The 61647-nt window shown below is 44.2% G+C and overlaps 1 protein-coding gene across 1 annotated transcript; it reads left to right on the plus strand.

Annotated features, from left to right (window-relative positions):
• Positions 1–20915: 20915 nt before the first annotated feature.
• On the plus strand, positions 20916–45651 carry cd34 (CD34 molecule). Its single transcript, XM_015967087.3, has 8 exons — positions 20916–21166; positions 38167–38238; positions 38369–38574; positions 38715–38795; positions 40455–40566; positions 40682–40731; positions 41689–41832; positions 45235–45651. The coding sequence occupies exons 1-8, from the start codon at positions 21085–21087 to the stop codon at positions 45424–45426; spliced, it is 939 nt and encodes a 312-aa protein (XP_015822573.3). The 5' UTR covers positions 20916–21084; the 3' UTR covers positions 45427–45651.
• The last annotated feature ends 15996 nt before the right edge of the window (positions 45652–61647 follow it).

A 61647-nucleotide genomic window follows, 5' to 3' on the forward strand; every position in this document is an offset into this window, starting at 1 on the left:
TCCCTGCTGCTTCTAATCCTGTACTGCTGAGACCAATTCAAATCCGTGTGGGACTTAACGCCCTGTAATGCCTTTACAAGTAGCTGCGTAAAGATGACATGGCATTCGTTCTGGGTAGGATTTCAAACCAGGATTACAAGAGAAATTCAGAAATGATTAATGTGACTTGGCAAAAGAGGATGCCGGGGTGATATTGACCCTTTTCCTAAAGATCAGCTGGGTATTCATTTCAAACTATCTCTAATGCTTTGCTAGACATTCATGAATGTCCTCCACATTCTGTGGTTGTTTTTATTTCTGTTTGTTTTACATATACCTTTGAATTATTTAGAATCTGAACATCTGTACAGAAAATGGGTGAAGGCTGAGCAGTTCTATGTAACCCCCAAATTCCACTACCTCCGCTCCGCTCCGCCCCCGCCTTCCGCAGCCGCTCGCTTCCGAACTCAATTTTTACTGGTACCCGCTCTACAACGGCTCCGCTCCGGTGCGGAGACCTGAGGGGGGCAAACAAGCATGCGCGGGATTTTCGAGATCTTGCGATACAGTCCGAGCAATAAACGCGGAAGTTAGATCCAAACACCCGTTGTGTGGGAGAAGCATCGAAATGAACTGTTTAATCTGCCCATCATTTGTGTTGAGAGATCAGCAGTGTTTGGATCAACAAAGTGTGACTACTTTGATAGTAGAAACTGTATTTATGGCTTACTTTTGTGCATTTAAACTTCAGCCGCCATTGATAGTTGTTAAAAGTTGTTAAACCTGTGCATATGAAACAAAAAACGCCTTTTGTTTATCGATTTATTGTGAAATAACAGAAGTTGTGCGTGCTCCCTTTCCTGTTGGGCAGTTTTGATTTCTGTCCATTTACTGCGGAGGTGCTCCGGCGTCCGGCAAAAATAGGATCGATTCTATTTTTTCCGGATGCCGGAACAGAGGGCGGCACACGGCGCCGCACTGCAAGAGCATGGCCGCAGTAGTGGAATTGCTCTGATTGACTACAACGGGACCAATTTTGCTCTGGCGTTCATGTCGGAGCGGAGCGGAGGTAGTGGAATTTGGGGGTAAGTCTTCAACACACCAACAACAAGCTGAAGGACCAATATACTAAGGTCCTGTCCACACGTAGCCGGGGATCTGCCAAAACGTAGATATTTTTCTACGTTTTGGCCTGTCATCCACACGAAAACGGATCTTTTTAAAGACTCCGGCCAAAGTGAAGATCTGCGTTTTCTCCGTTTTGGGTGTCTGCGTGTGGACAGACAAAACCGGAGTTTTAAGGTCCGCAACGTCGCTTTCCGCGACAAAAAATGCTGACATCACGTGTGCGACCTGTGTTTACACTAGCCGACAGCATGGATGCCCTCAGAGCTGCGCTCGCTTTATCAGTTGTCCAAGCGCTTTCTGCTTGTTTGTTTTTGCAAGAGGAATTACTGCTCCTTGTGGAAGACCACAGACGAAGGACGAGGTTAAGAACGGGGGAAGTACTGCCGCCTACAGGTCTGGCATGTCCTTAACGACGTATTTATCCGGGTACGTGTGGACAGAGTGTTTTTTTAAAACGAGGTGGTGTGGATGCAAGTTTTTGGAGGGGTGGATATTTGTTTTTTTAAAACACCGGCTACGTGTGGACTAGGCCTAAAAGACTGGACATTAATTAACACTATGATGCTACTCTGCCTACATTTCTAACTGCATTGGGTTAGAATTGTGTGATTGGCTGATTAGGTATTTGTATTAGCAGGCACAGCAGGTGTACCTAATAAAGTGGCTGGTTAGTGAGTATATATCCACTCCTGGGTTTTGTTGCCAGATCTTTGTCTCTGTTTACATGATGCACACTTCTTTTTCCAAGCCTTGTTTTTCATCATCCACCTGGCTTCCTGTGGAGTTTGACTCTGCGTGTGGGTTCGAATCCCTCCAGCTGGAAACAACAGAATGCACAAAGCATAAAATAAAGTGTGGATGTAAAGCATTTAAGTGAATGAATGAGACGGACGAAAACTACAGCTGTGCGTCGAAGACTAAACTTAAGAAGAAAGTATCATTTCTATAGCACCTCTCAAGATAAAAATCACGAGACGCTTCACAAAACCAAAAATGTAAAAATAGAAACAAGAATTTAGAAAATGGTTAAATGTATATTTAAAATGAGCAAAAAATAGACAATTGTATTAAAAATGTAAAAAAATGAGAGCGAGTGAACAGGAAAGAGGGAAATCAGTGGATCCTGAGGAAGGTGGAATAGGCGGGGAGAGCAGAACAAAGAGAGAGAGGTGAAGAAGGTCATACAAAAGCCAGCTTGAACAAGTGAGTCTTCAGCTGCTTTTTAAAGGAGACCACTGAGTCCACAGATCTCAGGCTCAGGGGGAGAGAGTTCCAGAGTCTGGGGACCACAGCAGCAAATGATCTGTCACCTTTGGTCTTTAGCCTGGTGCTGCACAACCAGTGGGCTTTGATCACTGGACCTCAGGGACCTGCTGGGAGTGTAGGGACTAAGAAGATCACCAGTGTAAGATGGTGCTTGTTCATGTAAGGCCCTATAGACCAGAACCAGGATCTCGAAATGAACCCTGAAGTTGAATGGCAACCCGTGAAGCTGGAGGAGGAGCGGGGTGATGTGGGTGTGTTTGGAGGACTTGGTCAGAAGCCGAGCACAGGCATTCTGAACCACCTGTAGACGGTTCAGGGAGGTTCTGCTCAGACACGTGAAAAGAGAGTTACAGTAGTCTAAGCGTGAGGAGATGAAGGTGTGGAGAACTGTCTCAAGTTCAGAGCGGGACAGAATGGGACTCAGCTTAGCAACGTTCCTGAGATGGAAGAAGGAAGAGCGAACAAGAGAACTGACATGAGAATCCAGGGTGAGAGCTGGGTCAAAGGTCACGCCAAGATTCCTGACAGAGGGTTTGGTGTGGGAAGCAAGCTGACCAAGAGAGTCTCTGGCTTTGGGAACCAGCTTGTCTGGACAAGACTGATATACGTTCCAGCTGTCCTAGAGGGACCGAGACAGTGGACATGTGTTCTGTTGCCAAATGAGTATGTCTTTTAGTTTTGAGGAACATGGACACCATGTTCTACAAATCAGAAGTAAAACATGACGCTCAAACTGCAGCTGAGAAAGCATCACATTAAGAGGAGAGAGGAACTACTGACACCCTGTGTGGGATAAGTAACATTTTTTGAAATGCAACAATTTGCGTCTCCAAAATCCCTTCTCCAGACATTGACTGTTGGATGAAGGTGTCTTTCCCTGGATGAGACTTGTCCCTGCACCCCAACACGCTAATGAGGCTCCCTCAGCAGGGTCGCTGACAGCCTCCTGTCGTGTGGCGTCGTCTTTCAGGACAGCACCGCAATCAGAGGGAGGTGTGAGGCTGGCATCCCCTCCAGCCCGACGCCACAGGTCCAGCCATTCATACAATATGTGCCTCCGAAAAGTGCAGGTCTAGGTAGTTTTCAGCTATGCAAATATGCAGAGACGTTAAAACACTCAAGTGCACCCGCAGGAGCATCGCTGCGTTATGAATTTCAAGTGAAAATATGTATATTTTTGTGCCTATGTGTATACTGTGTGTGTGTGTGTGTGTGTGTGTGTGTGTGTGTGTGTGTGTGTGTGTGTGTGTGTGTGTGTGTGTGGTTGCATCATCACATGTGCACACTCTCTCTCTCTCTCTCTCTCTCTCTCTCTCTCTCTCTCTCTCTCTCTCTCTCTCTCTCTCTCTGTCTCTCTGTGTCTCTCTCTCTCTCTCTCTGTTACACTCAACCTCCCTGCTGGTTTTGGGCACATGATGCAGGTGAGAACTTCATGCCAAATTTCCCCAGCCATAGCACACATTTGCATGAGCAGATGTTAATTACCACTGGGTGCTTGTATGGGCCAATCAGCAGGCTGATGGAACAGCTTGTGTACACCTAACATCCCCCCACCCCACCCCCAACCCATCACACACACACACACACACACACACACACACACACACACACACACACACACACACACACAGAGAGAGACAGACAGGTTGCTGTTTCCACGGTTACTCCCTCAGCTGATAATAAAGATAATCACCGCCGATTTCCTTCACGGCTCATTTTCTCCCGCTCGCCTCTAAAAGGCCACGGCGTCGCTGTCTGATTTTCCACACAGAGCTCTTATCAGAACGCAGAGGCCGAGGACCGGGTCAGGGAGGGGGACAAGTCAATGAACCACCTGCCACACGCTCACCAGAAGGGACAGACTGGCTCAGTCTGGGACTCAGATATGGTGAGGAGAGCGAGATCATCCATCCAGTGTGGTGTAATTGTGGCTGGAATAAAAGCCTGGATGAGGGCGGGGTCAGAGCAGATGGGATCTGGCATCATCATCACACACAGTGACAGGCCTGATCTTGAATGAAAGCAGATTTCCAAAAACCCTAAAATGAGGTCTTGGTCCTCCAAATCAATAGATGATATCAGTACTTTCTGTTTGTGTGTTTTTTTAAGTTAAAATAAGAGGAAAGTGATAGTTTACATCTATTTAAGCAGGGTTCTGTGCAATTGTTTTGAGCTATTTTGGCATTCCTGTTCTAGCCAGCCGTTTGAATGGCCTCAGTTTGGAGAGACAAAGATTAAGACTGACAGGCTAATGGCTAGTCACAGCAAGGCAAAGAACAAAATGGATCGCTGCTGTTTACAGCTTCAATCTAAAAAAAAATACCTTCATTTGTAGACTATTTTTTAAACCTTTCCACTGCTATAACATGCTTACTAATGACACCATTCCATCTGCATTTGCTGTAGGATGAATTGAAAGGGATGCTGGTACATTCTAGTCTTAAGTGCTTATGTTAAATTCAGTTCAGTTTATTTATAGAGCACCAATTCACACCAAGAGTCATCTCAAGGCCCTTTACAACGTAACAATTCCAACTGAACATTAGAACACCTTGGCTCATGTGTTTATGTAGAAGATCATCAGGGGGTCTTTTGTTCCCTCTTTGGGGGGAAACTCCCACTGGGTTTAAATCTGGGACTCTCCACCATTTGACCTTAGAACTGAAGAAGCCTCTCGGATGAGAGGTGAAACGTCTTCAAGCAACTCAAAGAAGTCCAGACGCTTTTCTTTCAAAGCTCATTAGACTGCAATGACCTGGATGACTGAGAACCTTCACAGACAACATTAGTGCACTGAATTCAGTTCATCATGCCACTTCGTTAAAAGTTCCTCGTCTAAGGAAACCCAGCAGATTGCATGGAGTGCGAGACTTTGAGTGTCAGTTTCTTTTCAACAATCCTCACGGTAAGCAAGCATGTAGTGACAGTGGAGAGGAAAACTTCTTTTTAACAGGAAGACACCTCCAACAGAACCCAGATCAGTGTGAGTAGCCATCCGCAGCGACTGAATTGCAGGCACACAAAAGAAAGATGAACTAGTAGTAGCATTTTTTATGTTAAAGAAAGTAAAAATTGAATATCAGGAGAGGGGCAATGTTGGGTGGTTGGTCAGTGTGTCAGCCTGCGGCACGCTCCAGAAGCCTATCACAGCTCAGCAGAATGCCAGACCTGATGTAGCGTCTTTACAGAAAACATAAGCATATGGATAAAATCCCACACTAAAGATCTGTCATTTCCAGCATAAACCAAAGTACTTTGATGCTGAGTGCATGAACCGTTCGATAGAAGAATCTGACTAGATTATTTCAGACTGGCTGAGTGTTGGCTGATTCTGATCACCAGATGCTGATTTTAGATCACTAAGAAACTTTTGAACAGACCAATGAAATTTTTACTGTTATAGCTGTTTTTGACCCAGCACAGACCTTTCTCAGTCTGGTTAGAGTTAATCTTTGTCTCTGTTCCTTTCCCTAAAGCCTGTTTATAAACCTGTCTGCCACATCCATATTATAATCATTTTTGTTATTGCCTTTTCACAGAACCTCTTTTCAAAATCCCTAAGCTATCGCTTTAAAACACACATCATACTATATGTACGCCATTATGTAATGAATCAATAGAGGGTAAGTTGGATGAAATAAATTGCTTAAGAGCTTTTTATTTTTATTGTCATTGCTTGTGACCCATAGCTGTGATAATCTATTAAATATAGAATATCACCTGCTTGGTCTTTAAGATGATTAGGCAGAAGAATCTAAGACTCTTTGTTTATTCAGGGACTGTCATCACTTTGTTTAGGATTCAAGAGCCAGTCAGGTTTGCAAACAAATAATTTATTTTACAAACTATTGAAGACTTGAAAAATTGTTTAAGCTATTATTTAATGTGGGTGGATGCGAACTAAGAGATGGGTGTCTGGAACCAGGTGTGAATATAGTATTTCAAAGTCGTGTAACAGAATGAAATGACTGTTCTCCCCTCCTCTGACACACGACTAGTCTGCGTGAGATACGGTCTCAAGGTCTCATGCATTCGCTTCTTATTTTCAGCTCAACAGAAGAATGAAGAATGAACTCTTTTCTTTTAATTAATCAAAGAACTCTATTTTAATAAAGCTAATCCAACCAAGTGTTAGTCAATAAATAAGATGTGACCGATCTGTGAAATCAAAATATTAATTACTTCATTATAATCCTGTAGAATATGAAGGTACTATGACTTTAAATGTTCCAACAGGACTGATCTCACGTAGCGTTAAAAGACATGACACATTACTTTCACTGATCCAATCAGAATCTGCCAGATCTGACGGAGGTGTGGTTTTGATAGTGTTTAGCCTCCGCCTCCGTCAGTGTGCCCCAGGGCAGATGTGGCTGCATCGTAGCTCATCCCCACCAGTGTATGAATGTGTGTGTGAATGGATGAATGATACACTGTAGTGTAAAGCGCTTTGGAGTCCTTACTCTGAGAGGCGCTATACAAGTGCGGGTCATTTATCACTTAGTAACTCTGTCAAATTTTCATTCGACCATAAACCAAAACATCCGAAGTATAAAACTATGCCCACGTCATCTTTAACGCCAGTTCAAAGCGTTCCAGAGAAAGTGTCGGAGTGGCCAATCCGTAACTTTCCTCTTCAGCCAAAAGAACCAACGACAAGCTGGAAAATTTGTTGCTGTTCAAACTGCTGCAACGGTTCCCTTCAGAATAAAAGCTGAACCATCAAGACCCAGGCTCGGGTCGCACCAGATGCCAACAAATTGTCGTGACCCGGGAGTATCTCAAGACTGGTGTTCGGTTGCCGTTGCTGCTTCTACAGGCTCCGGCTCCACAAGGTCAAGCTGGACCTTTACACCTCCTGATCTAGACGGGGACTTCCGCTCAGGGTACGTAGACCGGCGAATGGCGTTGAATGTGTTTATGGATCTCCTAACCAAAGCTTAACATGAAGACACGCTTCTTTGGATTTGCTGGTTCTGAGCAACATCACACATCGTCCCATTCACCGTCTCATCCACCTTAGTTACACCATAGTGTTTAAAGTCAGTCTAGTTTAATTTGTTAGTAATACATTTCTTAACTTTTAAACTTGACTCTCTCTCTTCTGTTGTCTCTGAGTGAATATGAAGCTGTTATCTAATCCCTGCATTAAAAAGGTCCAATCTTCTGGTTTAAATAACCTCACATTCCATAAGGTGGATTTCATATTTACTATGGAATCCTACGTCTTATGGCTTATCAAATAACATGTAATTTAATTCATTACAGTCGGTATCATGAGAACGCTGAATCCTGGATGGAGGAAATTTGGTTTGCGAGTAAGCTACAAGTTGTTGTTTATCAAACTGCTTACAGACGCTATCTGCGTGTCTACGTTACCCATAGAGGCACCCTCTTGACGGATCCAAAAGTCAGAGGGGGGTCGGATGATCGCTGGTACCGGAGTGCTGCAGAGTACCGAGGTACCGTCCTTTCAGTCCTAGAGATGTGTCTCGGGTCACGCCAGATGGATGGAAACTACGCGTCTTGGACTCTTCAGGAGTCTACATAAATCAGCTTTTCTGCAGGAAAAGACTATCTTGTTGTTAAGTGTCATTAAAGCTAATGTAACTGAGTCAGCCCACCCTCTATGTCTACCCCACCCCCTCCATCTCTCTCCCCTTCAATCCATTGTCCGGATAGAAACGTGCCCTGGATAGCAAGGCCACGCTTTTGGCACACTTCTTTGAGAATTATTTAAAGCTAAGGAGTTTCGGTGGCATGAATATTTGATGTGCAGGACCTGAGTGTCTCCCGACGAGCCCCCAGCAACACGTCAGAGACTGCGGTGAGGTGTGTGTGTGCAGCTTCAAAACACACACGCCACACACGGCCCACATCTTCTTATCCACCTGTCGCCACACCCAGTAAAGCCATCGGGTGAGTTTAATTACCGTAAAGGTTTGCTTTGTGGTAGGTGGACGCCCTCTGCTCTGATCTGACAACACAAGACGTCTGAGAGTCTAGTTTTGTTTGACTTTACCTCCTTTCTTTACTCCGATTATTTTTTGGTGTCATGAAGGATAATCTTCTTTTCTGTTCTCATATTTTCCCAAAACTTTTCTCTTTAACTTGATTTATGAGCTTGAGTTTTAATGAAAAGCCTTCTAATGTAAAAGAAAGGAGACGTGGCCAGAGGGGGAGGTTTGTTCTTCCTGTCGCCACAAGAGAGCAGAGTTGAGTCATAAATGATGCTCGTGTGCGTTTCAGCAGTGAGACTGTTTAAAAACATGATCTTTTAGCGCCATCTAAAGGTTTGTGGAGTGGCAAATTTTCCTGTAAAAGAAAGCAATCCAACAAATAAAATTACACGGATAAACAAATAAATTAAATCAGTGCTTTTAAAGTTTGTTTTGATTATTAGTGGTGTTTCAAAGGGATCTTGGACATTTCAAAAGCTACTTATTGATCGGATTATGATTGTTTTAAATGCCCTTTAACAGCAAAATCATATTCCATGTTGCCACTAAACAAAAAGGTGGTAGTTTGATTTATGTGAGTGTGTCAAATAAATTAATCAAGTGGATAATTAGATGCATCTTAACATCCTAATGAACATAATTAAAACCCTCTTTGATCACCATATGCTGCCAGTAATGCATCCACTTTATTATATACTGGGGTCAAAAAGTCACAACATTATTTTGAAATCAAGGCAAAACCTGCAGATTTTCACCCTACCACCATGTTTGGTGTATAACGGAAGCTGAAAGACTGCATTCCTGAGGGTGACTGATGCTCTGTAAAGGTGCACATATAAATAAATAAATAATACCCATGAATGCAAACGAGCTACAGTGTGCCTTTTGAAGTATTATGATCTGGTCTGATTCCCTTCTGCATCAATATGCATGAACGTGCTGCAGGAAAATGTGGATCTGGGATTTGAAGCTCCTGAGGTCATGATTTCAAATCTCCGAGACCCAGAGCGCTCTGAGCTTTCACAACCTCCTTGTCCTTGAGCATAAATCACTTCAAGATGTCTCCCAATCAGAGCCCATTATCACTAGTTACGAGTCTGCTGAGTTTGTCCTTTGCAGAAAGAGAGGACACGGAGAAGCAGAGGAGATTCCCAAATGTGTTTGAACGATTTGATCAATTAGATCACTCATTTAACAACTGCTGACATGTTGACGCACCTTCTGAGCTAAGAGATTATATCTGCTCGTGCAATCTTTACGTTAGCTCAGTGCTTCGGGTCGGTTCTGCAGAGACTGTTGGATGGACTTTATTAACAATAGTGGGAGGTGCCCTCAGAGGGGAGTGCTAAAGCAGAACATCTGGATGAAAACAGCAGAAGGGAAGACGGTTGACTTTGCTTTTAAAATCTGTGTTTTTGAGAGTGCAGCACAACAGAGCAATCAATAAAAGAAAGGGCGGGCTTGTTTTTAAAGCCAACCCTACACCTTCAGTACTGTTTCTCAACTGTAGGATTACCCCAGTTCATTTGACTGATTATTCCAAAACTACTAAGATAACAACACGAGTGAAAATAATTTATATTTGGCAAAAATATTTTGTCTGCTGTTCTGGAAAAAGAAGACAAGTTGATGCCTCATTTTAATTTCTGTTTATCTGTACATTGTGACATTTTCTCCATCGTGACATGTCTCTCCTTGATAAGCATTTTACGTACACGGGATGCAGAGTACGTGTACTTGACAGTGATCATCTGCGTCGAAGCCTGTGGAGCCCATCAAGTATCAGATGTGGATATAGAAGCGTGGATTTGCAAACGTTTCCTTTGTTTGGAATTACCGACAGGCATCCATATGTGGAAGGTTTGGCTGATTCTGAGTCTGAAACGTCTACTCCTGTCATTAAAAGGGAAGACATTAGGAAGCCTGAGTCATGCTCGTGCATCAGGTCCATGGGTTCCTACTGCTGAAAAAATGAATGGGAGTCTATGAGCCGATAAAAGTCATTTTAGCATGAGGGTGGGAGTGTGTGATGTGTTTGTGTGTGACTGTAACAGGTAGCTGGGGTTTTGGACTCCTTTCCTCTCCTGGGACATCTTGTGGTGCTACAACATCTTCGCCTACCCTCTCCTTGCCACATTTCCTGCTGGTGGGTGGTGCCTCAGTCTGCCTGCGTTTTTGCAGCTCCCGTGTCTGCGGCCGTAAGTTTTTTGGCATCTGCCGGCTCACTCCCAGTGGCTGTCTGATGGGGTCCAGATCCCAGAGCTCTGTTGGCTCAGAGTTTGGCACCCTTGGATCTCGGGCCGCTGAGTTCCAAGCTCGGCCTGCCCTGGGCCTGAGGCCTCGCCTTTATCTCCCGGGCCTCTGGCGTGGATGTTGGTTGCCCCCCCCCCCCCCCCCCCCCCCCCAGGGCGATTCTCTGCACCTCTCGTGGATGGAGCTTCACCGGCGGCGCTCTCCCTGGGGTCTCTCCGATCCAGTGGAGACCTCTGGATATCTGGGGCTTGGAACTCTGCCATCTCCTGTAGGTCTTTGTAGGTCTTTGTGGGTCTTCGTGGGCAGGTGGCCGCTCACACTCACTATTGAACACTCCTATAGAGAAACCTTATACACACAAGCACGTGTATAAACAGGTGCTCACATGGTGCTCTCACATGTAGGGATGGGTACCTTTGACATTTGAATCGATCCGGTAATTCCCGGTACCCGGTTCTTTGTTAAGAGTAATTTGTCATGATTCGTTTAATTGTGGTTTCAGGTGTGTTTGGAGCATGTTAAACATGTTTCTTGTAGTCCAGGCTCTGCTGTTTTGTTAAACGTGCAGCTTGATGATATTTATTGATACAAAGGGCACAAATTTTGATGCTAGACTTTTCCACCTTGGGGGGCGCTCGGGGTCAATGGGTACAATTTTATCGCGTTAGTTTTTTCTAATTAATTAATCATAATTACGGCATTAAATTCTATTTTTTTTTAAATTATGTATGTTTTCTTTGTTTGAAATAAACTAAACTAAAAAAAAACAATAAAAAATAATTCCCACCCCTATACACTTAAAATGAATGTCGGCCCATGTAATAATGGTTGTGTGGAGCACAACAAACTCCGGGTTAGTAATTTAATTTTTATGAACGAGAAGGGGTATTTACGCCCCCAAAAGGTGACAAACTGAAACTACACTCTGGTTCTGTTAAACTATTTAGAAGAGAAGATTTTAGACTCCTCAATTAAGCTGAAAACTAAAATCGAAGTCTCAAATGTTTTGTAACAAGGCAACCACAGTAGGATTCTGTACTTTTTTCGAGTAATATTATCTCATTTATCCTTGTTTGCAACGTTTTTTCCAGATGTGGTGTTCAGCGCTTTGTGATGATTTTTACTTATTTTTACTCACTGTTGCATGTGAACATGCCAGTCTGCTTCATTCTAATGGTTTACGAGTACCTTTGCTGCCTCAAGGGTTTCTGAGAACGAGGGACATGTTCATCTGCTCTCCAGAGGATTCAGTGTTGTGTTTAATTATGTTGCTGCTTCCATCGTGTCTTCCTGTGTTGCTTTTATTCACAGCTCTCTGGTCTTTATAACAAGGAAACACTTGGTCAGCTTAGTCCTGTTTCACATGCTCTTGTGGAAAGCAGGTCAGATAGCGTGCACACCATTTCCTCGACCGTCTTTCATAGTTTTGAGGTCATTGCCGGGTTTGGCTGCACCCTTTAGCACATACAAGTCTCAGTGAATGCTTTATTTTTACGACACATTAATTGAAAAGATGGAAACAAAGAGGATTTTAAATCCAGGTGTGGTGAAGGTTGCGCCAAACTGGGAAGAATTGTTGGTTTCATCACATTTGTCACATGACATGCACATTTATTGGTGTAAAGTCAAAGGACATTCTCTTGCACCCGGAACTGATAAGGATCGGAACGACCTTGCAGACTCTCTTGCCAAACAAGGTGCGGCCGATGGTACCCCATGGGCCTTCAACCCCTTGTGGCTCCCTGAGGATGTGTCTTCTCGGTCTGACCCACCCCGTGTGTGTGTCGTGACTCGAGCTCAGGCCGCCATCGCGTCCACCTCCAAACCATCCGAGGGTGTTGTGTCCGTTCGACCAGTCTTTTCTGGTAACGATCTTGTCAGTCTTCAGTCCCAGGACCCTGCTATAAGCAGGATGATCCTGTACCTTTCTGATCCTACAACTCATCTGCCTTCTTCTGTCGAGCTTGACTCCGTTCCTGAGCTCCGTGCTCTCTTTCGTGTTCGTGTCACACTGAGAATGGTTGAAGGGTTGCTGATGAACGTCTCCAAGCCTCCTTTGCCGCCTGTCCTCGGGGTGCCACAGTCACTAAGGGGGGGTGGGGGGTGGGGGTGGGTGGGGTGGCATGATCACGCAAGCTCATGACTCTCCCTCCGCCGGACACAAAGGTGTCAAGGCCACGTTCGATGTCCTGAGCCAGGTTGCTTATTGGCCGGGGATGCGTTGCGACGTCTCAGACTAAGTCCAGCGTTGTTTGGTTTGTTGTCAGTTTCAGCCATCCAGCCCTGCACACAGAGCTCCCCTACAGAGAAAGGGACCGTCCACACTGTGGTCGGACTTGCAGTTCAATTGGTGGGGCCTCTGACCAGGTCCAGCAGGGGTAATAAATACATCTTGACCGTGACCTGTGAATTCACCAAGTGGGTTGAATGTTTACCAGCCCCTAATGACATGGCACAAACAACAGCTATTCTCTTGATGAATCACATCTTCGCCTGGTTCGGTCTTCCCACTCGGGTTGACTCGGACAGGGGTACTCACTTCAACTCTGATGTAATGGAACATCTTTGGCGACTGTTGGGTGTGAAGGCCAATTTCCACATTAGCCATCGCCTCCAGTCTTCTGGCCAGGTCGAAAGGACGAACTGAGCGATTATCGGCATGTGTCCTCTAATCACCGAGACTGGGAAATGAAGCTTCCATTGGTCCTCATGGCCATACGGGCCGCCCCTCATGAGTCTACAGGTGTCTCCCCGTTTGAAATGATGACGGATAGACAAATGACCCTGCCACTTCACCTGCTGTACCAGCCAGTTCAGTCAGAGGCCGACCCGGCTTACATGAGCAAACAATATTTGCAGGACCTGAAGAACCATCTGCCTGCAGCATTCTCGTTTGCACAGACAAATCTGGAGAAATCAGCTGAGGGCAGGAAGGCTTATTATGATCCGAAGGCCTCACATTCTGAACTCAACGTAGGTGATGAGGCCTGGTTCTACAGTTTCGCTCCTAAAACTGGTAACACCAAGAACACCTCTGGGAAGCTGGCTAAGAAACTTTTGCCGAAGTGGTCAGGCCCATGCCTGACAACTGCTAAGCTCTCTCCAGTCGTGTATCGGATCAAGATTACCCAAACAAACAAAGAACCCATCTATAAGTGGGTCCACTGGGACCAAATCAAACCGCACAAGGGTTCCACTAATTTGGACAATGCTACCACCAACAACTTACCAACTTCAAAAGGGGGGTGATTTCATGCCTCGTCGGTTCCATAGTTCTCTATTTCGAGTTACACAAGTTTGTCTATGTTTGTGTGTGTGCATGGTTGTCTTTCCTGTTTATACTTGACGTGCAGACTTGGGTGATTTGAGATGGACATGCTGTGGGTTCCTGAAGTCAGGTAATCAGTAAGTTAACAGTATAAGGGTTATTCCACATATTGCTTTTATCCAAATTTGTTTTTATTTTCACTCTTATGGGTACATTCACATATAGGTTGATTACTAACTTCACTGAATTACATTTTTAGTGCTCTTTGACACTCATATATCTACTTTCCTATTGTTATTTACAGTTGATTAAGTGATAACTTTGTGATTAACTTCGTTAATTTACCAGTAATGGGCTACAACCATTTTTGGCCCTTCATTTTGATGACATATTAGTGTCTATTTCTCCCTTACATATACAGTAGTATAGGGTTTTGTTGATTTTGGTTTCTTTTACATCACTTTTTCCAGTACACATAGTGTATTGCATCCATTTCTTCACTTGAACTCTATTCACATAATTGCTACACATAGTACATACAGATACACATAGTGCCTGGTTTCTTTTTCTTTACTGATTTACATTAGACACCATCTTGTTGTGTCTGTACTGAAGAGCCCTGTGTTGTGCTTTCTGTCCTCCTGAGTTTCGTCGATGATCCTCGATTCCTGGGTGGCCCCATGATTCGTCATCAGATTCTACTTCTCCTGCTTGGTGTTCCGACTCGTTGGACCTGGACTTCCGTTGGTTCCAGCAATGGCTGCTGGGATACTTTGCTCGCTGGGGCATGACCTGTTTGCTGCTTGTCTTCCTCATATTCTAGATTACATTAAGTGCAATTACAAGGATCAATTAACTGTTGAATTATTCCCCTTCCTGAGGATATATTCATGATTTGCTGACTGTTGATTAACCGCCTTCAAAGGATTTAGCCCCTTTTGGCTTCGGCCTGGGAAATTACATCAAGCATACTCAACGGAGACCCTCCAGGCCTCTGTTGTTCAACGCCAGGTGGTCTCTGACAGACCACCGTAACCTTGAAAAGGGGGGATATGTAGCGTGATGAATTGTCCAAATTATAAAACTACGCCCACGTCATCTTAACTTCAGTTCAAAGCATTCTAGAGAAGTTATCGGAGTGGCCATTCCGTAAACTTTCTCTTCAGCAGAAAGAACCTAACGACAAGCTGGATTAAATCTGTTGCATGTTCCACCTGGCAACAGTTCCTTCAGAATAAAAGCTGAACCATCACGACCCCTTGAGGGTTCTGCTAGGTGCCAATAAAACTGTTGTGACCTGGAATTATCTCAAGACGGGACTGGTCGGCAGCCGCTGCTTTGCGACAGGTTTCGGTTCCAGGAAGGGTCCAAGCTGGACCTCTACACCTCTTGATCTGGATGGGGACTTCCGCTGGGTACGTAGACTGACAGATGGCATCTCAATGTGTGTTATAAATCTCCAAGCCAAAGCTTAGAGCGAAACATAATCTTCACTCCCATCAGAACTAAACGTTTCCCTGGATTTGCTGGTTCTGAACATATTTCACACATTCACCATCCTCAGTCTCACTCCACCTTAGTTACACCATACACCTAGTGTTTAAAGTTAGTCTTGTTTAATTTGTTTAGTAATAAATATTTAAACTTTTAAACCTGACTCACTCTCTCTTTCTTGGAGTTGATACGAAGTGTTGCTCAATCCCTGCAATAAAAAGCTCAGATCTTCTGGCTAAATTTACTCAAAGATCCATTAAGGTGATATTTCATATTTTATGATATTTCACATTTTATGATTTCTTATTAAATATAACGACGCGTTAATTACATGAAGAATGCGAGGATATTTTTCGTTTAGCTTTTGGGGTGAATCTGACTTTACCCACAAAACGTTTTCAACAGGATCACTACACTTAGATTCATACTAGAGCTCCACAAGTAGAATGGAAATTTAAAAAAAAAAAACAAAAAAAAACTTAACATTTCTGAGAATCTATTCATGGATCTAATTAAGAGTTTTCTTCGACTTCCATGTGGCATAATGGAATTGAATTACCAGTTATGTAGCACATTTTAGAACATTACAACGTGCATTTGAGGAAAGCACATGATGCAGTGATGCTATGTAGGCTCACAGGAGTACAAACCAGCCCACCCAGAGAAACAGAGGATAGAAGGACACCATCATCCATCCACTAAGCCACACACACACACACACGCCTGCACATAAACACACACGTACATGCATACACACAGTTTGGACACCCAAATCCAAACAGACGGTGTTTTCCTGTTTGCAAATGAAAGGTTATTATGTGGACAATGTGTAGGTGAAGATTAGACCCCTTGGTACATTACAACGCACGCACGCACGCACGCACGCACACACACACACACACACACACACACACACACACACACACACACACACACACACACACACACTCCTAGGATCACCAGCTAATCTAATCCGTCTACATTTTTTAGCTCGTTTGGATCAGCAGAAACTCATGCATGCACACAGAGAAACTGCAAACTACCCACAGAAAAGTTCCAGTAGAAGTTGAACTTGGGATCTTCTTGCAGCAGAGCTACCCTTCTTGAACCACCATGAACTTAGTCACCAAAGTTTTCTTTCAGCAACCTAGTGTCATACTAGTGTAGCGTGATTAATTGTCCATTTCTGACTTAAAAGGTCCTGCTCTGTTTTGCTCTGCTCAAAGCAAAACCAGAGGTTTCTGACACAAACCTAATCTACGAGGATGGGTCAAGGCCACCTATGCTCTGTGCTTATCTAAGCTATTGCTTCTCCGAACAGCACAAGAAAGAAGAAAAGAAGACAGAACTCTTTGTACTTAAATAGTAATCAAATAACTTTGTTGGTCCAAATAATCATGTAAAGCCAATGTTCAATCAGTCTGTGAAATGAAAATATTAATTACTTGATATTATAATCCTATGATAGAATATAATAAGTAATATAACTTTAAATATTTCCACTAGAGACTGATCACACATAATGCTAAAGTCACATGACACATTTCCTTTTTCTGATCCAATCAGAACCTTCCAGATCTGACGCGAGGCGTGGTTTTGTTGATGCTTGGTAAATCCCCTCTTGTTGTCCTTTTTTGATTCGACCATAAATCAAAACATCCAAATTATAAAACTATGCCCACGTCATCTTAACTTCAGTTCAAAGCTTTCTAGAGAAGTTGTTGGAGTGGCCAATCCGTAACTTTCCTTTTCAGCCGAAAGAACCCAACGACAAGCTGGATGAAATCTGTTGCATGTTCCACCTGCTGCAACGGTTCCTTCAGAATAAAAGCTGAACCATTACGACCCCTTTCAGGGTCTTGCTAGATGCCAATAAAACTGTCGTGACCTGGGAGTATCTCAAGACTGGTCTGGTCGGCAACCGCTGCTTTGCTACAGGCTTCAGTTACAGAGGAGGTCAAGCTGGACCCCGACATTCCTGATCTAATGGGGACTTCAGCCAAGGGTACTTAGACCGACAGAATGCCGTCTCAATGTGTGTTATACATCTCCAAACCAAAGCTTAGAGCGAAACATCATCTTCACTCCCATCAGAACTAATCGTTTCTCCGAATTTACTGGTTCTGAACATATTTCACACATACACAATCCTCAGTTTTACTTCACCTTAGTTACATCATACACATAGTGTTTCAAGTTAGTCTAGTTTTAATTTGTTTAGTAATAAATCTTTAAACTTTTAAACCTGACTCACTCTCCTGTCTTGGAGTTGATACGAAGCGTTGCTCAATCCCGGCAATAAAAAGATCCTATCTTCTGGTTAAATTTACTCAAAGATTAAGGTGATATTTCATATTTTATGATATTTCACATTTTATTGTTTCTCATTAAATGTAATGACATATTCACCACACTAACATTGACTGAATCATAGTCTTTTTTTCTCTTCCTTTAATATCGTCATTAAGGTCAGATGTTTAAGACCTAAAAAACTAAATTGAACAGAACAGAAACAAAGCTGACACAAACAAACTACAGAATGTTCCTGAGGTATATGTGACCATGTGCCACGTCTCATGACATCCTGGTGATAAAACTACAGAATCACACAGAAATTCTTTATGCATTTGAATCAGAATAAGTCATTGTTAAAAAGTGTGGAAGAAAACTGAACGAAAAGGGTTTGTAACGGTGTGTGTAGCAGACGACATGGTTTTTACAAGCGCTGATTTGCAACACAGATTAAATGTGTCGGATGACAGAACTTTGACCACCGAGGTTAGTGATTATGTGTTGCTGTTTAATATTGATTACATCTGTAAACTGTTTATCTGTTGCTCTATTAATGTGTCGTCATCTACGGCCACAGCCACTAAACTGTGAGTGCAAACAGCTGAAAAAAGGTTTCTCTGCCGCTGAGACGCTGGTAATGAAGTCACTTCTGCACACTGAAAGGAATCTGTTGACATAGTTCAGGAACCAGATAAGGATGTCCTGTGGGTGCCTCCCAGGTCAGGACCTGACCCAGGCCCCTCGCAGGGATAATGTATCCCAGATGAATGCATGAATGCATGGATGGACACACTGATGGATGGATGGATGGATGGATGGGTGGGTGGATACAAATAAGGTGCAACAATATACAAAGGTACATCTCAAAATTAGACAAAATGAGAAAAAATATCCAGAAAATCGCATTGTCTGATCTTTAAAAATGTATTTACAAATTAGGATTGTGGAAAAAATTTTGTTCAGTAATGAAAGTCCATCTCAGTTCTTTGTTATATTCCCTTGGTTGGCAATGGCAGAGGTCAAATGTTTTCTGTAAGTTTTTCACAAGATTTTCACACACTGCTGCTGGTATTTTGGCCCATTCCTCCTGTAGACCAGTGATTGGGGGGGGCTGTCACTGCGCACCACGGACTTCCAACTCCTTCCAAAGATTTTCTATGGGGTTGAGATCTGGAGACTGGCTAGGCCACTCCAGGATCTTGAAATGCTTCTTACGGAGCCTCTCCATTACCCGGGTGGTGTGTTTGGGATCATTGTCATGCTGAGATTCAGTCGTTCTGGACCCTTTGCAGAAAAATAGTCCAACATTATTTCTTCTCCAAGCACAATGAGTAGACTTTTTAACTTGGGCTTGCCGCAGTCGTTAGCACTGTTGCCTCGCAGCAAGAAGGTTGCAGGTTCAAAACTCGGCTGCGGTCTTTCTGTGTGGAGTTGCATGTTCTCCGTCACTGCAGACGCCGAACCAATCCGCCTGTCGATCTCTCGATCCCTCCTACCCTCACTCGTGAACAAGACCCCGGGATACTTAAACTCCTCCACTTGCGGTAGGACCTCTCTCCCGACCCGGTATTGGCAAGCCACCCTTTTCCGGTCTATTAACATGTTTAAAAATAATTCTAAAATATAATTGTAACAAAATCATTCAAGTAAAGGAAAACCTACTTGCTTTGTGTATTCATGCATGTGTTATGCATGATTTTAGATATTTAATCACATACAATTTTAGATCAGAATTAACAGTCAGTCCATCATTTTTGATATTCTAACCTTCTGAGCAAATACATTTCTAAATGCAGCATTACTCATTTTGTATTCACACTTCTGCTTGGGTCTTTTTGATCCCAACTCATTTGATTGCATTTCCTTTAAAGCACAGTTTCAGAATGTGCAGTTGTAGAAGTCAGGTGAACCCATCCTGTCATTGGCTGTTCGTCCTCATATGGTTGCGTTTTGTCAGCTCGAAAGCAGGCCTGAGAGAACGCTGTGGGAGTGCAGCACTTCCAGCTAAAGCCGACTGGAACAACACACGTCCGTGTGAACGCACACAGTCAACACCTCTAATCTCACGACGCATCAGGGCAGCAGCTAGTTTGTTTCTGCTGACATGTGGGATAGCTCGATGAGGTCAATGCATGTGCGTTCCAATACGTGGAAGTATTCATGTGTACTTGCGCGGCTCGGCTAATGACTCACTGTTGGCTGCTGGTCCTCTGTCCAGGGACACACCAACGCTGCGGCCAGGCGTTTGGTGTGCAACGCCTTGAGCCTGTACGGACTCTCAGCTGCAGCTGGTTGGAGGGAGGAAGAGCTCCTTCTGCATCTGTGAGCAAAAATAAATAAATAAATCCCCAAACACATTTTATATCTCCTGTAGAAGTTTACGTCAAAGTCACACAAACATCTGTAACTGATGTCATCAGGAAAACATTTTAGTTTGTTCTTTAACGCCTTGAGTTTTTCTAATTCCTGCCTGTGTTGTTTTACTGCTATGGCTCGTTCTTTTTCATTTTCTTTGTAGAAATGAAGTTGAGCTGAAATAAACAAAGTCATGAAAAATTGTAAGATGGTTAAATCAAAATGATTCACCTTTTTTAACCATCAGATACTGTAGCAATAATTTAAAAATACCATATAGATGTCGGAGTTTGAACATAAAACAGGTGATTTTCAACAAAAAGGTGAAACTGCTATAAAATTAAAGTATTCTACCAAAATAAAAGCATGATAATGGCATGTCAGAGTCCATTTGATGGTATTATTGTGTGTGTCAGTCCAGCCATTGATCCTTTGTGTTTGTGCAGGAAACCCCCGTGGCTGTGGGTGACTCGCCCACTCTTAACATCAAATCAAGATTTAGTTTAGTGGATCTCTTCAGCCCACCTTTATTTTGGTGGGCTTTCTTCTCATGAGTGTCTGCATGTATATTAGCTAAATATTTATTTCAAAATGACCGCCTTTGAGTTTTTGTTTCATTAATTAGATTTATATATTTAGCTTTGCTTGTAAATGCTTGTTTATAACTTTAGTGTAAGCTAAGTGCAAACATTTCAGTATCATATTTTGGACTGTTTTATGTGATCACACACACACACACACACACACACACACACACACACACACACACACACACACACACACACACACACACACACACACACACACACACACAGCTTTGGGGGGATATGGTTTAATGTGAGGCAGCTGGAGAAGGGGTGTGGACAGAGCCGAACAGAGCCAGGCTGAGGGAGCGGGTCGGTATAAAGAGACAGAACACAGCCAGGCTTGATCCTTCTTCTCTGTCCTGCTCACTCAGACCTCACAGGAAAACTTCCAAATCCCCCGACCCTCCAGCTCCACTTAACTCCCCAAACTTTTCACTACACACACACACACACACACACACACACCGGTAAGGTTTGCCTACGCTGAGTCACACCAGAGAGGATGGCTGCATCCACGTGGAGAATAAGTGGGCTCTGCAGAAGCATGGCTGGACTCCTGCTGCTCTGCATGCTGTTGTTTAGCAGTAAGTACTCTTCAGCTGAACTTTGTTTTAGTCTTTTGGTTTTATTCATATCAAGATTTATGTTTGTAGGAACAAATTCATAGTTTTTATTTCTTTTTGGCCACCAAACATGCTTTTGTTGTACTGAAACAAGCTTGATTTAGTGTATTTTGGGCTGGAAATTTTATTTCTACTTTAAGTTTTCACCCAGCTGTACAAACGTAGGATCTGTTGTGGGGTGGCTTCAGAAACAAAGGGTCTGCTCATCAGCAGTGGAAAGCTTCAGTTGAAGAACGTTTTGCTGCACATCCTGTAGTACGTCTGGGTGGAGCTAAAGTCAGTTTGAATGTGTGTAAAACGGACGAAGCCATAGCATGGCCTCAACAAATGTAGAAATATGATGTTGCTGTTATCCAAATTACAAGATTAGCTGTGTCGTGTTTCTGCACAGCCTCTATAGAAACGGCGGAGAAAGAACAGTTCCCCAAAACATGCTTTTGTGTGTGTGTGTGTGTGTGTGTGTGTAGTCTGCTCCAAAGCAGTCTGAGGGCTGATGCTAATTGCAGGATGATGTAAGGCGCAGCAGCCTCTCCACTTGTGAGGTAGTGCTGCTTGTAGCTTGGGCCATTGTAACGACTTTTGCAGAGCCATCAGCCCCATCTATGAGAGCAGCGGTGGTAAATGTTTTGACTGACTTTGGGAAGACCAGGCAGAGAATTCCCGGCTGATGGAAGTAGCTACGATTTGACTTTATAAGGGAAAAGATCATGAGATGATGGAACATGCGCATAGTTTGTGCAATAAAAGGCACACCACCATCCCTCTGCAGCAGCAGCAGCATGGTTATTAGATTTACGTGAAGATCTAATCAGTGTTGGGTACTCCCCACCAAACCGAGGCATGTGGCCCTACGTCACCTATCACACACTAGGTCTTAAAGCTTTTACGCTGCGTGCTCTAGCTGCGTAAAGACAAATTCTCACTGGAAGGTTTTTTTTAACTAAATGAAAAAGTTCAGATGTAGTTACAATGGAGAGATCCCTCCTTTAGAACGAAACCAAGATGGTGAAAATGCACGTTGGACAAACATCATGGTAAAAATGGTGAACTACATGATCAGAATCAAAATCAGAAATCAGAATCAGAAAAGGTTTATTGCCATTGTCAGTGAACAAACAATTCACAAACTAGGAACTTGCTTCGGTGCTAACGTGCTACATATAACATGAATAATATAATTAAAAATAGAATAAAGTCGAATAAGGTAGAATAAAATATAATAAACAAGCATAAAACATTGCTATAAAAAAGGCAGGTAATGGTAACATGGCCGATAACGTGACGTTATGTCAAGTACCGAAGACGAGCATGGTTGTGTGTTTATAAACTGTTCACAAGTCTAACGGCAGATGGAAAGAAGCTGTTCTTATGGCGAGAGGTTCTGGTTTGGATTGACCGTAACCTCCTGCCTGAGGGAAGCGGCTCAAAAAGTCTGTGATGAGTATAGATCTGGGTTTGTGCTTTTAGGACTGTCACCTGGGTGTGGTCTCATCACTGCTGACCCACCCACGGTTCTTTACAACAGCCAGCAACAGTCCTGCAGTCACACTACCCTGTTGCATAGATATCTGTCACTGTGGTGCAGATTTTTGTCTGAATGCGGCAGCGGCGTGTCCAGATCTTTTAAAATGGGGTGGCCCAGGTGAGGCACAACTTTGTGCATGGGTGGCACCAATTGTTGTGCTTTTTTTTGTTTTACCTCCAAGCCTTTTGTGGACAATGAAAAGCCTAGTTAAAGGTAAATTAGTGTGGTGGCACCTGGGGTGGCCAATCAGATTCCAAAGGTGGCATGTGCCACCCCAGGCCACTCCCTGGACACGCCCCTGGAATAAGGGTCTGATCTCGGTGTTTTGATTATCCCTCATCACCACCTGGACAAGAGATAGTCTTTAATTTATTGTGTAGGTTGTGAATATGCTGCTGTGGTGCTGAACTCGGTTTAATAATGACCCGATGATGCCAATGGTCGCTAGCGGACATAGACTGTTGTTTTGTGACTTGACGGAGCCTTTTTTGTCAGGCTGATCTGACAGACGCAGATTTCGCCCAACTGCACACTTTGTTCTCAGAGGAGCTGTCATGGATTAAGCCATGCTTGATAGATTTAATAGCTATGATGTAAAGATCTGGATCGTGTCTACCAAGAGGAAAAGACCATCGTTGGAAACAAAAAAAAACATGCTGCTGATCAAATGAATAGTTCGGATTAACTTCTGGGAATGACACCCATCATTTTTATAGTTTTTACTTTTTTGCAGCGTAAATATTTCTGACTGAAAAGTGTGAAAAACACAAGCAGGTCAGCAGCAGTGACCACAACCCTAACTCCAAACATTTACCAACAATGGGGGATGTGCTGCAGCATGTCTCATCTGCAGCAGCTGCAGCTCACAACCTGCAGGACTCAAAGGATCAAGCATTGACCCCTTTAACGCCGCACGCCTCAGGGAACTTTGGGTGACCATGTTAAGTGGCCTTTGTGGTCAGTTCTAATGATTAGCAATGAGCCAATCTGCTTATTAGACACACGATGAGTTGGGCAATTAAGAAGCATTAGTAACAGAAAGAAATATTAAGTATTTTTGCAGACATCTAGTGGTTTGCAAGCATTTTGTTGAAACGTTTGAGCTGAGTAGCGTGGAGAGAACCTTTGCTCAAACACATGTGGCTCGATCATCCTGCAAACATCTTTGGTTGATATTCCCACTTCCCATGGCTGCCAGTCAGAAGTTATGCAGGCGTGCAAATATGCAGCAGTGAAATGGCCATGCTTTGCAAAGCTGGGTGATGTCATTCTGCACTTCCTAGAAAATGTTGTGAGCTGGTCTCCTCTCCAGATTTGAGGGGAAAACCCCGAGCTTTACATCTGCTCTGGCGAGGGGGGAAAACATCTTGCCTCGCTTAATTCAGCTCGTCATTCACGACTCCTCCTGTTGCGATGTCAGGGCCTGAGGCAGAGCCCAAAACGCTGTGACATCTGCTGTTTGAGAAGACTAGAATAAAAGAAAGATTTTCACTCGGTTGGAAGGTTCGGGCATGTGTTCGCTGTCATGTGCACGACTGCAAAGCCCCCAGAGCTCAGACTAACCTTTGCCTCACACTTGTTCTCCGCAATACATCTTATTTCAAGAGTTGATCAAAAAGGTCAAATATCTTTTTGATTTTCTGGAATAACTTTTGCTGCTTTCTCAGTTGCAACTGAAAAGTCCCAAACTTTTAAACCATGAGGTTTTCAGTCGCGCAATCTAGTGTATGATGAAACTGCCACTGTCCTCCTGATGGTCAGCAGGGTCTTGGTCGTCCTAGGTCAAAATGCTTTGAGCTAATTTTGCTCTGAGAAGTGAGGATCATCTCTAAGGCCCTGTCCACACGTAGCCGGGGATCTGCCAAAACGTAGATATTTTTCTACGTTTTGGCCTGTCATCCACACAAAAACGGTGTTTTTTCACACGAAAACGGATGTTTTTAAAAACTCCGGCCAAAGTGAAGATCTGCGTTTTCTCCGTTTTGGGTGTCTGCGTGTGGACAGACAAAACCGGAGTTTTAAGGTCCGCAACGTCACTTTCCGCGACAAAAACTGCTGACATCACGTGTGCGACCTGTGTTTACACTAGCCGACAGCATGGATGCCCTCAGAGCTGCGCTCGCTTTATCAATTGTCCAAGCGCTTTTTGCTTGTTTGTTTTTGCAAGCGGAATTACTGCTCCTTGCGGAAGACCACAGACGAAGGACGAGGTTAAGAACGGGGGAAGTACTGCCGCCTACAGGTCTGGCATGTCCTTAAAGAGCAAGTCACCCCCTACAAGAAACTTACTTCACTCCCACTTCATGTTTGAAAAATGCAACAAATGCTGTTGCTTGGCAGACCGAGAGGGTGGAGCCGCTAACAAATACACACACACAGGCTCACAATGGCATTATGACATCATAATGTACCAGATGACATCATAGCATACCTCTTAGCCAATAGCGGTGGCAGACTTAAATTCAAATACAGTGCAGAATTTTTCCCTGACGACGGCGCAACACTGACAGTTTTAGGCAGAATATTTGAATTTTAACCAAGATGCACTGAACTGCCAAATTATTGACTACACGTGTCTGCAGCATGATTAGACACTCCTTTATATAGTTTATCAGGAAAAAAAAAGTGATTTGGGGGTGACTTGCTCTTTAACAACGTATTTATCCGGGTACGTGTGGACAGAGTTTTGTTTTTACACGAGGTGGTATGGATGCAAGTTTTTGGAGGGGCGGATATTCGTTTTAAAAAAACCCGGCTACGTGTGGACTAGGCTTAAACCTAATCAGATTCTCAGGATCCACACCTTCGGGAAAACCATCTTGCCTCCAGATCAGGACAATTAAAGAGAACTGAGCAATAAAATAGCTCGTATAAACGAAGCTCAAAAAAAGCTGTTTGTCACCACCCGTTTTTTATATTTGATTTGAGAAAGCTCCGCAAACGGTTTTCAAGAAAATAAGAAGTTTAGTCGTCTTTTCACTAAACCACCCGGGAAGCCTGGAAAACTGGGAACTCTGCACAACAACAAAAGACTTGGGATGGATTTAATACAGAAGAAGAAGGACTGGTCATTTTTGGCCCTGCCTGCACACGCATGGTGTAACGTTCGCTCCTCGGATTTAGTGACTTGAAGCTGCCAACTCTAATACAGGCTGACTAATGCCACTCTCTTTCTCATGGTCCTCAGCTGTGGACCAGCGTTCTTTCTGCCTTAAGCTGTGATGTTGGAGTTTGATTCACGTCATCTACTGGAGGGTGTGGGTCCTTTAGGTAAGCCTTGGCAGAGAGTGGTCTTGTGTCAGGCAAGGGCGTGTGTCCATCTGGGCCTAAATGGCTCGGAACCCACGTGAGCCTGGAAAGTAATCACCCCGGGAGCCTGAGCGCTGTCAGAAGGCCTTTTACTTCAGCGGTCTCTTCATGTGAGATCACGGTCAAAAATGATTGAAGGTGTCTGAAAAAAAAACACCAGCTGGCATTAGAGTGTGTCCTGTTACCTCATTAGCACACTCACCACGACAGCTAGAGTGGATGTGTGCTTGCTAGCCTGTCACTTTCAAAAAGGAGTGAACCGTTTGTCGTGTTTGCAGATGGTAAATGGTAAATGGCCTGTATTTGATATAGCGCCTTCTAGAGTCCTGGAACCCCCCAAGGTGCTTTACAACACAATCAGTCATTCACCCATTCACACACACATTCACACACTGGTGGGGATGAGCTACAATGTAGCCACAGCTGCCCTGGGGCGCACTGACAGAGGCGAGGCTGCCGAGCACTGGCGCCACCGGTCCCTCCGACCACCACCAGCAGGCAACGTGGGTTAAGTGTCTTGCCCAAGGACACAACGACAGCGACAGACTGAGCGGGTGTCGAACCTGCGACCTTCCGATTGCGAGGCGAGCACTTGACTCCTGTGCCACCGTCACCCCAGATGACACTGCTGTTGTTGTTTTGATCTCCAACAGCAAGGAAGCGGGTAGAGAAGCTTCTGATTGGTGAGGAGAAGGTCACGTCATCATTATTGGAGCAAAGACTAAAGGGACTTCAGAGAACTCACACTGGTGGTCTCGCCTCGTCGTAGGAGGAGAGGCCATGGAGCTGATGAAATACTTGAAGCTGCACATGACCTCTGACCTTACCTGAGCCAGTAATATACCCAGCTTGTTAAAGACTGGGGTTTAGGAGATGCTTCTGCTTTCCACGAGCATTTGCAGAAGCACAACAGGAAGCCCAGGCAGCAAGGAGCAGCTTCTTCTCTGAGGCGGATGAACTCTGATCCTGAAGCAGATTGATTTAAGTTGTTTTTTGTTGATTTTGGGCTGAACTTAGGGACACTTTTTGATCTTCCAAGTCTGCAACAGGCTAATGAAGGACATCAGGTGAAGTGGATCGTTTAGCTGCGTCAGTTCTCTCGTGAAATAGTTTTAATGAAATGGTAAATGGCCTGTATTTGATATAGCGCCTCCTAGAGTCCTCGAAGCCCCCCAAGGTGCTTTACAACACAATCAGTCATTCATCCATTCACACACACATTCACACACTGGTGGGGATGAGCTACGATGTAGCCACAGCTGCATAACTTCTGACAGAGGCGAGGCCTGCAATACACAGGCGCCACCGGTCCCTCCGACCACCACCAGCAGGCAAGCTGGGTTAAGTGTCTTGCCCAAGGACACAACGACAGCGACAGACTGAGCGGGGCTCGAACCTGCAACCTTCTGATTACGGGGCGAGCTCTTAACTCCTGTGCCACCGTCGCATTCTCCTCCAGTTACTGCTGTTCTGGTGAGCTTATCATTCCTCATTCCCTCGACTCCCCGCTGCACTACACAGCGGGGTGTGTGTGTGTGTGTGTGTGTGTGTGTGTGTGTGTGTGTGTGTGTGTGCCTACTTCTTTGTTTATTAGGCCTGACATTATTGACGCTACCAGGTGCGCTGACACAGATATACCTCAGGAATCTTCGAGTCACCTTTATGTTAATCTTCTGACCTGATGTGAGTTTTAATCCCGACTCATTTCCACTTTTCCACTGAGGTTCAAACTCAAACCGCATCTCTGTGATTCTCTCTTTACGACGTGTTTGTTATGACGTTTTGCCAAACCGAGACCTGATATAAATCACGTAGTCTTTGTTGGATGACCAGCCGGGTGTTCTCCTACCTTGTTCTGTTTACTGAGGAAATAAAAGCAGCTAATGAGGCCTTTTGACTGCCTGGCTCCTGGTAATTGATGTGTGGTAAATTATCCGTTGTTAAAGGCATACTTTATACATCCTAATTAAAAACACAAGACCTTTTTGTCGTTCATGGAGGCGGTGTTGCACGTGAGCCTCTCGGTTCAGGGCCACAGGCTTTGGAGTCTTTGTGTAACCTCGTCGCCCACAGAGGTTCTTCTATCAGCAGCTGGAACGAGTCCATGCACATCTGTTGATGTTCACTCCGACATGGACAGGAAAGCAGTTAGCAGCTTCAAAAGGCAGCTGCTGCTCCCAGCTTTTAATCCACAAAGAAACAGTTTGAATTTCACTCTTTAGCCGAAGCTGTTTTAATGAGCAAACCTGAGACGTGCACGTTGTGGACGACACCAGCGTTCAGAAAACTACCAGAAGTGGCTCTGTGTGCTGCTGCCTCCCAGAGACAGCGGCCGTGCGGTAATCTGACCCCCCGCTGGTGTGTGTTATCTGTCGGCCCCAGCGTGTTTGTCTCTACAGGTTAAAGAGGTCACATCCTGTCTGGATGTGTATGGATACCATTCCAATGTTGTTGCTACTCCTTTTTTCATTTGTCCCTTGAAAACTCTTGTGTTTTGTTAGAAAACAGCAGGGGTGTGGACAGGGCAGCTCAAAGTCAACCTTCGCCACCCGTATGAGCAGAAACATAATAAATAGTTCTCATGTTTGAGAACCTGGAATTTCTTTTCAGGATTATCACTGCGGTTAAAAAAGCCGTCAAGTGGATTTAAACCGATGCTACTCTTGGGTGTGTTTTCTGTTAGAGAATAGGAACGCCGCCGCTCTCTGGACTCTGGACAGAGAGGAGGAGAAGTGAGAGTTGTGACAGGAGATGCGGACCTCTGGAAAAGCAGCTGGGTGGAAATGGAATGAGGGTGGTGGCGGGTGATGGCATCCAAGGTGCTGTCCCTGCAGTCTGGGCGGAGGTCAAATCCTAATCCAGAGATTTAGGGCTGAGGCTTTCCTCCGTTATGAGTTCACAGTCCAGCTCACAAACTGGGAGGAAAACAGATCCCAAAAGAGACTTACTGCAGCTGCACCTTTCGTCAACCCCCCACCCCCCCCCCACCCCCCCCTCCCCACCCCCATCCCACCCTCCCGCTTCGGGCCTCCTCCTCAGTCTCTCCTGGGAGGAAGCAGGCCTCATCCTCAAATACCATAATTTAGAAATAAAGAACTGCTTTTCTCTGCTCCTGCAGAGCTAATCAGGTGTGACAGTGTTTATGCATGCAGACGTTTCCGGCCGCACCCCCAGCACAAATCCCCACAGACGGGCGGCAGTAACGATGGTAGTTACACCTCGGTGCAGAAAGTGATGACAGATGGATGGTGGAGATCAACAATCTGAGTTTACAACCTCCTCTTTTATTCTCACATGTTCACAGTGTTACTGCAGCTGCTGGTAACGTCGAAAAAGGGAAGAAAAGAGGTGTCTGTGTGTGTGTGTGTGCGTTTGAGTGTGTGTGCGTGTGTGTGAGTGTGTGTGCGTGTGCGTGTGCGTGTGCGTGCGTGTGTGTGTGTGTGTGTGTGTGTGTGTGTGTGTGTGCGTTTGCGTTTGCGTTTGCATGTGTGTGTGTGTGTGTGTGTGCGTGCGTGCGTGCGTGTGTGTGTGCGTGCGTGCGTGCGTGTGTGTGCGTGCGTGTGCGTGTGTGTGTGTGTGCGTGTGTGTGTGCGTTTGCGTTTGAGTGTGTGTGTGTGTGTGTGTGTGTGTGTGTGTGTGTGTGTGTGTGTGTGTGCGTGTGCGTGTGTGTGTGCGTGTGCGTGTGCGTTTGAGTGTGTGTGCGTGTGTGTGTGCGTTTGCGTTTGAGTGTGTGTGTGTGTGTGTGTGTGCGTGTGTGTGTGTGTGTGCGTGTGTGTGTGTGCGTGTGCGTTTGAGTGTGTGTGTGTGTGTGTGTGTGTGTGTGTGTGTGTGTGTGTGTGTGTGTGCATTTGCGTGTGCGTGTGCGCGTGTGTGTGTGTGTGTGTGTGTGTGTGTGTGTGTGAGAAGGAGAGAGAGAGACCAGATTCCACTCAGTTCTGATGATGATGATGATGATGATGATGATTATAATCTAAAGCATGAGGACTTTGCCGATGTGAACGGGAATTTGTTTTTATATTTTTGTGTTCTGCTAATCTTCAACAAAATGAAAGTTTTATTGAATTAATGTCCAGTCAGCTATAATCCAGTTTAATCCAATTAAGATCCAGATAAGAACAGCCAGATTGAACCACATCCACTATTTTAGATTCAGATTTCAGATTTCAGATTTATTGGCCAAGTAAAATTACATTTACAAGGAATTTGTCTTCGGTAGATGTTCGCTCTCTAAAACATACAACAACCACAAAAAATGAGAATAAAAATACCTAAAAACACATAAGAACATGTATATCCACACACATGTTCATTTACACACACACATATATACATATATACATACCCACACACACACACACACACACACATATCCATAAGCATACTGAATCGGTATTAAAAACTATAATAAAAGGGTGGTAAAATAATCTACAGATTCAGGAGAGAAATGGCTGAAGGAAAGCGTGTTTAAAGCGTGTTTCTGTGCAAACGTCGTAAATAATTCCTTCCTTACTTTTTGCAGCAACTGGCTCACCAGTTGCACGTGAAGATAGTTCTCCAGAAGTAAATGAGAGCACAGCGCAGTGCAAGGTAAAGACATAAAAACAGTAGCCAAAAGAAAATTAGAGCAGTAAAACCACTGAGAGCTGTTTGAAGTCAAGTATGGAGTCAAAAGTCTGAGCAGTAGACCAGTACTACGTAGTAACACACTTTACTTTACTGCGCCAGTGACTAGGTTTGTGACTTTCTATCACCATCCATTAGTAAAATAGCAACATGTGAGTATTTTGCTATGGAATAATTACAACCTCCAAATCTGAGACCATGGTTCTCGACCGGAAAAGGGTGGCTTGCCACCTCCGGGTCGGGGGAGAGGTCCTACCTCAAGTGGAGGAGTTTAAGTATCTCGGGGTCTTGTTCACGAGTGAGGGTAGGAGGGATCGGGAGATCGACAGGCGGATTGGTTCGGCGTCTGCAGTGATGCGGACGCTGAGCCGATCTGTCGTGGGGAAGAGGGAGCTGAGCCAGAAAGCCAGGCTCTCGATTTACCGGTCGATCTACGTCCCAATCCTCACCTATGGTCATGAGCTTTGGGTAATGACCGAAAGAACGAGAACGCGGATACAAGCGGCCGAAATGAGTTTCCTCCGTAGGGTGGCCGGGCTCAGCCTTAGAGATAGGGTGAGGAGCTCGGACATTCGGGAGGGACTCGGAGTAGAACCGCTGCTCCTCCGGATCGAAAGGAGCCAGTTGAGGTGGTTTGGGCATCTGGTCAGGATGCCTCCTGGACGCCTCCCCGGGGAGGTTTTTCGGGCATGTCCTGCCGGCAGAAGGCCCCCGGGTCGACCCAGGACACGCTGGAGAGGTTACATCTCCAATCTGGTCCGGGAACGCCTTGGGGTCCTGCCGGAGGAGCTGGTGGACAAGGCCGGGGAGAGGACGGCCTGGAGCTCCCTAATTGGGATGCTGCCCCCGCGACCCGGACCCGGATAAGCGGAGGAAGACGACGACGACGACGAATAATTACAAAAGTCTAACGTGTTAAACCAGTTAAAGTGGTAGTGTGTGGTTTCCTGGTGCCAGGGGCCAGTACATACGTTTCAGGGTAGTTTTACACCATATCGCTGTGACTGTCGCTACTTTCAAAAACGTTTGTTGTCACCTGTAGAGCAGAAAGCGTGCAGCATGGGTGTGACTCCCCAGATTTTGACGATTCTTCGGCTGATTCCATCTGGTGCTGTAGTTTAGGGTCCTGCACCTGCCGATGATGTCATCATACTACGGCAACACCTCTCGGCCAAAATATATTGCATCCCTTTTTTGACTCTGTTCTTTCCCATATGTTCTGGAAAGAGTTTAGCAGTTTCGTTAATAAATTTGTTCTTGCTGCCTAAATGTTTTTGAATGTTCAATTCAATTCAATTCAAGTTTATTTATATAGCGCCAAATCACGACAAGAGTCGTCTCAAGGCACTTCACATAATAAACATTCCAATTCAGGTCAGTTCATTAAGCCAATCAGAAATAATGTTTCCTATATAAGGAACCCAGCATATTGCCTCAAGTCACTGACTAGTATCAGTGACTATACAGCAATCCTCATACCAAGCAAGCATAAAGTGACAGTGGAGAGGAAAACTCCCTTTTAACAGGAAGAAACCTCCAGAGAATCCTGGCTCAGTATAAGCAGCAATCCTCCACGACTCACGTGAACGTTGAAGCGTAACTTCCGTAAGTTGCACGTCCGGCCAGTCGTTTAGCGTGACGTCATCAACAGGTGCCGGACCCCGAGCCGGCCAGAAGGAACATGGCGTCTAATATGGCGTCTCACAAGGACGCTAGACCTGAGGTCTTTGTACTTTAGACCCACATTTACATGTTATGAAGCCGTCAATATTTTTCAACAACTGGACATCATTTTATTCCATTTCAACAACATTTTGATGAATATTTCCAGAGATTACTGATAAAAACACACATAAACCAGACTGAGAAGAGCTGTAAATACCTTCAACAAATTATATCCATTAAAAATTTAAAAAAAGAACACTCACTTAAACAAAGCAGCTCAACCCACAATCTGTTGGGCACTCTTACAGTGTAGTAAAACACCAGGACTACTGTTTCCATCGTGTTCAGCCGACTGATGTCAGTGTTGAAGGAGAACTGTGCCGTTTACAGGACAATCCACAGGGATGGATTCGTTTTCAGAGGGTAAAGAAGATTTTGTTTGTGTATCTAAGTCATCCTCATGAGACTGTGAACTATTTGCTCACAGGATGGCACCAGTGCAAGCACTTTTTTAACTTTTTTTTTTTTTTGCTTTGCTTTATGATGAAGGAGATTGTTTAGATAGAACGGTGCATGATTCCTGATGTTCATGCTGCCTGGGTTTGTTAAACAGAGTGTGGCTGCAGTAAAACCACTCTGACGACCCTTTACCCAAACAGGCAGGTTAAACGCGTTCACGTTTCTACTAGATCAACAGCTGAGCGGGTGACTGAGTCACATGTGAGGGATATTTTTGAAACTGTTTGGCCAAAATTATCTGACAAAACCCTTCTGGAATATGGATGTGGGGGGAGCAGGACTAGATCACTGATGTGCACAGGACAACATGGAGCTACTAATTATCACGTGAGCTTGAGAACAGAAGGGGTTGGGTTTGAATCATCAGGACAAGCTGTTCAAACCCTGACCTCATTCTCACAAACACCTCACTGGGAGTGAGCTCAGTATTATAACAACGCTGGGATTTGATGATGATCCTGAAAGTGCAAATGTAAGTAAGGTCTCACCTTTGTGGAGCACCAGGTGCGGTGCGAATGGTCTCATCTGTGGGTTTTTCAGGCTGCACCCTTCAGATTTGTCTGAACTAAAGCAAGTACACTTGTTCCAAACTGCATGATCTTACTGCTGGTACTTCAAGGCATAAAACAGGAAAAATACAATACCGTCAAGAAAGAATACTCATACGAGATGTGTCATGAACAGAAGACCAATTGTAAAAAAAACTGAATCCATTTTGGGTTTGGCCTGATTCGGTTTGCGTCTCAGCAGCATTCTGTGTTAAATGTGGTTCTGAAATTGGATCCAAATGAAGGAAACAACCACAAGCAAACATCTGAAGATCCTAGTCTCAGAAAGACAGGATGTACTTTAGTTGATGTGGACTCTGAACGAGTAACGTGGGTGTAACCAGAGCAGGTGATTATGTGTGGCACACAGCACAATATGAAGCTAAAATCATGAATACAGGCTGATTATCATGCCTCCTCCTTCTGGACATTTGGACCACTAGTGCAGTGAGTACTTGACTAACATATAGGGCATTCAATAGGGATGGGTACCTTTGACAATTGAATCGATTCGGTACTAATTCCCGGGACCTAGGAATTCATACCGGTACTTAAAGGTACCAATTTTCGATACTTTTGAGTGTTTATTATTTTAATTCTCTTTTATAATTAAATATATATTTTTCTCAATATATAACAGTATTTGATAAATATCACGATAAATAACATTCAACTGTTTGTATTTTAACATCGTCCTTGTAGTTTTATAAGCTGATAATTAAACTGAAGCAAACATCTTTACTATGAATTAAATTTACTGTGTATCTTCATTCCTTTTGCCGTCTTTTTTCATTTGATTTTTCCTACTGGGAAGTTAGAATTTCCGAGGAGAAAGCGAACGCACCATTAGCTGATAACAACGGTGGCCATGGAAGCTAACATATCAAGCTAAAGTTATCTTAAACAGTTTATTTAACTGCTGGAGCAGATTAAAGCGATGATGCCTTCGTCTTCGTCTTCGTCTTCGTCTTCGTCTTCCTCCGCTTATCCGGGTCTGGGTCGCAGGGGCAGCATCCCAATTAGGGAGCTCCAGGCCGTCCTCTCCCCGGCCTTGTCCACCAGCTCCTCCGGCAGGACCCCAAGGCGTTCCCGGACCAGATTGGAGATGTAACCTCTCCAACGTGTCCTGGGTCGACCCGGGGGCCTTCTGCCGGCAGGACATGCCCGAAACACCTCCCCGGGGAGGCGTCCAGGAGGCATCCTGACCAGATGCCCAAACCACCTCAACTGGCTCCTTTCGATCCGGAGGAGCAGCGGTTCTACTCCGAGTCCCTCCCGAATGTCCGAGCTCCTCACCCTATCTCTAAGGCTGAGCCCGGCCACCCTACGGAGGAAACTCATTTCGGCCGCTTGTATCCGCGATCTCGTTCTTTCGGTCATTACCCAAAGCTCATGACCATAGGTGAGGATTGGGACGTAGATCGACCGGTAAATCGAGAGCCTGGCTTTCTGGCTCAGCTCCCTCTTCCCCACGACAGATCGGCTCAGCGTCCGCATCACTGCAGAAGCCGAACCAATCCGCCTGTCGATCTCCCGATCCCTCCTACCCTCACTCGTGAACAAGACCCCGAGATACTTAAACTCCTCCACTTGAGGTAGGACCTCTCCCCCGACCCGGAGGTGGCAAGCCACCCTTTTCCGGTCGAGAACCATGGTCTCAGATTTGGAGGTGCTGATCCTCATCCCAGCCGCTTCACATTCGGCCGCGAACCTACCCAGCAAGAGCTGAAGGTCAGAGCTGGATGAAGCTAGGAGGACCACATCATCCGCAAAAAGCAGAGACGAGATTCTCCTGCCACCAAACTCGACACACTCCACACCACGGCTGCGTCTAGAAATTCTGTCCATAAAAGTGATGAACAGAACCGGTGACAAAGGGCAGCCCTGGCGGAGTCCAACCCTCACTGGGAACAGGTCCGACTTACTACCGGCTATGCGGACCAAACTCACGCTCCTCTGGTAAAGGGACTGAATGGCCCTTAACAGAAAGCCACCCACCCCATACTCCTGGAGCGTCCCCCACAGGGTGCCCCTGGGGACACGGTCATGAGCCTTCTCCAAATCCACAAAGCACATGTGGATTGGATGGGCAAACTCCCATGCCCCCTCCATCACCCTTGCAAGGGTATAGAGCTGGTCCACAGTTCCACGGCCAGGACGAAAACCACCTTGCTCCTCCTCTATCTGAGATTCAACTATCGATCGGACCCTCCTCTCCAGTACCTTGGCGTAGACCTTTCCAGGGAGGCTGAGGAGTGTGATCCCCCTATAGTTGGAACACACCCTCAGGTCACCCTTCTTAAAGATGGGGACCACCACCCCGGTCTGCCACTCCCTAGGAACTGCCCCCGATGACCACGCAATGTTGTAGAGACGTGTCAACCATGACAGCCCTACAACATCCATAGCCTTGAGATACCCAGGACAAACCTCATCCGCCCCCGGGGCTCCGCCGCTGTGTAGTTGTTTGACTACCTCAGCAACTTCTGCCCCCGAGATCGGACAGTTCATCCCCAGGCCTCCCAGCTCTGGTTCCTCCTCGGAATGCGCATTGGTGGGATTGAGGAGCTCCTCAAAGTATTCCTTCCACCGTCCGACTATAGCCTCAGTTGACGTCAGCAGCTCCCCATCCCCACTGTAAACAGTGTGAGCGAGTTGCTGCCTTCCTCTCCTGAGGCGCCGGACAGTTTGCCAGAACCTCTTTGGAGCCGATCGATAGTCTTTCTCCATGGCCTCACCAAACTCCTCCCACGCCCGAGATTTTGCCTCGGCAACTGCCACTGCTGCACCCCGCTTGGCTATCCGGTACCTGTCTGCTGCCTCCGGAGACCCACAGACCAGCCACGCCCTGTAGGCCTCCTTCTTCAGCCTGACGGCTCCCCGAACCTCTGGTGTCCACCAGCGGGTACGGGGGTTGCCACCACGACTGGCACCGGCCACCTTACGACCACAGCTAGCAACATCCGCCTCGACAATCGCAGAGTGGAACAAGGCCCACTCGGACTCAATGTCCCCCACTGCTCTCGGGACGTGGTCAAAGCTCTGCCGGAGGTGGGAGTTGAAGACCGTCTTGACAGGTTCTTCTGCCAGGCGTTCCCAGCAGACCCTCACTATGCGTTTGGGTCTGCCAGGTCTACGCGGCATGTTCCCTTGCCATCTGATCCAACTCACCACCAGGTGGTGATCAGTTGACAGCTCCGCCCCTCTCTTCACTCGGGTGTCCAAAACATACGGCCGCAGGTCAGATGATACGACTACAAAATCTATCATCGACCTGCGACCTAGGCTGCCCTGGTACCAAGTGTACCGGTGGGCATCCTTATGTTCGAACATGGTGTTCGTTATGGCCAAACTGCGGCTTGCACAGAAGTCCAATAACAAAACACCGCTCGAGTTCAGATTAGGTGGGCCGTTCCTCCCAATCACACCCCTCCAGGTCAAGCTGTCATTGCCCACGTGAGCATTGAAGTCCCCCAGCAGGACAATGGAGTCCCCTGATGGAGCACTATCTAGCACTCGTCCCAGGGACTCCAAAAAGGGTGGGTACTCTGAACTGATATTTGGCCCATAAGCACAAACAACAGTCAGGACCCGTTCCCCGACCCGAAGGCGCAAGGAAGCTACCCTCTTGTCCCCCGGGGTAAACCCCAACACACAGGCAGAGAGTCTCGGGGCTAACAAAAAGCCAACCCCAGCCCTCCGCCTCTCACCCGGAGCAACTCCAGCAAAGTAGAGTGTCCAACCCCTCTCCAGGTCTCGGGTTCCAGAGCCAATGCAATGTGTCGAGGTGAGTCCGACTACATCTAGCCGGTACCGCTCAACCTCTGCCACAAGCTCCGGCTCCTTCCCCGCCAGCGAGGTGACGTTCCATGTCCCAAAAACTAGTTTTCTTGTCCGGGGATTGGACCGCCAAGGCTCCCGCCTTGGTCTGCCACCCGACTCGCATTGCACCGGACCCTTCATGTTCCTCCTGCGGGTGGTGGGTCCACAGTTGGACGAGCCCATGTATCCGGTTCGGGCTGGGCCCAGCCGGGCCCCATGGGCGAAAGCCCGGCCACCAGGCGCTCGCTCACGGGCCCCAACCCCAGGCCTGGCTCCAGGGTGGGACCCCGGTAACCCTCCGGGCCAGGTACTCCGACTCTTCGTTTTAACCGCCATGAAAGATCCTTCGATGATGCCTCACACTTAAATCGTTGTCGCTGGTTTCATCTTCACCCAATCACCCGTCGCATTTAGTAAAGAGAAGCCAAACTTTAGAGCGCGTTCACGTTCTTCTAGTCGGAAATTCGGGGTTCCGAGGAGAAAGCGAATGCAACATTAGCGAAACGGAAGCTAACATATCAAGCTAACGTTATCTTAAACATTTTATTTACCTACCGGAGCAGATTAAGATGAGGATGTCTCACTTAGATCATTGTCGCTGGTTTCATCATCACCCAGTTACCCATCACATTTAGTGAAGTGGACCCAAGCTTTAGCGTGCGTTCTTTCTACCATGCTGCTCTGTTTACAACTGGCTCGCAGCGACTGACGACGTAACGCTCTTGCGCATGCGCAGCTGTCTAGGCAAGTTCTCGTTAAGAAAGACGGGTACCGAAACGAGGCACCGTTTGAAATGACGTGAATCGGTGCTCGGTTGGTACTGTGGAATTCGGTCGGTACCTTAAAAAGTACTGAATTCGGTACCCATCCCTAGCATTCAATAAAGGAAAAACAAGACCATGTGTAAACGTCTCTCTGTGTTTGTTTGACTTATTTTCCTTTTCTTGAAGGTGGGGTGATGAGTGAAGATGATCCTGCAGTTGTAGATCAACCAGATGTACCAACTACCTCCAATCCCATGGGTAGGAGACTCCATAAAACTCCATGCGGATCAAGTCACCGTCAAAACCTTTAAAGATTTTATGTACTGGTTTTGTGTGATTGAGGGTTCTGTTCCATAAGTGACAAAGTGCCCTCGTATTGTGTTCCCAGGAGCAGGAACAGATGGTCCTGCAGCTACTGGATCTCCAGCAGCAGATGTCACTCAGGTCCCTGCAGATAGCGGAAACTCTGTTGCTCCGTCTGATGTCCCAAAGATTTCCATGACCATTACAAACATTCGAGTCAAAACACTGGAAGAGGCTCCTGGAACCACTGCCCCTGCAGTTGCAGACGTGAAAGAGTTAACCCCTGTTGTGGTAAGAGTGTTTCAGAATGGCGCTCATGGTGAACTCGCCAGAAAATAGACGCTGAAGATATCTGTGGAAAGTACATCCGAACCTCTCAGCGTGCTGAGATCATCACGTTTAAAGCTTGAGCTGATCTCGTTTTCTTTCAGCCGAGCGTGAGTTGTGTTGAGAAGAAGGACATCCCAGAGAAGAGCCACGTCAAGGTTGAAGTAAAAAACTCAGACAAATGCGTGAGTATGAGCTTTCGGCCGTTTTACACCTTCTTTAAATCCTGGTGCTCCCTGCCAACCACAGGCCATATCCGGCGACCAACAGCTGCAACTGTTGGCGTGCAACCTTCAGCATTTAGGACTGCGGTGAATTAGAGACGTCGAGTCCAGTCTCCCTTCTGATGACTTGTTTCTTTCCGCTTTCCACGACCCCCTCACCTTGTGCCCAATGGAAGTTACAGAATCAACCTGAAGGAAGTAGATGCAGAAGCAGTAAAGAGCGTGATGTGAGCCAGACAAAGGCAGATCTTTTCTCTGACATTCCTTAGACGTTGTAAATCTTGAGTTCCTGGTGTGACACGTCCAAAGAGAGGAGCTAATGTTTCCTCGTGTACTCTGGGGTTTCTCAAGACAAACATCTGTGGTTTTCTTTGCACACTTTTCATGCTACAGATCATTTTAATACATTGACTTGCTTCCTCTAAAACTGGCCCCATTTTAACATCCACAGAAGACAAGATGTTCATTTGTCCATCATCTTTTGATGCACAAAAAGGGTGAATTTGACTTTTCACGTAACTGTTCATGAAATAATCTGCACAAACATGTTATGTTCGAATTGGGCTCATTGTTAGCACAATGGGTCAAATAGAGCTGCAAGTCATCTAAAGGAGAAACCAGGAGGAGTCAAAAACCAAAACAAAATACCACGACAACAAAGGTCTGAATTGTGCGTTCCCATCATGCACATCCCTTCAAATAATGTGGGCAAAATACGTGCATTTAAATCCAGTCCAACTCATGATCACACAAGGAAAATAGAGATGTGAGTGGAGCGCAGCTGTGGGCCCACTCCCTCCTAAGTGAGGATCTGGGATTTGTTCAGTGTGGTCTTCTGGGGTTAGTGAGCTGTCTGGATCCCATCACAGTCAAGGGAACTGATGCGCAAAGAGATGATGTCATAACTCAGGGATAAGATGAGAAATGAAGGTGTGGTCAGTCAGCAAGTTTTTCAGCTGCATTAGGTCCTTGGGTTGCCTAAAGAGCTGAGTGGGAAAACGAGGAGAGCTCTTTGCATAAAGGAAAGCCTTTGTTTTTATTGTAATTATTAATTTTGTCAAAATTGTTTCTTTGAAGTTATTCTCACAAATTGTGATATAACAGATTTTATAGAAATAGGTTGAAAATGAGACTGGGACTCACTGACACACTATGCCCCTCTTTTAATGGAGACAGAAGTATTTTTAACACATCAATTTGATCATGTTTTACTTTCTTTTTAATTTTCAAGACTTTTAAATATACCGTTTTTGTACTTTTTACATTAGGAAACTTTAAAAACTTTTCTTTTACCTTATTCTTTGTCATAATTCACTTTTTTCAACACACTGAATGTTTTTGACTTCATGCCTTTTAAACATTTTCACTTGTTCATTTATTTATTTGCTTTTTTAAACAGTTTTCACCATTTTTTCACACTTAATTTTGTTTACATGTTTTAAGTACTTTTCTTTTTTTCTGTGTTTCCACTTTTAATGACTATTTATAATTAAAATCTTTCCAGGCGTTTCAGGTTTGGACTGCAAATTAAGATTCCAAGCATCCATAAATGATCCAGTATCACTGGTACTATGAAGGACCAAGTGCATTTATTTTTTCTATATGATCTCTTCCTTACAGGAAGAAACAAAAAAAATTCTTCAAGAGAATCCTGCAAAGTGGTGCAGCTCTGAACACTGCCATCTTAATATTTTCCAAGAAGGCAACAACGTGTTTGTGGCCAGCAACGATTGTGAGTATTAATGACAATCTTAAAGTAAAACTTCTCATTCGCAGTTTAGTGTGTTGTTTCAAAGTCAAATCTGCAGACTAACGTTGAGTACCGGTGTCTCTTTAAACATCTACAGCGGCGCCCGGGACTCTGGCTCAAGCACTCAAGAGTGAAAACCTGAAGAAGGTAAGAAGGTCCAAAATTTGATGTCATGACTATGAAACTATTTTTAAGTTAATTCAGATTTTTTTTAAAACAACTATACCTTTGTGTCTACTTTTGGAGTGAGCATGCATTAAACCTACTCAAATAGCTATTTCAATAAGTGTTTGTAAGCTATTAGATCTGCAGGGGCTTGTGATGAAGAAAAAGCTAAATGTTTATGAATTTAGCAGACGCTTTTGTCCAAAGCGACTTACAAGTGATGCCTTTAATATTATAGATTACGAAGTTTGAACAGTTTTTGGAACCCTGTTGTTTGCAGCAGAAAATCTCAGCCGAGCTAGCTAGCACCTCCTGGTTAGCGTGTACCTCGCCCTGTCAGAATTTCCTTTGCCAGAACAACTGATACGAGGTTGTGGTGCAACAAGGTTTATAAACTATCAACCAAAGAGGTCTAGTCTGATGTTTTCATCGTCTACATTAGCCTTTAGCTCACCTTTCTATTGAACCCAACCTGAACTATCTTCAGGAGGTATCTCTGCCATGATGATCAGTTCTTTGCAAGGTTTGAAAAAGTTACATCATCTAAACCTCCTCGCTGGTTTCTAGGTCCAACTAGATTCTGTGCTGTTAGCAGTGAGCTTATAACAGGTTGTCCTGGCCTTGTAGCTTCAGCCTTCTCGCACTCAAGCTTGATGAAGAGCTGCAGGTTTCCTTAAGGAGCCTGTTGAGCCACGGCTATCCGAGCCAACGCGACGAAACAAAGTGAGACGGGAAAACTCTACTTGAATGTTTTGTTTTCATTTGTTTTCTTAAGGAGACATTCTTTCTGATGGCCAACGCCACGAGACACATGCAGTCTTTCTTTATAGGATGTATCAGTGACAGCCATGATTATCACAACCTATTTATCATGACAGTACCCGTGTATGATTCAGAATGGTAAGATTTAACTTTCTTATACCTTAAACTTTCTTGCAGCTTGGTGTGTCAAAGGTTGAGAACCCGTCATCAAGCTCATCTGTATTTGTGGGAATTCTGGTTTCTGGTCTTCTTGCTGCCGTTGGGATCATTGTGGGCTACTTCAAATGCCAACAGAGACCGGGCCCAAAAGAGCCAAAGCTGGTGAGCAACAGCCAAAGAAGTGTTTTTTTTTTTACCCTTTCTGCTGTCGACCATTGCCTCACCTGTCCATGAGAAAGTTTCCCCTCATTCCATGAAAACCGTGACTTGTCATCTTCGACAAACAAAGTTCTCTGCGTCCACATCTGTTCTCCAGTTAGCCCTTTCGTGGTTTCCCTATCACGACGGATTGCATTGGTAAAGTGTGTTCTTTCGAATATCTGAAATCAGACCAGCATCTTTTCCACTCGCAAAGAAAGGCCTGCCAGTGATTTAATTAGGGAATGCTGCTGGCTGGCCTTCACAGAGAACGAGCAGAGCAAGAGAGAGTTGGCCTAATCCAGAGACCCACGCCCTGCTCTCTGCTGCTTTATGCATTTGCAAAGCTCACCGTTTCATCTAGTTGCCAAACGCGGCTGTTTCTCTGCAAGTCTCACGACGTCACTGGATGGAGACCATACATGAGGGTGTGTAGGTAGAACTGCAAACGTGAGTGGACCCATATGTGCATTGTTAAATGTGGGTTTCGCAATCAGACACTAGTGCAGGGGTGTCAAAAATGCAGCCCGCGGGCCGGATCAGGCCCGCACACAGTTTAAATCCGGCCTGCGAGATGATTGCGTAAACCTTATTTTCAGACTTTACAATGTGAAGTCTGAAAATAAGCTTTCATTTTTCAGTTGAACTACCGGTGACAGCTAAAAGATGTCAGGTATCAGGAGTCAAAGACATGCATGAAACTGATATAGCCATGTGATCGGTGAGTCAGTTATTTGAATTACTGAGGAATAGTCTGGGTTTTTGGTTTTGTGTTTCACATTTTCAAATACACTTCAGGTGTTTTAGTATTAATAGTGACATTGTGCTTAAACTATTTTGGATACACTGTCCTCAGGTTCCAGCTTTGTTTTATGTTGATTGTGTTAAAACAAAGAAAACAATCTGAAGAAGTTTTTAATTTCTGCTCTGTCTTCTCCATCCCCAGTGAGTCGTGGAGGATGGCTGCTTATACTGAGCCGGGATTCTCTGGAGGTTTCTTCCTGTTAAAAGGGAGTTTTCCTCTCCACTGTCGCTTTATGCTTGCTTAGTATGAGGATTGCTGTAAAGTCACTGACACTAGTCAGTCACTTGATGCAATTTGCTGGGTTCCTTATATAGGAAACATTATTTCTGACTGGCTTAATGAACTGACCTGAATTGGAATGTTTATTATGTGAAGTGCCTTGAGACGACTCTTGTCGTGATTTGGCGCTATATAAATAAACTTGAATTGAATTGAATTGAATTGAATTTATACATACTTTAATTTTGCTGGTCTGGCCCATTTGGGACTAGATTTTCCTCAATGTGGCCCCTGAGCAAAACTGAGTTTGACACCCCTGCACTAGTGCAACCTCATCTGTACAATGCTGTTTCCTTTCATGGGGGGTGTTGGTCTCTGCTCAGCATCTCTGAAGGTCCCACCACAGTTTTCTGTCAGATTGAGGCCTGGTCTCTGGGTCAACATGACTCCATGGTTGTTTTCATTTTCAGCTGTTATAAATTAGCAGCTTTTGGGAGGATCATTTATCTGTCTCATGGCTAATTTTTGTCATGTTGAGAAAACATTGTGATGAAACTATTGAGGTATCTGGGTGAGCAAAATCACATAAATCTTATAAAACCTCTTAGGATGGTGTTACTGCAGCACTGGAAGGTGTAGCTCAAGAGGATCTGGCTCTATGAAAGGCTCTGTGTCGGTGAACGGTCAGCAGTCGGTTTCTGATGAGTGAGGGAAATCTGCACAACAGAAACGAAGAAGCAACACCCTCACCTGATTACTCAGAGATAATTACGTCTCATAACCGGGTCAGGACTGCTAAACCTCTGAGCCTTGTGATAGATATAAAGCATGAGAGTAAAACATGTCAGAACAAAGTCTGTCAGAGGAAAAGGTATCAGGAAAAAGTCTTTTAGAAACAAAGGTCTAAGGGAAAATATTCTAAGATTAAGGTTGGCTTTATTAATCCCCAAGAGGGGGATTGAGTTGCCATGGAAATGTAAAAACAACAACAAACAGACAAAACAAAAACTCACATTCACTGGACTCTACTATAAACCACAACCATGATAAAACATCCAATGTAAGATCGTGCAAAATGCTTGTCGTAAAAACGCACTGCAGCAGGAATTATAGTGTTTCTAAAACGTTTAGTGGAATAACGGGGCATTAACATTCGTCCGCTAAAAGAGCTCCTGAGTTCCTTAATTTTTTTATTATTATTATTATTATTATTATTATTATTATTATTATTATTATTAACAAAATGTCTCAGGAACATGTCTGTCAGGAAAAAAAGGTCTCAGGAAAAATGATGTCAGACTAAAAGTTCTCAAGAAAAAGTCTGCTAGAAACCATGGCCTAAGGAAAAAGTATGATAGAGAAAAAGGTCTCAGGAAAGAGTATTTCAGACTAAAACATCTCGGGGAAAAGTCTGTCAGACAAAAATACATAAGAGAAAAAACTTCTTTCAGACATTTTTTTTCCTGAGACCCTTTTTCTGACAAAGTTTTTCCTGACACCTTTTAGTCTGACAGACCATTTCCTGAGACATGTTTGTCTAAAGTCTAATGGGTTTTCGAAAGAAACCCTATGTGATTTTTTTCTCTATGGTCTGATGCCTGACTCCTTGAAGATGTACAACATAAAGATGCCCAAACCATGAGCCTTCCACCTTAGTGTGTAGCAAATATGGTGTTTTTTAATGCTGTACACTGTGGTGAAATATTTTTACTTCTGTCTATAAATTCACGTCCCTAAAATATGCAGTAAAGACCAGGAACAACATTAGAAAAGTCTCTAAAAGGTGTACGCCATTTTAGTCAGAAAGTATATTAAACACCAGCACACCGTATGTGTTTTACTTGAAAAAGCACAATTGTTGCACAGAGAAAAAGACGGCAGTTTTCTGAATTCCATTTCATGAAAAATTACAATTTCAGCGGTGACATGTATTTAACAGGTGAAACTGGAAAAATGAGAATATCATGCAAAGGTTCATTCAATGCATTAAGTCAGTGTAGACTGAGAGCCTATCTAAAGGCTCAGGAGCCATTTGCAGGTGTTCTGGATTAATTAGCTGATTCGAGTGTGACACTTTGAGTTTAGAATATGAGCTTTTCACAATTTTCTAGTTGTCTGATGTTTTGAATGTTGGGTTTTCATCAAGTCGTAAGCCACAATCATCACAATTATAATAAATAAAGGCTGGAATAGCTGGCGTTGCAATGAGTCTCTCATATTTTTGTTTCACCTTTCTAGTCTAATTACTGAAATAAATTAACTTTAGTACCAGATTCAAATTTTTTTGAGTTTCACCTGTACTGTTGTATTTATTTATTGACTGATTTCTGCTGTGTTTACAGCCGGAGGAGGGCCTTCCAGTGGACCAGGAGAATCAGGGAAACACCCTAGTGTCCGTGGCCCCCCTCAACCCCCCACCTGAAACCCAGGAGAAGCCTAACATTAACGGAGAGTCCCCTGAACCAGCCAAGACCCAAACGCCTCCCCCCACCAACGGCCACTCCACTGCCAAGACAGCAGACACAGAGCTGTAAAATAATCCCACGGCTACGACATCCACAGCAGTTCAGGAACTTCCTCTCATTAACATGTTCAAACAAACTCAGACAAGCATGTCCAAACAAAGAAATTCACAAACCAGTCCTGCTGGGCTGCAGATGACACTGGGATTAGACCCCCCCCCCCTCCTACCAGCAGAAAAGGTCCTGTTCTCCTTAGGCTGTGTGCCTCAGCAAACATCAGGAAAGACTAGTCTGATAATGACAATACTGGCAGAGAAAAATGAGGCTGATGAAGACGAAGGCTCAGTTCCCGGGTTGTTGATGGCATTCAGGTTTAGATCAGCTCCTGCTCCCACGGTTGCTCCAGCCTCTGGAGTTTCCCCGCTTCACCCAGTAAACCCCCCGAAACCCCCGAGACAACATAAACCACATAAATAAAAGTGCGTGTGTGTGTGTGTGTGTGTGTGTGTGTGTGTGTGTGCGTGTGTGTGCGTGTGCATGTGCGTGTGTGTTCTCACAGCCATAGGGTTCATAGACTGTACATATCAGGACTCACGTCTACGCTTCTCCTGCGTGATGTCCTGTAAGTGTGAGTACTTGATAAGGAATGAGTGTGTGCATGCGGAGTGTGACTGTGCACGTGACATTAGCCGTGAAAACTGTACTTTTGTAAAATAAAATGAGCTGCGGTGACTGAAGCTTTAAACACAGACCTCTTGTGAGTCTAACAACCCAAGCTCTGTCGCTCACGTGCCTTATATTTCAGTTTAATAACCCATTTTAAATATATCTTTTGATACAAATCATAACATGAAGAAATGTACTCATGCTTATGACAGTTTATTTGTTTTATTGGTTTTATTATTTGTTTCTATTTGTTTGCAGACCAGTGGATGAAAAGGAGTGACTTTAGAAAACTGTAACTAAAAGCATACTGTGCATTGGTTTTGTGTCTTTTTTTATTACAGTCTCCCTCCAGAATGTGGAATAACTGCCTTGATGCACGACACAAAACGTAGCAGAGTCACAAAAAAAGACGTTAAATTTGTAAAAGTTTACACATTTGTTGGGTAACGTCACTAATATAATTTAAAAACTCATCATTCTGAATAGTCAGAATCTGTTTTACCCCCTGATGGATGATCCACTTACTAGAGAAAAATTCTTGTCCCCTTTTAAGGCCTGAAATGAACAGAAATAAATGAGAAATGAAGATACTACTAAATCTAAGCACTATGGGATGTTTAAATATGTTACCGTATTGGAACAAATTAATAAAAAAAATTGCCCAAAAATTTTTGTTTCTGAGCCTTAAAATGTAACATGATTACATATTTCTTTGCAAACGGCGGCATGAATTTGATTTGCATTTGGAAAAAACGGTCCAAAAAGAGTTTTAAACAATTAGAAAATCTTGTAAAAGACCAATAAAAAGGTGGGCTGAATAGGGAGTTTGAGCCTACTTTACCTCAGTTTAACTGAAAAAAAAAAATAATTAAAAAAAAAATATATATATATATATATATAATTTTTTTTCACATTGTTTATTTTAGTTTAGATCATTTTGTTTCACAGTCAAAATATCTAGCAAGTAACAGAGTTGACAAAAGTTTTTTACACTTTTCTTGTGATTTTGCAAAGTTTTGGATTTGTGGCCAAGTGCAGCTATAACACGTTTTCCTGTGGAGCTTCTTTGTCTTTGATTCTTTAAAACGAACGTTTGACTTTACTCACCTTTAACGTGAAAAATAAATAAATAAACAAGAAATGACTCATTTCTTATAAATTGCCGTGTCTTCATTTAAAGTGCCTGACCTGCAAAAATAAGCAAACGCAGCAGATGCATGCGTGCTAGTCCACATGGGTTTCCTGATGCATGAGAAATAACATTCCTACACAGTCCATAAGGTCACACAGCTGCTTTAAATGAGCATTACTGATGACATCACTTGTTCCTGTTCTGGGTGTGGCAGCAAAAACATTCCCTCCAACTTAATCAGTACATGTTGGTCACACTGTTTGTAAGCAGCAATTTTCTGTATTTGTGTTGTTTTTATTAATTGGTATTGATGTGACGAAAATTATTCATCTAGGTCAGTTAATAGTTCTGTGGCCCCAGAGGCAGCCCAACATGCAGGCATGATGAACAAACATGGTCCACATGAGTCTGAGGGGCCAGCAGGTTTAACCGTTTCTGAAGTGGACATTCATGGATTTTTAACTTTTTTTTTTTGCAGAGCAGGGGCGGATTAAGAACTGAAGAACATCCGGGGCTTAACACACGCACGCGCGCGAACACACACACGTGACACACACTAGTCAACATCATATATGTCTTGTACCACATAATTTTTAATCTGAAGCTCCATATTAAGCATATTCAGGGCAGAGTATTGTTCCTGTTAGTGTTTAGTGTGAGATGATGGTAAATATTCCCTTTCTTTCTCCAACAACTTTACCTGATAGTAAGCTAACTTTAGGCAAACCAGCAGCACAACAAATATTTTCAAATAAGACTCACAAACCTGAGTCAGCACCAGTCTCATCAGAGCTGGGGTTCTGTCGCGGTACTTTTGGTCTAAAAAGCGTCCTTATGTCCATCTTCACTCATGCGTTTCAGGCAGAGAGTGCAGAAGAAGCCGGCTGCTGAAGGGCTTCTTCTTCAGTGGTGGAGGCTCAGGCAGGCTGTATACAAACTACTGCCAGCTGCTCCCTCTCTGTTGGACTTTGGTACTGCATGTTACTTCCGCGATTTAGATCCGGGGCTTTTCATAAAACATCCGGGGCTTCAGCCCAAGTAGCCGGGCCTAACGCCGCCCCTGTTGCAGAGTCTGTTTTTGGATAAATATTTCAGATGGTCATTTTGTACTGCATGCTAACTAGCAGGTAGCTAACTATGGCAAAATGACTGGAGCGTAAATAACTTTACTAACCAGGATTATAGTGGGGTATCATATCTGGGTCGGCACGGCCCAGCCCTGGTAGGTTATTTGTGTTCACATCTGGGTAATCTGCGTTTTCTGTGCTCTCTGGCGGTCTGCTTTGTGCTTAGTTGACCCAACACACCAACTACCGACTTAAGCCTGGTTCATGCTTCTCCGTTAGCTCCGCAAGAGACAGACACGCACGGATTGACGGAAGTGTTTTGCTCTCATACTTCTCCGTCTCCTGGGGAGTGTTGCAAAGCAATTCCCCGGCAGGACAACAGAGGGCGTAGCACAGTTCTGTGGTATCCTGTCATGTATCGGTCCAAGATAGTGTGTTTATATTGTGTTTTTTGTGTATATAAGAGACTTTTAACACAGACAAATTTGTCTCTAATTCTCCTCCACCTCTTCATGCACTCGCCACCTCTAAACCCACGTTTCCTGTCATTTCCGTCCACAAATAAAACGCTTGCTGCCATCTTTTCACTCCTCCAGTCACGGGGGAATTAAACGTTCATGTTTTTTAGAGTTTTTTCGTGAGGTATTCTTCAATCTTCTCCGTGTCTGCCGCTAGTCATCCTCGGCTCTCTTTATGTTTTTGAGGGCGCAATGGCGGCTCTGTAGACAACAGCGGTGTCCTGACCAATCACAAGCTTGCGTTGTCCGTCTCGACTGACGGATGTTTAGAAAAGAGAGCTCGACTCCGTCCGTCCTTGCGGAGCTCTCCGGCAGGCCCGCAAGGACGTTGCGTGTCTCAGCACTGATGCAGACGGAGAAGCAAGAATCAGGCTTTACTGGCCGACTAAGGTTTCTGCCTACCTATAGAGGGATACTCTGATTGGTGGGTAGGATCAGCCAGAAGCTTTCTGCATGCATGATTCATGATCAGTCTGGATGTGGTGAGGTAAACATCTTCTCTGACCCACACCTGCCGCTCCAGCTGCAGGAGCGCGAGGACAGACTGCTGTGACGAGCGCATTTTAATATTACTGCAACGGTGTGTCTCAACGCACCATGTCGGCGTGGTGATGCACAAATTTTGCAGCATTTGTTCCACCTTGCTCGGTAGTAATTCTGCGGTACTTGTCTATCATATAAACGGCGATTGTGCCTTGGTGCAACAGAGGGGGTGTCGTGGTTACGTGGAAAGTTACGGCCGAGATCCAGCCAGCAGCTTTATTGACAATGAAAGCAAACACCGCAAGTTTTGCTTTTGTAAATGGAATCAGCTGAGACGTTATACTGAAGCAATGCAACGCTCCTGCAGCTCCTCTCCGTTAGAGCTGGAGACTGCACAGGGACTGTGGAGGACAGACACCTTCATGAGCAGCTTGTTAAAAAAACTTTAGAGTGCAGCTTCAGTTGCAATTAAATCATGTCTAAGATAAATGGAAGTTCGTGGCAGTGCAGAGACCTCCTTTATCCAGCCATCGCCTAATCTTTTGCAATAAAAGGCATGATTGCACCACATTACTGCCATGGTCTGACCACCTGTAAACAACCTGGATCGCGGGGGGGCTGGTGCCCATCTCCAGCAGCCAAAGGGCAAACAGCCGGGTGCAAGGGGTTAATTTACATCTAATTAATGGACCATAAGACATGAGATTCCATAATGAATATGGAATCAGTCTTTTGGACCTTTGGGTTATTTTAACCAGAAGATTGGAACTTTTTATTGCAGGGATTATGTAACACTTCGTATTAACTGAGAGACAAGAGAAGAGAGAGTCACCTTCAAAACGTTTAAGAAGATTTATTTCTAAACAATTTTAAACAAGACTAACTCTAAACTCTAAGTGATGAATGGATCTGGTGTGAATGAGACGTGAGATGAATGGTGTATGTGTGAGTGATGTTGTCATCAGAACTCTCGTATCCGGAGAAGCAAGTCTGAGTGATGAAGTGATGTTTTGCTCTTAAGCTATGACCGGAGTTTCATAAACACATGAGACGCCATTTGTCGCTCCACACATACCCTTCAGGATGAGACCTCTGTACAGATCCAGAATGCCAGGTCCTCGGACCCCCCTTCGGTACCGGAGCCGATGAAACAGCGTCAGCAGTACGACAGACTAGTCTTTGGATTGTCTCCAGGTAAAAAGCGACAGTTGGTTGACAGCGTCAGATGGACGCGGAGGGACAGTGAGTTCATCTTTTATTCTGAAAGGAACCGTTGCTTGGTTGGTAAAATGCAACAGATTTTATCCAGCTTGTTGGTTCTTTGCTTTAAAAGGAAGTCCGGGTGGCCGGTCCGATACTTCTCTTAGAATGCGGTGAACTGATCTAAGATGGCGTGGGAACTGGTTTTATTAATCTGGATGTTTTGATTTACGGTCGAATCAAAGTTGGCAGATTTATAAACACCACAGAGACTATGCCACGCTTCAGAAAGGAAGGTTCTGATTGGATGAGTGAAAGCAATGTGTCATGTGTTTACATTACGTGTAATCAGGATGTCTAGTGCAGCTAGATTAAAGTCATATTACTCATTGAAACTTACTAATCATAACATTGTCATTTCACAGATTGGTCAACATCTTATTATTGACTAACACTTTGTTTGTTTAGCTTTATTAAAAATAGAGTTCTTTGATTTATCAAAAAGAAAGAGTCCTTTCTCTTCATTCTTCTCTTGAGCTGGAAAGGAAGCAGTTTAGAATGAGACCTTGAGGCAGTCTCATGTCAGAGGCATATGTGAAGAGGGTAAATAACCTTCGGTGGAATAGCACCTCCATCACGTTACATAGGGTACACCCTGGACAAGATGCCAGTCTATCACAGGGCAACACACAGGCACAGGACAGACCACCATGCACACACACTCATGCCTGAGGACAATTTAGAGAAACCAATCAACCTGACAGTCAGGTTTTTGGACCGTGGGAGGAAGTACCTAAAGAGAACCCATGATGCACAGGGAGAACATGCAAACTCCATGTAGAAAGACCCCAGGCTGGGACGTGAACCCAGCGGCAAAACAACAGCGCTAACCACTGCTCCACCGTGCAGCCCTGAAAAAAAGATCCATCAAAGAAGAAGACTGCAGAAGCAGTGACACTCATACCTGCTTCAGCTGCTCTCTTCATCTTCATCAACCTATCTGCACTCCTGTTCCCCCTTTCTGCTCCTGTTTGGCTCCTTGACACCTCCAGATTCAATCTCCTCCAACAGGTCCTGGAAACAAGACGTGCTTTTATTCTCCAATATTGTTAACCCTCTCAGGCTCAATAAGTTTTGACAAAAGGACGAACAACTACGTCCTTCGGGGGTACTTCTGAGTTAAAAAATGCTCATGAAATACGTGTGTGGAGTAACCAGGTAGGTAGGTTTTAACTGTTGCAAATCTGCAACGCCTGCCTCCAGAGGGTTCATTAACATGACCTCAGCTCTGAGACCTTCCAGTTTCCGGTCGTTTTGTAAAACATTTGTGAATAAAAGCGTGCCTCACCTTAAGCCTGGGTGTCTGTGCTCTTTTCCTGATACTGAGACTAATCGGATGAACTGGTGTCCGTTGTTGTTCATCGAAGCTCTCAAAGTGTGAATGATTTGGAGTGAATCCAAGTGGTCTAGCCTAATGAGCGTTTGTTTTATTGCAACAGTTCCTTTGAACAGCAAACGTAACACGTGACAAAAAATAAGACTCATCATACATTATGAAAACTCCTCATCTTCAGCATCCCCTCCCACCCTTCATCCCACTGAGACCTCCGTTCCCCTAAAGCTCTTCTCCACCCAGCCAGCGGTGGTGTATGCGAAGTGGAATCTGGGGCTCTGAACAAAGCTCAGCTGGCTGCTTCGATGGAGGGAAGGCGTCCTCACAGCAGCCAAATACGTCACGTTTACCTCTCCATGCCAAACCTCTGTCCTCCCTCACACCCTCTCTCCCCTTTCCAACCAGTAAGACACCCAGGATGGACTGGTGGTGAACAAGAACACACGAGGGACCAACTGAGAGGCCAGCAGGCGTGGTCCCCATGATGAGTACGAGATAATGGGTTCATGGAGAGTTTATGGGGACACTATATAGGAATTTTCTTTTTTTTTTCTGCACAAGATATTTTTCACAACATCAGGTCCCAATGAAGTGGAAACCTGAAATATTGACATTTGCATCACGCTTTCCCTCTTAGGTTCCACGTTCCAACCAAAGGACGCAATAAGGAATGTGTGTAATTTCCTTCATTCCAGCAGCACCACGAGTGATTTTCACTCTGGCACAACCTGGACCGTGTGACCTCAGCACGGAATCGCTGCAGAGAATCACCAGCTCTGGAAAGATTCACTCACTTAATGCTTGTTGCATCATCTAAAGACAGAAAATGATCAGATATTTTTCAACTAAAAGGTTTCTGCAACTAATTTTACAGAATTGTACCGATCCGGGTACCAAAATGTCATTACAAACATTTTTGCTGTTGCAGGATCAACAGGTATGGAAAGAGTGACACCACATGCTGGGAGGTGTTCACGTACACCTTCACCTAGTCATCACTTATTAAAATATCCTGTCTGCAATCGAAAATAGTCTATAGAGCTCCAGGAGTTGACGTCACTTCTCCCGGCATGCAACAGTTCAAATCGAAACGGCGCCATCTTGGCAGGCAGAAGCCGGCAGCTGGACTATTTGTTATTGTCAGAAAACTCAATCAGACAGGAAATGTGGTAGATTCCTGTTGTGCCCCAGGATGCAGAACAGACACGGACGACATAAGGATTGAGCCATCTACAGGATTCCCCAAGATCCGGAGCGCCGCAAACGTTGGGTCATTGTAATAAAACGCGCTAGTGACCGGGCTGAAATGAAACTGTGGGATCCCGAGAGTAAAGGTTTTCACTTATGCGGCGACCGCTTCATTTCAGGTACTTAAACCAACGTTTCCTCAACTGTGCATGGTATTTATTTTAAATGCTTTTATTACGATTCTTAGTGGGCTTCCTAAACTTATTTTGGCGTGGCTTTTTCTGTCTTATTACTCATAGCAACAAGTAAACATCACATAAACGTTGCCTCGTGAGTTCTGTGTGCTGCCGTTTACGTGTTTTATGATCACAGCAATTAACCGGCTAAGCTGTATTTAATTTTAAGCAATGGTTGATCAATTGTCAGATCACACATAAAAAGCACTTTGGATTGCTATTATCTGTCTCACCAAGACGGATCTCAGACAGATCCTGAGACGCTCCTGCCTGACATATTTATTTTATTCACGGAAAAAAATCAGACTAGTGATTTCTCTTGGCATTCAGTTTATACATTCAAACAGCACAGCACTCTATTTAAACTACTTACGTGTAAATCTGTTATTTGTCCATCCATCCATCCATTTTCATCCACTTATCCGGATTCAGGTATCGGGGCAGTAGCGTCGAGAGGCCCAGACTTCCCTCTCCCCAGCCGCCTAAAGCTTGGTTTAGCCAGCTCCTCCGGGTAAATCCCAAGGGGTTCCCCGGCCAGGTCCGGTAAGAAGTCCGCTCCGACAGCTTCTGGCGTTTTTAAAAAGTATCCCAGGGGCACGGTAAGGGTCGGAGATGTTTAGTCTATTTAATTTCTGACTATATAAAACGATTTCTTCGGTTTTAAAGTGTGAAGTAAACTCCGACGAAGTAAAATCCAAGCCGATCCCATTCATGTTTACGATCCGTGTTTGTTTACCTTTTTTTCCTGCCAATATGGCGTCTACTAACTGAGAGTCACGTGGGGTCTGGAGCTTTATAGCGGCTAGATTTGTTGCAGTAAAAAAAGAGTTTGATTAATTAGTTCCTGTTTTAGGCCTGCTCTAACTTGTCTACCTTTACTAGATTGCACAATCACATTATTAAGTACTAGAAGTGGACAGATTATGAATATATCTGAAATAGTCCAGCATTAAAGTCATTAAGGAAACTGGTGTGCGGTGAAATTTGTTCTCTGCATTAGGTCCATCCCCTGGGGGAGCGATGAGATGCAGACTATGGGACTATTAGGTGGTAGTCTTACCTGGGGTGGGGTGGGTTTGGCATTTAGCTGTGATCTGCTTGATTTGCACCAGAGGCTGGCTGAATGGGAAAAGAATGAACTCTAACATGTTTATATTCCTTTTTATAAAGTTTCACGACCTAAATCTGCATAGATATAGTGTTGCATTCTCTTTCTAACAGCTTCCTGTATCCATTCATGCAGTGGTCCATGGGGGTGTGATGAAACAATATGCTGTCTATTCAGCACGGAAAAGCCTCAGCCCCAAACCCAACTAAACCAGTGATAAACTGTTAGTTAACTTATTTCAGGTAGTTAGGGGGAAACAATAATCCATCTGAACCTGCTGAAGCTCATCTAAACATTTTCATCATGTTTAACTCATTCACTGCCAGACGTTTCCTGACCAATAAAGGCATTTTCTGCCAGCAATTTTCAAAGTTTGGATTTAAAATGACGACTTTTATTGTCAACGGCAGTGAATGAGTTAATGCAAGGATGCACATTAGCAAGAGAAAAACAAGCTTGAAGGAAAAAGGTGCACATATCCACATTATAGTAAATCCACTGTGCAGTTTCAAACTGGGATCCATAATAAGGGAGGAGTTCTCTCTAAGACTTATGGGCCCAGCGGGCTAATATCCACTGTGCTCTCATGAGGGAGTGGCTGAACATATGGTGAGTGTTTGTGTTCAAACAGACGTTCTCACTAAACCAGGTTTTAACCAATATTAATAATAATGTCTTTGGCCCTACTGGAGTCTTCAGAAGAACGCTACAGCAGCTTAGAATCAGCGAGCGTGTTTACTGACCACTTTAGGAAAACTCATATCTCACATTCTGTCTCCATAGACACCCAAACAACAAATAACGATGGAAACTAAAATTGATCCGCCGTCTGTTTCCTGCACATTTCACCTCCCTGTTGTTCTTCTCTCACCAGCATCTGCAGTAGGAACCAGTCTGGAAAGTGTTGTCTCTTGTTTCCAGTGATGCAACAGTGCACACGTCACACTCCAGAGAAAGGAGTTATAAAAAGTTGTTGACCCCAGTCACATGGTAACTTTCATAACTAAAACACGGATGTTTTAGGTAAATCGGAGCTATTAAATACTTAAAAAGGTCAAATTTACTAAACTAACAAATATAAGAAATAGCACAAGTCTTGTGGCTGTTTCATGTTTGGCCTTAATAAAAAACGGAAGGTTTTTTTCTATGTGCATTGCAGCAACTACAGATAAAGGAAAGCATGCAGGAGAAGTTCAGGGAGAATGTTGTGTTGGGATGCCCCCTGCTGTGACCTTTGGGCCAAACATCAGACAAGTTCACCTGAAAGACATCTACTCTGCAACGGTGTTTATGTTTGTGACTCATTAATTATCTGATGTTGCTGCAACAGATCCATGTTTTCAAAGACTGAACCGTCAAGTCTGACAACTCTAAACGTATGCTTACGGTATTCCCGTTATTTAGACAAACTATGCTGTGTGTTAACACTAATTTAAAACACATGTAAACATAGAATTTAAGTTGTATGTTTTATTTTGAAGAAATCTACAGGAAGTGCTGATGAGTTTTGTCTTGTTTAGATTTAGGAACGCTGCCTGTAGTAACAGATTGTGTCCGCTAGAGGGCAAAAAATCCTTAATTCCTAAAACTAAAGGATTGAGTTTCCGGTTAACCTAAATAAAAATATAAATCCCTTATAGACCGTATGTAGCCATCAGTCAGATCAAATAACAGATTTTAATTAAATTATTTAAACAGTAAACAAATATTGCATGTATATTCTGTTACTGGTTATGTTGTTCTATTTGATTCATACATGGTTTTATTGAGTGTTTTAAACATTAGTTAGAAAATCTAAATACATTGATGTTTTCCCCGTTTAAAACAAAACATGGACCTTTAAAAAAATCAATTTCTCAGTGTGATGCAGTTGGGTATTGGTCTTTGAACAAATACCTAATAGTTTTATATCTGACATGTTTGATTAAAACTACAAATGCATTCTGATAAAAATTTGTAACTAAATAAGCATATTTTACATCACCTATTAATACATTTATTTAATCGATTAAGAGTTAAATTAGGGTGACCATATTTCCATTTCCAAAAAAAGAGGACAGGAGATCTGTATCTACTGATGACGTCACACTATGGCAACACCACACAAACCACGCTGGGACCCGTAGTGTTAGAGCTAAAATTCATCAGATTCTGCCAACAAAACAATTCATATGTAAATGTTTTGCATATTTATTGCAAAATCTCATTTTTCTGCTGCTTTAGTGCTGCAGCAACGTTTATTAACTATACCTTTTGTTTTACTACAGCATCGGTAAACTTCCTGTGCACAGATTATTAAGGATGCTTGTTTCAGCTGTGAGATTAGACGATAGTCAATGAAAAAAAAATTATAAAAAAAAGTTGTCACAGACGCCAGTCTCAAACTTTCAGAGAATCCACAAATAGTGGTTTTTAAATGACTTTGTTACTGAAAGGCAGCAGTAGCTCAGGTGGTAGAGCGGATTGCCTCATGATCGGAGGGTCATGGGTTCGACTCCAGCTCCCGCCAGGGGTATCCCGCTGTTGTGTCCTTGGGCAAGACACTTCACCCAACTTGCCTGTGTTGGTGGTGGTCAGAGGGGCCGACGGCGCCAAATGGCAGCCTCGCCTCTGTCAGACCTCCCCAGGGCGGCTGTGGCTACAAGTAGCTTACCATCACTAGCAGTGTGTGAATGTGAGAGTGTGTGAAAGCGTCTTTGGGTGTCTAGAAAAGCGCTATATAAGTTCAATGCATTATTATTAAAGATTTTTACAAACATTTAAGGACATAACAATGATGGACAAAGTAAGATACTCATGTAACAAATGTGATATCAGAACTTGGAGTGTTGTACCCCACTAATTATGTTTTAGTTGGAGGAGACTGGAACATGACCCCTGATGAATGGGTGGATGGGATGCCTCCATGACTGGGTACACCACGCTGTAGAGATGTTGTTAAAAGCTTTATGACAGATCTAGCAGCCATAAATCCTGACATGTTCAAACCCAGTGAATGCTTTTAATAATAATAATAAAGTTGTACCTGAAGTTTGTCTAATGAAGCCAGTCTGTTACTCCTCGTTCTTTGTAGATCTTACCGTCAACAAACAGTTTATCCACGGAGATCACAGCCCGCTTCCCATCCTGGATAAACTTCTTGCACAAGCGGGAAGAGAACTCGGCGGCGATCCAGAATTTCTTTAGGAAACTGATCGTTAACGCTGTAATATTTACCTTTAAGCTCTCTCCCGCGGCTTTTAACAATATCCTTCGGCTTAAAGTGCTCAAATTTAGCCACGATGGGACGAGGTCTTCTGCTGTCTGTTCTCCTGGCTCCAAGGCGATGTACCCGATGAAAGGTGATGTTTTTAACCGTTTCTTCAGGTATCTTCATGTGGGTGTGGAGAAAGTTCTTGATGGTTTGTTCGCAATCCTCCGCTTCTCCTCCGGTCTGCTCTGGAAGGCCTGCGAACACCAGGTTATCGCTCATGCTGCGTTATTGGAGATCCAGAACCGCCTCCTTTAGAACTTTGTTGTCCTGGGAGATCCGATCTAATCCTGCAGTCAAGGAGGAAACTGGTTCCTGCTGAGACGCGTTCTCAGCCGCGAGCCGCTCCACCTGCTCCTGACTCCTCTCTTCTCCTGGGACTTCTTTTGATGATGTAGATCTTCGTCTCCCCTCCCCCTGTCACACCTGGTGTGGAGTGCGGTGCCTTGGTCTGCCTGGTCTGGCTCCCGGGTCTGGGGGTTTAAGATCTTTGGCGCCTGCCTGGTCAAACCCGGTGGCGGCCTGGTGGGGTCTGGGTCCCTGGGCTCTGCTGGGTCCCCGGCGGGGGTGGTCGCCCCTGGGTCCCGGGTCGCTGGGTCGCTGGGTCCCGGGCTCGGCCGGCTAGGGGGTGGGAGGCTGCGGGCGGGCCTGCGGGATTGCCGCTGATATCTCCCGGGACTCTGCCGGCTGCTGGTTGTGCCCCCCCGAGGCGATCCTCTGTGCCTCTCGAGGGGGGCGGGGGCCTTTCTGGTTGCAGTCTCCTTGGGGTTCCTGTGTTCTGGGGCAGCGCCTGGATCTCTGGGACTTGGAGCTCCCCCCGTCTCCTACACATCTTTGGGGGGCAGATCTGTGGTCCCTCACACTCTCAATTAGACGCTCCTATAGAGAAACCTTACATAAACAAGCGCGTGCACACACACAGGTGCTCACATAAGTATGGACTTGGGCACGTTCAACACTTGTTTTAAGGCTGTCGTTGCCACTAAATGCACTATGATCTATTATCGTGTGATTGTTCAGTAAAACAATGTTGATTTTATATTTCATCACCAGGTTGACGCAGTGATAGCTTGCTCCTGATGTATTGTTGTGTGTCCCATTTTTTTCTGCTCTGTCTCTTTCTGCAGGTCTAGAAGCAGACTTTTGTTCATTATTAAAAGGGAGTTTTCCTCTCCACTGTCGCTAAATGCTTGCTTAGTATGAGGATTGCTGTAAAGTCACTGACACTAGTCAGTGACCTCATGCAATTTGTTGGGTTCCTTATTTAGGAAACTTTTTTTTTCAGATTAGCTTAAAGAGCAAGTCACCCCCTACAAGAGACTTACTTCACTCCCACTTAATGTTTGAAAAATGCAACAAATACTGTTGCCTGGCAGACCGAGAGGGCAGAGCTGCTAACAAATACACAAACACACAGGCTTACAATCGCATTGTGACATCATAATGTACCAGTTTACATCATAGCATACCTCTTAGCCAATAGCGGTGGCAGATTTAAATTCAAATACAGTGCAGAGTTTTTACCTGACAACGGCGCAACACTGACAGTTTTAGGCAGAATATTTAAAATTTAACTAAAATGCACTGAAGTTCCAAATTATTGACTACACATGTCTGCAGCACGATTAGACACTCATTCATGTTGTTTATCAGCAAAAGAAGTTGGTTTGGGGGTGACTTGCCCTTTAATGAACTGACCTGGATTGGAATGCTTATTATGTGAAGTGCCTTGAGATGACTCTTGTCGTGATTTGGCGCTTTATAAATAAACTTGAATTGAACTGAATAAAACCAAACCCTCTCTGACTCATTGGGGGAATGAGCTAAATCTCCTTAACAAATCTCTTAAACTGGTTAAAGATTAGAAAGCCCTTAAATTGTATGCTTTATTTTAAAAAAATTAAGTTAATATAAGATGGCCCCTCGTCTGTGGTTTTTCTGTCTCTCTTCTGTTCTTTGTCTGTGTGATTTGATTTCTGTAATTGTAATATGTCATATACATTTTGTATATTGTTGGTTTTGCTCTGTCGTTACGGTAACATATAAGTATATGTTATCAATCAATCAAAGCTTTATTTATAAAGTGCCTTCCGCGACCCTGTCGGGAAGCCCAAGGCGCTGAACATGGTACATGAGAAATGTGAAACATGATGAATAAATCGAAAATAAAAGCAATTCAAATAGTGCAAAAAAGGTCAAACATTAAAGTACAAGACAAATGGGTAAAACAAGGGATAAAGAGACCAATGAAACAGTGAAATTAAATCAACCTAAAAGAGGGCCAAATTCAAACACGTGCAGGGAACGCCAAACGGAGGAGGTGGGTTTTTAGGCGACTCTTAAAGACTGGCAGAGATGGGGACAGCCTGACTGAGGGTGGCAACTGGTTCCCATGTAATATGTTCTATGCCTTGTATGTTTGTGGAATACCTTCAATAAAAAAATAAAAATAAAAACCAACAACTAAAACCGGAAACAATTTGATGTGACTCCTCTTGTTCTACCCCTCACTTCCGCCCTTCGCCTGTTTGTAAACATGCGTCATGCGCACGTGATCCCGTCGACGCATTTTGCTTCGTCATCCTATCAGGAAACGGGGGTGTGTGTGTGTGTGGGCGGGGCCAAAATGTGTTGCTGTGAAAATGTCATTTGGGGGTGAGATTCTGGACTCGACAACAACCGGAGGTCTGCTGGGAGCTGCTAACCGGAGCGGCGGCAGGGAGCGCCGTCCTGGGTGAGACATCCACCCCCCAGGAGAAAGCGGCGCTGCTCCCGTCTGTCAGTCGTGTTTATGTATTTGTTTATGTGTGTTGAAGTCATCGGTTAAAGTGCGTCTCCGGTGGGCGGTGCCGCTGTCATGATGTTTGGTAACGTGCTCTACTTTGTTTTGTTTTTATGTTTATCAGAATTATATGTTTATGTAATATTTACATGTTTTTAAAGTGCTATCCATGTGCTGATTGCCGCCAGTTAGTGACAAATCAGTTCAAACATCTTTTATTTGAACTCGGGCTGCTGTGCGCATGTTATAATATATTATAAAAGAAGCACTTTTGCGGAAACAGTGTGCTCTCATACGTTTTTCCCCAATAACATGTAGTCTAATTGTGAGGGGATTTTTTTAAATTAAATTTGTTTATTTTAGGGAGACAGTCTAGCTGACCGGGATGGAGAGGTGTGCAGGATGCCTCCTGCTGAGGATGTTGCGCACTTCAATTTGAGTCCAGTGGCCATCCCAGCATTCGGTTCTGACAAATCAGCTCATTTACCGCTTTAATTTTGATATAAATCCATAACTTCTAAGGTTAAAGTGAAGTTTTAAATACGTGTTAACAATGTTTTACTTTGTACACATTTTAATCAAAAATAAATAAATAGTTTGCACATAATCTAGCCGATTTATGTTACATTCCCCATTTATTGAGATTATTATTGATGGGTGGCTGACTGTTGCGCTATCACCTTGACTCTGCTCTAACCAGCCAGAGGTTTCTGTGTCATACGCACTTTTTTCCTGATGTAAACAGTAAAAAAAAATACCGTTCTCTATTTGAACACAAGATGGCGTATTTGAGCAGCCTTTATAAGAAGTTTTAAACTGATCCAGCCAGAAATCAGGTGCAGCTCTGTAGAGTAACCTGTGGTGGCGAGGCCGAGGACTGCATTTGGTGTCTAATTTATCTGATTTTAGAACATTTAATCTGAGAAAATTTTAAGGCAATCTGAAAATCAATTTTTAGAATTTATACAGCTTTCCCCCTCTAAAAACATGTTTTTTATCATCCAGAAATCCTATTTATTATCAAAAAATGGTTTATTTTGAAAAGTAAAATGGATATTTATTAAATTGGATTTCATAGTCAGTTATTTTCCTAAGCTGATTGCTGACTCAGGATGTGGTTTTATAAAGTCTCACATCATTTATATCTGTGTGTCTCCTAAATACTATAATGTTTTCAGGATCTGCTGAGATTGCCTTCCATCACGTGATGCTGGACTCTTTACTACAAACCAGGTGATAAATGAAATGTGATTTTTGTAACTTAAAAGAC

Source organism: Nothobranchius furzeri, chromosome 15, assembly GCF_043380555.1.
Source record: "Nothobranchius furzeri strain GRZ-AD chromosome 15, NfurGRZ-RIMD1, whole genome shotgun sequence".
Classification (NCBI taxonomy): Eukaryota; Metazoa; Chordata; class Actinopteri; order Cyprinodontiformes; family Nothobranchiidae; genus Nothobranchius; species Nothobranchius furzeri.

Bases quoted from the DNA above. Each gene is read 5' to 3' on its own strand.
- cd34 (XM_015967087.3), top strand. From the start codon at position 21,085: ATGGCTGCATCCACGTGGAGAATAAGTGGGCTCTGCAGAAGCATGGCT. The intron at 38,575-38,714 runs GTAAGAGTGTTT...GTTTTCTTTCAG, and splicing joins AAGAGTTAACCCCTGTTGTG to CCGAGCGTGAGTTGTGTTGA. The intron at 40,732-41,688 runs GTAAGAAGGTCC...ACTTTCTTGCAG, and splicing joins AGAGTGAAAACCTGAAGAAG to CTTGGTGTGTCAAAGGTTGA.